General features: G+C 38.6%; 2 protein-coding genes across 2 annotated transcripts; both read right to left on the bottom strand.

Annotated features, from left to right (window-relative positions):
• Positions 1-14,203: 14,203 nt before the first annotated feature.
• Positions 14,204-16,209, bottom strand: LOC138897161 (uncharacterized). The gene is made up of 6 exons (XM_070183119.1): positions 15,937-16,209; positions 15,603-15,811; positions 15,308-15,543; positions 15,171-15,253; positions 14,712-14,991; positions 14,204-14,511 (listed from the first exon to the last, which is right to left on the bottom strand). Exons 1-6 carry the CDS (start codon positions 16,207-16,209, stop codon positions 14,204-14,206), a joined length of 1,389 nt encoding a protein of 462 aa, XP_070039220.1.
• A 10,681-nt stretch (positions 16,210-26,890) lies between these two features.
• On the bottom strand, positions 26,891-32,408 carry LOC104093545 (uncharacterized). Its single transcript, XM_009599303.2, has 2 exons — positions 32,149-32,408; positions 26,891-27,497 (listed from the first exon to the last, which is right to left on the bottom strand). The coding sequence occupies exons 1-2, from the start codon at positions 32,406-32,408 to the stop codon at positions 26,891-26,893; spliced, it is 867 nt and encodes a 288-aa protein (XP_009597598.2).
• Positions 32,409-72,089: the final 39,681 nt, after the last annotated feature.

Genomic DNA, 72,089 nt, shown 5'->3' with positions numbered 1-72,089 from the left:
AGCGCTAAAATCACAAATCATCTTCCGACTCAAACTTAAAGAACTTGAAACTTTCAAATTCGACAACGACGCCGAAACACACCAAACAACGTCCGATTGACTCCAAATTTTGCACACAAGTCATATTCAATATTACGGACCTACTCCAACTTCCGAAATTAGATTCCAACCCTGATATCAAAATTTTCACTACCGGTCCAAAACTCCAAAATTTTGACTTTCGCCATTTTAAGCCTAAATGAGCTACGGGCCGCAAAACACATTCCGGACACGCTCCTAAGCCCAAAATCACCCAACGGAGCTAACGAAATTGACGGAATTCCATTCCGGAACCGTTTTCACATAGTTCTGACTACGGTCCAAATTCTAAGACTTAAGCTCTCATTTATGGACTAAGTGCCCCAACGAAACTCAAAACCAATCATCCCGTCAAGTCACAATAGCAGAAATAGATATGGGGAAAGTAGTTAATAGGGGTTCGGGCTCTAACTCTCAAAATAACCGGCCGGGTCGTTACATCCTCCCCCTCTTAAAATAATCGTTCATCCTCGAACGAGCATAGAGACATACCTAAAGTTGTGAAAAGATGAGGATAGCGGCTGCGCATATCCTGCTCGGTCTCCTAAGTTGCCTCCTCGACCGGCTGTCCCCTCCACTGAACCTTCACGGAAGCAATGTTCTTTGACCTTAGCTTTCTGACCTGCCTGTCTAAAATAGCCACTGGCTCTTCAACATAAGGTAGATCCTTGTCCAATTGGACTGAGCTGAAATCCAATACATGAGCAGGATCACAGTGATACTTCCGAAGCATCGAAACATGAAATACCGGATGGACTCCTGCTAGGCTGGGAGGTAAGGCAAGCTCATAAGCAACCTCCCCAACATTCCACAAAATCTCAAAAGGACCAATGAACCTTGGGCTCAGCTTGCCCTTCTTTCCGAATATCATAACACCCTTCATAGGCAAAATCCGGAGAAAGACCCGCTCTCCAACCATGAATGCAACATCACTAATATCTGAATAGTGTGCTCGGACTGCCCGTCCGTCTAAGGGTGAAATGTTGTGCTTAACTCAACCCGAGTACCCAACTCATATTGTACAGCTCTCCAGAACCGTGATGTAAATTGCGTACCCCGGTCAGAGATAATAGATACCGATACGCCATGAAGCCTGACGATCTCACGAATGTAGATTCGAGCTAACTGCTCGAAAGAATAGGTAGTCATCACAGGAATGAAATGAGCTGACTTGGTCAGCCTGTCCACAATCACCCAAACTGCATCAAACTTCTGCTGAGTCTGTGGGAGTCCAACAACGAAATCCATAGTGATCCGCTCCCATTTCCAATCCGGAATCTCTAACTTCTGAAGTAATCCACCTTGTCACTGATGCTCATATTTTACCTGCTGGCAATTCAGACATCGAGCCACATACTCTACGATGTTCTTCTTCATTCTCCTCCACCAGTAATGTTGTTTCAAGTCCTGATGCATCTTTGCGGCACCCGCATGAATAGAGTACCGCGAACTGTGAGCCTCCTGGAGAATCAACTCATGCAAACCATCTACATTGGGCACACATAGCCTGCCCTGTATCCTCAATGCACCATCATCTCCAATAGTGACCTCCTTAGCATCACCATGCTAGACCGTGTCCTTAAGGACAAGCAGATGAGGGTCATCATATCGACGCTCCCTGATACAATCATAAAGAGAAGACCGAGAGACCACACAAGCCAATACTCGACTAGGCTCAGAAATATCCAATCTCACAAACTGACTGCTAAGGCCTGAACATCCAACGCCAATGGCCTTCCCAGGGTGGTACAAAATAATGATATCATAATTCTTAAGCAGCTCCAACCACCTCCACTGACATAAGTTAAGATCTTTCTGCTTAAGCAGATGCTGAAAACTCCGATGATCGGTGTAAATCTCACAAGAAACACCGTACAAATAGTGTCTCCATATCTTCAAGGCATGAATAATAGCTGCTAACTCAAGGTCGTGGACAAGATAGTTCTTTTCATGCACCTTCAGCTGTCTGGATGCATAGGCAATCACCCTACCATCCTGTATCAACACCGCTCCAAGACCAATCCGCGATGCATCACAATATACAGTATAAGACCCCGAACCTGTAGGCAATACCAATACTGGGGCCGTAGTCAAAGCTGTCTTGAACTTCTGAAAGCTCTCCTCACATTCCTCTGTCCACCTGAATGGAGCACCCTTCTGGGTCAGCTTGGTCATAGGTGCTGCAATAGATGAGAATCCCTCTACAAAACGACGGTAATACCGCGCCAAACTAAGAAAACTTCGGATCTCTGTAGCTGAGGACGGTCTGGGCCAACTCTGCACTGCTTCAATCTTCTTCGGATCCACCCGGATCCCCTCACTCAATCCTATATGACCCAAGAATGACACTGAGTCTAGCCAAAACTCACACTTTGAAAATTTTGCATATAACTTCTTTTCTCTCAAGGTCTGAAGTGCAGTCCTCAGGTGCTGCTCATGATCCTCCCGACTCCGGGAGTATACCAGAATGTAGTCAATAAACACTATGACAAATGAGTCAAGATAGGGCCGGAACACACTGTGCATCAAGTGCATAAAAGTTGCTGGGGCATTGGTCAGCCCAAAAGGCATCACAAGAAACTCATAGTGACCATATCTGGTCCTGAAAGCAGTCTTCGGGATATCTGGTTCCCGAATCTTCAACTGATGATATCCTGAACGTAAGTCAATCTTGGAAAATACTCTGGCACTCTGTAACTAATCAAATAAGTCATCAATACGAGGCAATGGATACTTGTTCTTCACTATGACTTTATTCAACTGGCGATAATCAATACACATCTGCATATAACCATTCTTCTTCTTCACAAATAAGATAAGAGCACCCCAAGGTGACACACTGGGCTGAATGAAGCCCTTATCAAGAAACTCCTATAACTGCTCCTTTAACTCCTTTAATACAGGAGAAGCCATACGATATAGAGGAATAGAAATGGGCTGAGTGCCCGACAACAAATCAATGCCAAAATCAATATCTCTGTCGGGAGGCATGCCCGGAAGATTAGCTAGAAACACATCTGGAAACTCCCTCACTAATAGAACTGGCTCCACTGTAGGGGTATCAATACTGACGTCTCTCGTATAAGCTAGATACACGTCACACCCCTTGTCAACCATTCGTTGAGCTTTAAGAAATGAAATAACTCTAGTGGGAGTATACTCTAAGGTACCTCTCCACTCTAACTGCGGTAAACCTGGCATAGCCAGCGTCACAGCCTTAGCGTGACAATCAAAAATAGCAAAATGGGGCGACAACTAGTCCATGCCAAAGATAATATCAAAATCTACCATGCTGAGCAATAATAAGTCAGTTCTGGTCTCAAAACTACTAAGAGCAATCAAACACGACCTATACATGTGGTTCACAACAAGGGAATCTCCCACAAGATTAGACACATTAACAGGGGAACTCTAAGAATCCCGCGATACGCCCAAATACGAGGCAAAATAAGAGGACACATAGGAATATGTAGAGCCTGGGTCAAATAATACCGATGCATCTCTATGACAGACTGGAACAATACTTGTAATGACAGAATCAGAAGCGACTACCTCTATACGAGCAGGAAGGGCATAACATCTGGCCTAGCCTCCCCCTCTAGGGCGACCTCTACCTTCCCGACCTCCACCTCGAGCTGGCTGAGAAGGTGGGGTGGCAGCTGGTGCTGTAATCATAGCATGAGGACCCAGTTGAGCACGCTGTGGATGAGAAGTCTATGGAGGCGCACCCCTCCTAATCCTGGGGCAATCTCCCACTATATGGCGAGTGTCGCCACACTCAAAATAAGCTCTGGCAGGGCGTGGCTGCTGTGGCTGGCTCAGGACAGGTCTACTGGACTGGCCGCTGGGAACACCCCGTGCAGGAGGCACACTAGATACTGGCGGTGCATAATAAGGCTCCTGGGGCATAACCCCTACCATGTCGAGATGCTGGGACACGAGCACTAGAATAAGAACTAGTTTCTCGAGACCTCTTGGCCTCCCTCTCCTCTCTATCCCGGGAAAGCATGCCCTCCTATCTCCTGGTGATACTCATAACCTGCTGATAAGAAATATCCATCTCCAACTCCTTGGCCATACTAATCCTGATACTGGGGTGGAGTCCCTCAATAAATCGTTGAACCCTCTCTTGAAATGTGGCAACCAAGGCTGGTACATGTCGGGCCAAATCACTGAAGCGAACTGCATACTCTGACACAGTCATAACACCCTGGCGCAACTGCTCAAACTCCGCACGCCATGAGTCCCTGAGGCTCTGAGGGACATACTCTCTCAAAAACATGTCCAAGAACTGAGTCCATGTAAGTGAAGCTGCCTCAGCCGGACTACTCAACTCATAAGCACGCCACTACTGATAGGCTGCTCCTCTAAGCTGGAATGTAGTAAAAAAAAACGCTCGTCTCCGCTACGCCCATAGTATGAAGAATATGATGACATTCCTCCAGAAAATCCTGAGCATCATCTGTAGCCAATCCACTGAAGGTAGGTGGGTGGTATTTCTTGTACCTCTCAAGTTTGAGCTGATCCACCTCAGAAGCTGCTGCCCTAACCTCGGGCTGAGCTGGAGCTACCGGCTGCATTGGTACAACCTCTAGAACCTGGTCGACCTGAACCCATTGCTCTGGAGTACCGGCGATGGGAGTCTGTGCTCCTCCCTCGGCTTGAGATGTGGCAGGAGCAAGTGGAATCAATCCAGCCTGAGCTAAGGTGCTGAACATGCTCAGAAACTGGGCTAGAGTCTCCTGAAGGGCTGGTGCAGGGACAGGTGCCTCAGGTGTCTGCCCTCCAGCTGATGCTACTGGGGGCTCCTCTGTAGCAGCTCGTGGGGGTGCTATGGCTGCACCACGTGGACGTCCTCGACCTCTACCCTAGCCTCGGTATCTTGCGGCTCTAGCAGGGGGTGCGGGTGCCTGGTCATCAGATCCGCTTGTACGTGTCCTCACAATCTGTGAGAGAATAGAATACAGAAGTTTAGAATCTTTGAAGTCAACAATTTTCGCACGACAAGGAATCAAAGTAGTGAAATTTTCCTAACAGTTCCATAGCCTCCTGAAGATAAGTACAGACCTCTCCGTACCGATCCGCGAGACTCTACTAAACCGGTTTGTGACTCACGACACCTATGAACCTAGAGCTCTGATACCAACTTGTCACGACCCAAATTTTCCCTCCGTATAACGTCATAACGGCACCTAGTCTCTACGACTAGGTAAGCCTAACATTTGCAGAATAGTGAAATGAAAACATAATTTTAACACCTAACCGTTCAAAAATACACAACAAATCCCAAAACTCGGAACATCGTGAATCACAAACTACATAAGGAAAAATCTAGTATCTCTATACATCAGAATCTAACAAGCAAAATACAGAAGATAATGGACATGAGAAAGAGTAGGAGGGGACTCCGAGGTCTGCGGACGCGAAAGATATACCTTGAAGTCTCCAAAGCGGTTCCGTCTCACTGATAGTGCAGCTGATAAGGTGCACCTGGATCTGCATACGAAAAACATGTGCAGAGAGTAGCGTGAGTACACCACAATCGGTACCCAGTAAGTGCCAAGCCTAACCTCGGTCGAGTAGTGACGAGGTTAGATCAGGGCCCTACTGGAAAATATATATTAAAAATAATATAAAGTGTAATACCTCAATAAAATAAAGGCTGAAATTTAACAACAATGAAATCATAGAAGGTAACAGCTCAGTACACAGAAAATACAACAGGGGATCTCCCGAGATACCTTCCCGTAGTCCCAAAGTAAATATGCCACGTGAACATTAGAAATACAACTACATCACGAAATTCTTACAATTTAGACTAAGTACCAGTCAGGGAAGAAGCAGAAAATTCACTAAGCATGCTGCACCGAATTCACATAAACAACTAAGATACGTAGACATGTTGTATTAGACTAAACATGATAGCTACACATATTGGAATGACTTAATTAAGAATGAAAATAGATTAGTACTCATTAAAATGGTATAACTCAAAATAACAAGAAAACATGTTGCTGCTCAGTAAGAAAATCGGGTTTTTCCACAACTAGCCCGTGTATGTACTCGTCACCTCACGTACACGACGCTCATATATAAAAAACAATACAAATCCTACATGGAATTCCCCCACACAAAGTTAGGCAAGTCACTTACCTCGAACCAAGCTCAATCAATCGGTCACAATGCCTTTCTCACGAATATCCGGCTCCGAATGGCCCAAATCTAGCCAAAAGCAATTACATATCATAAATACAACCATAATAGACTCATCTAATCAATGAAATCAACACTTTAACAAAAATTCCGAAATTAACTCAAAAAGCGCCCGTGGGGCCCACGTCTCAGAATCGGGTAAAAGTTACAAAATACGAACACCCAATCGCTCACGAGTCTAACCATATAAAATTTACTCAAATCCGATCTGACCACAAATTTCCTTCAAAACTCAAAATCTTTGTTGAAGAAGTTCTTCCAAAGTTTTCCCAATTTCAACCCCAAAATCCGAAATTAAAGAGGAAATTAATGATAGATTAGTGGGATATAATCATAAAGGAGTTAAGAATTGTTACCCAATCGATATCTCTGAAAATTCCTCAATACCTCATCCAAAATCCGAGCTCCCTATCTCATGTTTTTGGTAAAATCGCAAAAAACCCATTTTTGGAGACTTTAACATTGCCCAACGATTCTTAATCGCGATCGCGGAAACACCCTCGCGATCGCGAAGAACAACTTCGCTGCCCCATTATTTTACTCTACGCGAACGCGTAACTCTTCACGCGAATGCGATGAAATGGCTCCTCAGACTTATGCGTTCGCGACTGACCTTATGCGATCGTGAAGAACAACACCGAATTCCACTGCTGCCTTATTTCTTTTTCGCGAACGCGGTCTAGCCTACGCGTTCGCGATACATAACCTGACGAACCTACACGATTGCGTCCCATTATTGGCGAACGCGAAGAGATAACCCAGCTGGTCTCCCAATTACTCTACGTGATCGCTAGCCTTCTCACGCGATCGCGATGAAGGAAACCAGCTGCAGAACACCAGCAAAAACTGCCAACTCATTAAGTCCAAAAATGACCCGTTGAGCATCCGAAACACGCCCGAGGCCCCCCGAGACCTCGACCAAACATACCAACCAATCATAAAATACCATACGAACTAAGTCGAGCCCTCAAATCACATCAACTAATGCTAAAATGACAAATCATCGTCTGATTCAAACTTAAAGAACTTGAAACTTCCAAATTCGACAACTGACGCCGAAACCAACCAAACCATGTCCGATTGATCCCAAATTTTGCACACAAGTCATATTCAACATTACGGACCTACTCCAACTTCCGAAATCGGATTCCGACCCTGATATCAAAATTTCCACTACCGGTCCAAAACTTCAAAATTTTGACTTTCGCCATTTCAAGCCTAAATGAGCTATGGGCCCCCAAAACACATTCCGGACACGCCTTTAAGCCCAAAATCACCCAACGGAACTAACGGAATCGACGAAATTCCATTCCGGAACCATCTTTACACAGTTCCAACTACGGTCCAAATTCTAAGACTTAAGCTCTCATTTAGGGACTAAGTATCCCAAAACACTTCGAAACTCAAAACCAATCATCCCGACAAGTCACAATAGCAGAAATAGAAATGAAGAAAGCAGTTAATAGGGGTTCGGGCTCTAACTCTCAAAATGACCGGTCGGGTCGTTACATGCAAACAAGGAGAAATGGTTTGAAATCACCCTGAAACACACCAGAGGCCCCCGAGACCCGTCCAATCACTCCAACCAATCCCAAAACATAACATAGAGCTACTCGAGGCCCCAAATCACATAAAACAACATCAAAACCACGAATCGCACCTCGATTCAATCCTAAGGAACTCATGAACTTTCAACTTCCAAAACTCATGCCGAACTATATCAAGTCCCAAATGAAACAACGGACCTATTTTAACTTTCTAAACCATAATCCGAACCGATATCATCAAAGTCAACTCCCGGTCAAACCTATGAGCCTTCTAAATCTTCAACTTTCGCCAAAAAGTATCAAATCAACCTATGAACCTCAAAATCCAAATTCGGACATACGCCTAAGTCCAAAATTATCATACGAACCTATTGAAACCATCAAAATACCATTTTGGGGTCGTGTACACAAATGTCACTCTGGTCAACTCTTACAACTTAAGCACCCAACCTTGAGACTAAGTGTCCTAATTCAATCCAAAACTTCCCCGAAGCAAATCCAACCAATCCCGCAAGTCACATAACATCAAATACACATATGTAAAGCATCAAGTAGGGGAAACGGGACTCAAATACACAAAATGACCAGCCGAATTATTACATTCTCGCCCTTTGAAACAAACGTTCGTCCTCGAACTTGTCTAGAATCATACATGGGGTAGCAAAAAGGTGAGGATATCTTTTCCGCATATCCTTCTCAGTCTCCCAAGCTTCCTCCTCGACCAGCTGAACCCTCCAATGAACCTCCACTGATGCTATGTTTTTCGACCTCAACTTTTGAACCTGTTGGTCCAAAATAGCCATCGGCTTCACATCATAAGTCAAATCCTCGTCCAACTGCACCATGCTAAAGTCTAACACATGTGAAGGATCCCCATAATACTTCTGGAGCATAGAAACATAAAATACTGGGTGAACTCCCGATAAACAAGGTGGCAAGGCAAGTTTATAGGCTACCTCTCCAACTCTCTCTAGCACCTCAAAAGGACCAATATACCGAGGGCTCAACTCGCCCTTCTTCTCGAACCTCATCACCCCCTTCATGGGCGAATCTCTGAGTAGAACTTTCTCACCCACCATATAAACCACATCGCGAGCCTTCTTGTCAACATAACTCTTCTATCTAGATTGCATTGTACGAAGCCGCTCCTGAATCAACTTCACATTCTCTAAAGCATCACCGACCAAATTAGCCTAGCCTCCGCAGGCTCAAACCAACTAACCAGAGAATGACATCGCCTCCCATATAAGGGCTCATAAGGAGCCATCTGGTTACTCGACCGATAGTTGTTGTTGTAGGCGAATGCTAACTGGTAGAAACTTATTCCATGATCCCTTGAAATCAATGACACAGGCTCATAACGTGTCCTCCAATATCTGAATAGTACGCTCGGACTGCCTGTGTTTTTGAGGATGAAATGTCATACTCGGCTCGACCTATGTGCCTAACTCATGCTACACTGCTCTTAAAAATGCGAGGTAAAATGCATGCCTCTATCCGAGATAATAGACATGGGCACACCATGAAGACGAATAATCTCACGAAGATAAGTCCGAGCCAGCTACTTAAAGAATAAATATTCATGACTGGAATGAATTGTGCAACAATCACCATGCCCGAAAGTACCTGAATCTGCAGATAAAGTGCAGAGTCTAGTATGAGTACAACCATACTAGTTTCATCTAATTCCGACTCCGAATCGGGGTCCAAATCCTAAAATTTTATTTTAAAACGTTTTTATTAAATCCTCAAATTTTTAACTTAGATTCATCATTAGATTGCTAAAATAAAGGTTGGAATCATGAATAATAATCCAATCCGAGTAAAACATATGTACCCTAATCCAAAGCGTGAAAATCCCCTCCAAAATAGCTCAAATTCGAGCACACAATCTTAAAATGTCATAAAATAACTCAAGTCTTGAAAATAATATTTTAAAGGTCTGCCTAGACATATGCATCGTGATCGTGGGACCTTCATCGTGATCGCGAAGACCAAAAATTTCAGTTCCACAAAAGACGACTCGCGAATGCGGCCCCAGGCTCGCAATCACGATTCACTAGCTGCCAAGCCTATGCGAACGCAGACTTCCCATGCAATCGCGAAGGCTAAAAACCTGACACGCCCGACCTACTTTCCCTTCTACGCGAACACGACTCCCTATACGCGAACGAGAAAGCCACAACTCCTCATGCTCCATGAACGCGACCTCTCCATCGCGAGAGCGAAGAACGAAGCTCACCTGCCACCAAATACCCTCCGCGATCGTGACCCTCCTTCCGCGATCGCAATGAACACCAGAACATTAGAAGACAACTGATGCAAAACAAGGAGAAATGGTCTGAAATCACCCCGAAACACACCCAAGGTCCTCAGGCCTCGTCCAATCACACCAATCAATCCCAAAATATAACACGGAGCTACTCGAGGCCTCAAATCACATAAAACAACATCAAAATCCCAAATCGCACCTCTATTCAAGACTAAGAAACTAACGAAATTTCAACTTCCAAAACTCATGCTGAACCATATCAAATCAACTCGGAATAACCTCAAATTTTGCATACAAGTCCTTAATGACACAACGGACCTATTCCAACTTTCGGAACTACAATCTGAACTCGATATCATCAAATTCTACTCCCGGCTAAACTTATAAACCTTCCAAACCTTCAACTTTCCAACTTTCGCCAAAAAGCATCAAATCAACCTACGGACCTCCAAATCCAAATCCGGACATACGCCTAAGTTCAAAATTACCATACGAACCTATTAGAACCATCAAAATACTATCCGGAGTCGTCTAATCAAAAGTCAAATTCCGGTCAACTCTCACAACTTAAGCACCCAACCTTGAGATGAAGTGTCCAAATAATGCATCAAGCAAGAAAAACGGGGCTCAAATACATAAAATGACCTGCCGGATCGTTACAGTAAGCCTTTTTTATGGCAATATGTAACATATCAAACAAAAAAGAATTAATTTAAAGATATTTTTAAAAAGTTACTCATGTAATTTGGGCTAAAAGCCAACCCAACTTTAGACGGGTTGAGATAGGCTAAGTCAAAATTAGTTGAATTCAATGAATGAGCGGATCAGTGACTTGCTCAATAGGTTGGGCGGGCCATATTTTTCTGGGCCTATATTGACCCGTTCAAACTTGGGCGGGTTGGTCGGGTCATGTTTCCCTGGGCCAATTTTAAGACCTCTAGAAATAATTACTTCAGTCACTAGCAGGACAGATGAGCTACTTCACTTTCTGCCGTTGTCCCACACACATGAAAATAAATTACCATTTTCATCTGTTAACTTGAATGTAATTTTCTATTAGGCTTCTAAGATTGTTTTCTGTGATCACCAAAGCTATCTTAGCTTTTGTGATATTAATCTTGACGACAATCATAAAGTAACTTGAACAAGCACTAACGGAAGTTCTGAATAGTTAGATTTGTTCATCCCCATATCCTGACCAATAAACAATGAATTAGTAAAACTTTTGTAGTGCATAATCTATTGAACCCATATAAACTCATGACTATTACCATGGCTTCTTTCAATAAACTCATGGCTCTTCTCTGCCTTTGCCCAAAGTTTTTTTTCAAGATCACAAATCTTGTGACTCTTCATCTATGACTGCCACCAGAGTCCAGATGTATTAATGGTATTCAAATCTCCTTCTTTCAAATAATTAAATCAACATAAATTTTTCTCTCCATTGAAATTAGGAAGGTAATTGAAGGAAAGTAAGCTATGGATGGTGATAAAGATCAGCATTGAGTCATTGACGGGCGCTGATTTATATGGTGGGCAATGGGTTCAGGTCCACCCATACAATGGAATTGTTAAGTGGTATTACCGTATTAAATTTTTATATACTTACTGATCGCATATTACCTATCATAGTGTTAGAAGAATCTAGAAGCTAAGAATAGAGGAAATTGAAATTGAGGAAATGAAAATCTGATTAACATTCTGTTCTTCAATGTACAACAGCGTGTATTTATACACTGTAGCCTCTAATAACTTGACTGACTGACTTATTACAAAGGTCACGTGAGGCACGTGACTTCAATACTCCCCCTCAAGCTGGAGGGTGGTACACACTAACACCCCTAGCTTGGATAACAAATAATGGTGTTGTGTTGCACCCAACACTTTTGTAAAACGATCAGCTAGATGATGTTTGCTTCCCAAATATTCTGGTTGAATTAGTCCTTTCTTGATCTTCTCCCTAATAAAATGGCAGTCAATCTCGATATGTTTCATTCTATCATGATATATTGGATTAGCTGCAATTTGCATTGCTACTTTACTGTCACTGAGCAATTTTACTGGTGTTGATATGTCAACACTCAATTCTTTTAACAGATCTTCTAGCCAAACTACTTCAGCTACTGCTGCTGCCATACTTTTGTATTCGCCTTCAGCTGAACTTCTGCTTATGGTTTGTTGTTTCTTGGATTTACAAGATATCAAAGACTTCCCTAACTTGATTGCATAGCCTGTTACTGATCTCCTTGTATTTGGACAAGCAGCCTAGTCTGAATCACAGAAGGCTGCTAACTTCTCTGTGTTAGCTCCCCTTTTTAAGAGTATACCTTGTCCAGGTGACCTCTTAATGTACCTTACCAATCTCAAAGCCTCATTCCAATGTGATAATTTTGGTTGCTGCATGAATTGGCTCAGTACTTGCACTGCAAAACTGATGTCTGGCCTAGTGATAGTCAAATATAGCAACTTGCCTACTAATTTTTGATAACTTCCAGCATCTATCAATTTCTCATAATCAGACTTCCCAACATGAGTATCATACTCAATAGATGTGAGTTTAAGGTTGTCCTCTAGTGGTGTAGTAACAGGTTTGGACCCACTCAAGCCAATGTCTTCAAACAATTCTAAAGCATACTTTCTCTTATTAAGCAGAATCCCAGACTTAGACCTTAAAACTTCAATGCCCAGGAAAAATCTCAACTTTCCTAGGTTCTTTACTTTAAACCTGTTATGAAGGGTGTATTTAGCTTCTTCAATCATCTTCTTGTTGTTCCCTGTGATGAGAATATCATCTATATACACCAAGATTATGACTATATCATCTCTAACTCTCTTTGTGAATAAAGAGTGATCATAAGAACTCTACTTATAGCCTGCTTCTACAAGGGAATCAGTGAGCTTGATGTTCTATTGTCGCGAAGCCTGTTTTAAGCCATAGAGTGACTTAAGTAGCTTGTATACCTTGTACTCCCTCTGTCTTTGAAAATCTTGAGGCAAATTCATGTATACTTCTTCAAATGAATCTCCTTGTAGGAAAGCATTATTGACATCCATTTGTGAAAGATCCCAATCTTTTGAGGCTGCAATAGCTATCACGGTTCTCACTGTTACTATCTTGGTAACTGGTGAGAATGCTTCATGATAATCCAAACCTTCTTTATGTGTGTACCCTTTTGCCACTAACCTGACCTTGTACTTGTCTATTTCTCCATTGGCTTTGTACTTAAATTTATATACCCATTTAGATCCCACAACTTGTTTGTCTACTGGGAGATCAACAATTTCCCAGGTGTGGTTGTCCTCCAAGGCACTTATTTCCTGCCTCATTATTTCTATCCACTTCTCATCCTGAGATGCCTCCTTAAAGTTTCTTGACTCTACAACAGTTGAGACAAGACCAATGTAGGATTGATAGGATTCAGGTAGATGATCATAAGATATATGAGCATTAATAGGATTCTGATAGAAGGCTGAATTTTTCTTCCCAGTAACATAGTCCTTCAGCCATGTAGGAGGCTTAGAGACTCTACTAGGTCTGCCTCTATTTGATTCATGGTTATCATACTGATCCCCTACAGCTAACTCTTTAAGTTGCTCACCTGTATTTTGGTCAACAACCTGCTCACCTGCATCTTGTTCATTTGTGACAATCTGTTGTTGGCTCATCTCAGCTGATATGCTAGAATCTGAAATGCTATCAGTACTATTGGGACTGATATTTGCCTCAAAATTGGCCAGGTTTCCCCTACATCTGCTGTATTTTTCAAATGTGTTCCTTATGAAGAAGTGTCTGACACAACATCTTGGTCATCATCTGAGTTGGTAATATGAGGCCCTACTTCTGGTGTAGGAGTTGAATCCAACAGGAATGAATCACCATCTTCATTGTCTCCATAGTTCCTTTCATTGAAAGGAAAAACAGTTTCCCTGAAGGAAACATCTCTGCTCACCAAGAAAGACTTAGTCTCTAGGTCATACAACCTATACCCCTTTTGTGTTTTTGAATATCCCATAAACACTGTTCTTTTAGCCCTTGCAACAAATTTCTCTTCCCTTAGTAAAACACTAGCATAACACAAATATCCAAACACCCTCAAGTGTTCCAGTTTTGGTGCTTTTCCATGAAGTATTCATAAGGTGACTTGCTTTTGAGGACTGCAGTTGGGAGCTTATTAATTAGGTAAACTGCATTTCTAATACACTCTCCCCAAAATCTAATTGGAACTGAACTCTGAATTCTTAAGGCTCTTGCAACCTCCAAGATATGTCTATGTTTCCTTTCTACAGTACCATTTTGTTGTGGAGTGTATGGGCAACTACTTTGATGAATTATTCCAAGATCAGAAAATAAAGCACTGCATTTAGAATTGAAGAATTCTGTGCCATTGTCCAATCTCAGTACTTTAATATTCATGCCAAACTAGTTCTTTATCATTGAAAAGAATTTAGTCAACACAACTATCACTTCACATTTAGACTGAATCAAACATACCCATGTATATCTACTATAGTCATCAATGATTGTGACAAAGTAATATTTCCTATCATATGTAGGCTGCTTATAAGGCCCCCAAACATTTAGGTGATAAGCTCGAAACTACAGTCTGCTTTACTTGTGCTGTCTGGGAATGTTGTCCTGTGTTGCTTTGCCATTGAATATATTTGATACTCCTGTTGAGCATGCTCATCTGCTAAACCTTTCAAAATGGGAATGTGCTGCATTGCTTTCACTGAGGGATGTCCTAACCTTGAATGCCATAATTTTGTGTTATAGTTTCCTTTTATCACTGTTGTTGCTGCTACTGGTTTTATTGCTTTTCTAAGGATATAAAGACCATCTGTTTCTCTACCAATCCCCATCACCTTGCCACTATAAAGACCCTGTAAAAGGAAGAAGTCAGGGAAAAAGTTAACAGTGCAAACAAGGTCCTTGGTCAGTTTTGACACTGAAAGTAGATTGAACTTGAAGTCTGGAACATGTAGAACATCTTTTATCCTCTGTCCCTCTAGGATTATTGCACTTCCAATATCTGTTATTTGTGACTTGTTCCAGTTGGTACCTGTAGTTTTCTACTTTCCTGACCTCCTAGCTTATTGATATCAACTAGTTTCTCCTTGCAGGATGTGATATGATGAGAGGCTCCTGAGTCAACGATCCATTCAAAAAGACAATCACTCGATAACATGTAAACAATACCTGCCATGTTGACTTTGCAATCACCAACTGAGGATTTGTTCAGCAAGTCTATAAGCTGCTTATACTCCTCCTCTGTAAAATAATGGCCTTGAGACTGGCTCTCAGTAGAACTATGTCCTTCAACAGAATTATTTCCTTCAACTGTTGTATTATTAGCATAGGTCTTGAAGCCACCAGCACCCTTGTCCTGCATTGGCTTTCTTTTGCTTTTGAAATTAGGTGGATATCCCACAATTCTGTAGCAATTCTGCTTTTGATGCCCCTTATACCTACAGTGTTCACAGACTACACAAACCTTTTGCCTTTCATCATTTGTCCCCTGCCAGCTAACATGGTCAGTGGCTCCTTATTCATGTCCATTACACCAAGAGCCCTTTGGCTTTCTTCTTGTATCACTAAGGCATATGCTTCATTTACTAATAACACAGGGGGTTTAAACAAAATTTGACAGCGAACATGAGCATAAGTCTCATTTAATCCTACTAAAAATTGTACCAGACGTTGCTGACAAAATATTTCGAAAAATGGTTCTGATTCCTTACAATTACATCCTTTACCTGGTATTAAAGTGTCTTGTTCATACCATAAATCTTTCATTTTAGTAAAGTATGTGGTAACAGAATCAGTACCTTGATTAGGGTTCCAATTTGAGTCCATAGGTGATAGAATCTAGTCAAATTAGATTTTCCAAACCTTTCCTTGAACTCAGCCCAGACCTTCGCTGCATTTGATGCATAGACGATGCTCGGCAACTGCTGCTGCGACACACATCTCCCAATCCACGAGAGAACTACAGCATTACATTGCTCCCATAGATCTGCTAATTCTCCTCTGTATAAGCTCTTCACACATGTTCCTTCTACAAAACCTAGCTTGTTCTTTCCCAATAAAGCCAAACGCATCGATCTACTCCATAATCCGTAATTTTTGGGGCCTGTTAGCTTGATATCTATTAGAATTTCTCCAGGCGTATCATATGGTTGAAGATAGAGCGGATGACGATGGTCAATTTGAGGTGTTGAAGTGCCTCCCATGGCGGACAGCTCTAGTTTTGACAATGGCGAACTAACTGGTTAAAGAAGAAGCAGATTCAGAACCCTAATCGCTGCTCTGATACCATGTTAGAAGAATCTAGAAGCTAAGAATAGAGGAAATTGAAATTGAGGAAATGGAAATCTGATTAATATTCTTTTCTTCAATGTACAACAGTGTGTATTTATGCACTGTAACCTCTAACAAACCTGACTAACCGACTTATTACAAAGGACACGTGAGGCATGTGACTTCAATACATAGACGTATTTAGAAAAACATTTCGACAGTGTAATGTGACACTGCTCCGTCCTACATGCATCCGCCCTTGTATTTTGGATCTTTTCAAAACTTCTCATCAAACTGATTTAATGTAACCATTTTACAAGCAAAACTCGTGAAACTTTGCTATATTTCTTATCTAATATTTCTCGCTATCCAAAATCAGTTAACATGACGCTTTGAAGGAATAGGAATGCAAAAGGTCGATTTACTGACCAATAGATCAAGTGACAATACAAACTGAAAAAAGTATCCGAGAGACAAACACAAAGCAGATTATCGCATCGTAAATTCTGATAAACTCATAAGTTAATTCATGGCAGAACTTATTAACTTTGAAATTACAGCCTAAACTTCTCTATGATGTTACCTAAACTTATTTAGTATAAAAGGATCACAGTAACACATATATTGTTCTTGTGTTGTAACAGGCAGTGTTTTAAAAGGCATTTCTGGGACTCGTTCGGGGCTCGCCCCGGGGCGGGGCACTTGCAAAACGCCCTAGGGCTCATGTATGGGGCTTAGTTCTGTGAGGCTTACGCCCCAAGCGCCCGACCGTGCGCCCTAAACACGCCTAACGCCCAACGCTCGGGGCTCGCCTAACAGTTCTAACGCAAATCACCTGTCGAATTTCCTAATTAATATCGTTGACCTTCAAAATTCTTTAACAAATTAATGATGAAAGTTCTATTCATCGATAGAAATATGAAGATTGAGCATAACTCTAATAATGAGACATAGTATTGCGAATTTATATATTCACTTATTATTGGTCGTGTCTTAGTTCATTTGTCCCTCCTTGTTATACACTTTTATTAATTTGATATCTTAAACTAATTTGTATTTATTCATGAAGGAGTAATATTTTAATTATCGTACTAATAATAACAACAATAACAACCCAGTAAAATCTCACCAATGGAGTCTAGGGAGGGTAGTGTGTACGCAAACCTTACCCCTACCCCGAAGGAGTAGAGAGGCTGTTTCCGAAAGACCCTCGACTCAAAAAAAATAAAAAGACAAAAGGACAAAAAGTAGATAATATTAGTATCACAACAACAATCATAGGAAAAATAGGAACATCATAAAATCCAAAACAAAGATGCAAAGCAAAGGGAGACAATATTAGTATCGCCACAACAATCATAAGAAAATTATCGTACTAATAAGATTTTATTAATTATTTACTTTTAGGAAGGTAAAATGTGGAGTTTGATCATTTTTTTAAAGAAATTGTATGTTTTTAATTATTTGAAAGTCAAAGACGTTATACGTGATTTGTATGCATTAGTTATACTTAAGAATCATGCTAGATATTATATATATATATATATATATATATATATATATATATCATATTTATAGTTTTCTTCAATTTTTATGCAATTTTACCTATTTATAAATATTTACTATCATTATATTATTTTATAAAATATTAAAAATTAAATACCTATGGGGCTTACGCCCCGTGCCTCGGGGCTTACGCCTCACTGAGGCATATATAAAACGCCTCGCCTTACGCCCACGCCATTTAAAACAATGGTAACAGATTATGTTAGTTTTGACAGTCACTGAAATATTTTATAAGCATAGTTCTAGTTAGCAACCAATAACTGTAATTTCAGAAAATGTAGCATACCCTTGTAAATAATTAACGTAATTAACAACAACTTACCCACTTTCTGAATTCTAATTTTCCCTTGTAAATAATTAGAAAAGGGAAAGTTTAACAATTTTGCAAGAAACTAAGAAGATTAGGGTGAAAATTATAAAACATAAGAAAAGGTGTAAATCCAAAAAATTACATACGTTAGGGTGCACATTGTAACTTACTCAGTTTGATTAAGTGGCAATAGATCCAACAACAAAAAAATTAGTTCAAGATATGCAATTTAACGTATCGCGAAAATAATAATAATATTCCCTTCTTTTTGAAAGAATTATTTAATATTATACTAGACGCCTCGACTACCCGAGGAGTATAAAATTTAATAAGTTCTTTGTTATCATGATGTTGAACTCAACTATGCCAATAGGATCGACCTGATTACCAGATGATTATTTGACATAGAGCCATTTCAGAAAATTGTAAGGGGATACAATTGGTAAGAGTACCTATCTTTAAAATATACGTGGAAAACAACTTGACTTCCAAAGGGCTCATACATATTGTTAAAGGATTCCTTTACTCCACTAACAGAAATAAAGATTTCTTAAACTATAATAAGAGTAAATTGTTTAAAATAATTAGTGGAAATATCATTTAAATAAAAGTACATGTCTTTACGGTAGGACCAAACTTTGATGACTGGTATAGAAATTTGAGAATTGTTCTCCTGCATGAAAAGCTCATTGATGTGATCGATAAGCCTACAAAGATAGTCCCACCAAAGAATGATGTTGAAGGCACCAAGGCTTATAAGAAATACTTGGAAGAATGCCTTGCTATTAAATGCATCATTCTCGCTTCTATGAGTTCTGAACTGCAGAGGAAACATTAGAATATGGATCCAACTGCAATTATTGAACATCTTAAGAAGATGGTTGATACACAGTTGGACAGTGGAAACTCTCCAGTTGGACCCCATGTGAATCATGTGATTGATCTTACCGAAGAACTTGAGAAGTTGGGGTACAAGCTTGGTAAAGAGCTTTCTAAAGATTTGATCTTGCAATTAGTATATGATGCTGAATGTTTTCACTGTGAGAAGAAGGGCAATGGAAGAGAAACTGCAAGGAGTATCTTGCAACTCTAAAGGATAAGAAACAAAGTGAGACATTAACGAAAAATATTTTCAAGGTTTCTTTAGCTTCTACTAATTCTTCACTGTGGGTATTAGATACCGGTAGTGGATATAACATCTGTAATATGTTGCAAGGGTTCAAGATAAGTAGGAGACTGAAGAAAGGAGAAGTTAATCTATAAGTTGGAAATGGTGCAAAAGTTGCAGTCATAGCTGTAGGATCAATTTCTTTAATAATGCCTTCGGGCAAAGTACTTATGCTGGATGATTCTTATTATGTTCCTAATTTTATTTCGAACATAATTTCAGCTTCTATGTTGGACAAGCGTGGGTTTTGCATTAACATAGGCAACTGTTTTTTCGCTATTTATTAAGGTGATGATTTATATGTGAATGTCTATCTCCAACATGATATTTATGTCTTACCTAATGTGAATGCAAATTCGATTATGCATGCTTCTAGTCTTAAGAGGAAAAGAGATGATAAAGTAAATCATACATATATTTGGCATTGTAGGCTTGGTCATATTGGGGAGAAAAGAAATAACAAGTTGTATAAGAAAGAGTACTTTGACAAGTATGATTTTGAATTATATCCAACTTGTGAATCTTGTCACAAAGGAAATATGACCAAATCTCCATTTACTGAAAGTGGAGAAAGAGTTTCTAAATTATTGGGACTAATTCATACAGATGTTTATGGGCCCATAAAAATTCAAGCTAGAGGTGGATATTCTTACTTCATCACCTTCACCGATGATATGCCAAGATATGGATTTGTGTATCTTATGAAACACAAATATGAATTTTTTGAAATGTTTAAAAGGTTCCGTAGTGAAGTTAAGAAACTTAATGGTAAAAGTATCAAAGTACTAAGGTCTGATAGAAGTGGAGAATATTTTACTAGGTATCTCAAAGAGAATGGGATTCTCTCACAGTGGACACCTCCAGGAACACCACAACTCAATGGTGTGTTTGAAAGGAGAAATCGAACCTTATTAGATATGGTAAGATCTATGATGAGGTTCACTGATTTTTCAATAAATTTATAAGGATATGCTTTGGAAGCAGCGACATACTTACTTAATAAAGTTCCCACTAAGTCAGTCTCTACAACACTATATGGGATATGGAAAGGACGTAAGCCTAACCTTAGACATATTAAAGTTTGGGTTTGTCCTGCTTATGTTAAGAGATTGCAGTCTGATATACTTGACCCAAGATCTGATAAGTGCAGGTTCATTGGGTATCCCAAAGAAACAATGAGATATTATTTCTATCACCCTTCTGACCATAAAGTATTTGTGGCTAGAGGGTCAACCTTTTTGGAAAGAGAATTTATTTTGGAAGGCAATTATAGTGGAGAAATAGAACTTGATGAAGCTCAATAAACTAATGAATTAACACAAAATCAAGATCATGAGGTACAAGTTCAACGGTTGAAGTTTCAGAACTAAATGTAGTTCAAGAATAGGTTGATGAACTAGTTACAAATCAAATTGAACAACAACTAAATCCAACACAAGGTGAAAAAGTTGTACAAGCACCTCTTAGAAGGTCTACACGAGAACGTCATGTACCAACAAGATTAAATCTAATGGTACACGATGATGTATCAAATGAGGTTAATCATAATGATGATGACCCTAAGGCCTATGAAGAGGCTATACAAAGTTCTGACTATGAGAGATGGCAAAAGGCCATGAAATTCGAAATGGAATCCATGAAGGAAAATAAAGTATGGACTTTAGTTGAACCTTCAAAGAATATAAAACATATAGGTTATAAATGGATTTTTAAGAAAAATATTGGAGCAGACGGAAAGGTGGAGACCTACAAAGCCCGTCTTGTTGCCAAGGAATATCGTCAGAAAAGGAGTCGACTATGATGAGACTTTCTCTCCCGTGGCAATGCTCAAATCAATTTAGATTTTGCTTGCTGCAGAATACTATGATTATGAAATATGATAAATGGATATGAAAACATCTTTACTTAATGGTGAGCTAGAAGAGGATGTGTACATGACACAACCTAAAGGTTTCACATCTCTGTCTGGTCAGAATAAAATTTGCAAGCTACAAAGATCCATTTATGGACTAAAGCAATCTTCTCGAAGTTGGAATACTCGCTTTAACGAGACAATTGAAAAGTTTAATTTTGTTAGATGCGAAGAAGAGCCTTGTGTGTCCAAAAAGGTTAGTGGGAGCATAATTGTATTCTTAGTATTATATGTTGATGATATATTACTCATAGAGAATGATATACTGGCATTGCAAAGTACCAAAATTTAGCTATCTGAACAGTTTTCCATAAAAGACTTGGGAGAAGCAACTTATATATTGGGAATAAAGATCTATAGAGATAGATCGGGAAAGCTGCTAGGACTTTACCAATCTTTGTACATTGATATCATCTTAAAGAGGTATAACATGGATAATTCCAAAAGAAACGGTCTACCGATAGGTACTGGAATTACTCTCAGTAGGGAGGATTGTCCTAAAACACTTGAAGAGAGAGAACGCATGAGTAGATCACATACGCTAGTGCAGTGGAAGCTATCATATATACCATGACATGTACACGTGCTGATGTAACCTATGCACTAGGAGTGACTAGCCGATATCAGGCAAATCCTGGCGAGGAACATTGGAAGGTGGTGAAGACCATTCTTAAGTACTTAAGAAGGACTAAAAACCAATTACTCATTTATGGAGATTCTGAGTTGAAACTTGAAGGTTATACTGATGCAAGCTTCTTATCAGATAGAGATGATAGCAAATCTATTTCTGGTTATGTATTCACTTTAAATGGTGGTGCAGTGAGTTGAAAAAGTTCCAAACAACCTACGATATTTGATTTTGTGATTGAAGCAGAATATATAGCAGCTAGTGAAGCCACTAAGGAAGATGTGTGGATGAAAAAGTTCTTAACTGAACTTGGTGTGGTTCCTTTAATAGAAGGTGCAGTTCGATTATTGTGTGACAATTCTGGAGCCATTGTTCAAGCAAAAGAACCAAGATCACACCAAAAATCCAAACACGTTCTATGAAGGTATCACTTGATAAGAAAAATCATTGAACGTAGAGACGCCCATATTCAAAAGGTTGATGGAAAGGAAACTGAAGCAGATCCATTCACGAAAGCTCTTGGTGCAAAGGAGTTTGACAATCACAAGTGAAAATTGGGAATGTAGTACAATTGCGATTGGCTCTAGTGCACGTGGGAGATTGTTAGGGATATAGTAGATATGCCCTAAATCCAATCTCATATTTGATGATTTAAACATATTTTTGTGAACGTTATTTGATATAAAAATATATTGCATTTGATATTCTTTTATTATAGTTATTATTAATTACTTGATTAATTTAATAAAGTCCTTGATTAAATTTTGAGACTTGTCATCATGATGGAGATCATGATAATAAGAGTAAAGTCTTTTACAATTTAATCTAAATTTTTTCTTGATCGTAGGATTATTAATTTGGACATTAGTAGTCCGATTAGATGAATATTTATGTGATCGTCTTTATGAGATAAAAATTAGTTGATCTCATTAATTAAATCACATAGATAGATGATGCATATAGAGATATGATTATTGAACCGACTCATTTGATAATTCCTAATGGTTAGAATTACCATAAACTATCAATAGGATATTCTCTTGAAGAATGTAATGTAAGAGTTTCCTTTGACCTGAGATCGTCATAGTAATTGATAAGTTATTTATTGTACTTTGATACTAGACACCTATGGCCCTAGGGCGATAGTTGAAAGGATATTAGTTATGATTAAATACTTGTAGAATTAGTGATTGATCAAGATGGAATATGTCAACTCTTGGTAATGAGTTTAAGCTCCATGTTGTCATGAATTATTAATGACCAAATTAAGACCTTGGTCGGGGCGATTGAATGAAAGAAGAAAAGAGTTTCTTAGGTCATTCATCGGCCAATTATAATTGACATGAATACATAGTAGGTCGCCTATTAGGATTTGACAGTTAAACTATATCCTAAGGTGACTCAGAGCTATAAGGATAGGAGTAAATACTACATTATTCTTCTACGGGTTCTTGGGAGTAAATTGTATACTTCATGCTATCCGGTCGTTAAGGAGTGTTGCTAGACGCAACCCTTGATTAGTATATTAATATGATCAATTTACTACCAGTTTAGTATTGAACCTATGGGGTCGCACACTAACGAGTGTTATGTTCTTTGCTAAATGATTAATTATTTTATTGTTTGATAATTAAAATTAAAGAATTTAATTAGTCAAATAAATTTAGTTATTAGTCCAAATAAAATATTATTATATTCTTTGCTAGCATAAAGGATATAATTAATATTGTGAACAAATTAAAGTTTTTTATTTGGAATAAAAATTAAAATATATCTCTTGGTTAAAATATATAAATATATTTGATATATATAATTAATATTTATTTATATAAGGTATATATAAAATATTAATGAAGACTTAGAATGAAATCCAATTGCAATTGGATTCACGTGCACTGTTCATAAAAGGACTGTTTCGGTAACTTCACGTAATTCCTTTGAGAATGGGATTTGTACTTCTCCATTAGGAAATTGTGAATATATTAAGGGTATGTTCGGTATAAAGGAAAATATTTTTCGATTTTTTTTAAATTTTTTCATATTTGGTTGGCTTGAAGTTTTGAAAAATATTTTCCTTAAGAATTTATTTTCGAGGGAAAATATTTTTCAAAACTCTTTTTCAACTTTCTCCACCCTATTCCCCATCCCTAACAATCCACCCCACCCCCAAACCATCCCTACCCACCCACCCACCCTAATCCCTATCCATCCTCACTCACCCCAACCTCGCCCACCACCCACTCTAAATATAACTATTGTTAAGAGTACTTTCTTTTCATGTTGTAGATAAAATATTTATTTTTATTTCAGCAGAATAAGTATATTCTTTTCATGATATGGTAAAATTATTTTCTTTCATTTCAACAAAACAAGTACTTTCTTTTCATGATGTATATTTTGTTTAATTTCAACAAACTAAGTATTTTCATTTCTTGAAATAAAAAAGTATTTTTTTCAACAAAAAGTACTCTTTTCATGATGTAGAAAAAGTATTTTCTTTCATTTCACTAAACTAACTATTTTCTTTTTTGATATAGAAAAAATATTTTTTTTCATTCAACAAAATGAGCAATTTCTTTTCATGTTGTAGAAAGGATACTTTCTTTTTCAACAAATAAAGTATTTTCTTTTTAATTATCAAACTCAAATTTCATCGTTGTTCTTGTGTAAAAAAATAAAGTAGCATATTAGTTCCTTTAGGTTTGTGTGAATTTTAAAAAAAATAATTAAATTCTTGGAGAAAATAGAGTTGGGGGGGGGGGGGGGGGGAGGAGTATAGGAACACATGAGAATTTTGGGAAAGGTGGTTGAGGAGAGTAGCATAAAAAATTATTTTCCTAATAATATTTTATAATCTCTAACCTAACACTAGAAAATATTTACCGAAAAATATTTTTCACTCACCAACCAAATAAGAAAAAATAAGTGATAAAATCACTTATTTTCTTGAAAAATATTTTTTAGTTATTTTTTTTCGTACCAAACACACCCTAAGCCTCATAATCCAATCCAATTTGGAATTGAGTTGGAACGTCCAAAAGGACCAGACGCACCACGTTTTTTTTTCCAATGGGAAAAAGAATTCCGTAAGTTATATTTTTAGAATAAAGTTTTTCATTGAGTAAATTATTACCTCAACCAAATAGGAAAAATGTTTATAGGTGATGATATAAAGGATGATGGAGAAAATTTACCGTATTAAGTTTTGAGAAGAAAAATCACTTTGTGAAAATAAGAGTGCAATACAAAGCCAAGAGAGAAAATACAATTACAGGAAAAATGCTTCTTGTTCTTCTACCTTTGAGTTGAGATTTTTGGAAAAAATTTCAACACAATATTTTCATTCAATTTATTCGCGGATTTCATTGATCAAAGAGTTGATAGCAAGGATTCGTATCGGTGCGGATACGCATAGAGTCTTTGCACTATCAATAAAGTTTTGAATCGAGACTCTCTTCACCAGGTACATCTTAGATCCGATCATTGACATATAAATAAATTTTAAACATAAAAAAGATCTATCTAGGATAGAGACGAATCCAGGAATTTGAGAAGATAGGTGCACAATTACTTCAAAGACAAACATGCTTCAAAGATACATATAAAATTTTACAAAAACAACAACTTGGCTAGCAAAAATTATCCAATTCCATTATCTCAAAAATACATTATCAATTTATATTTGTACTCGACGATCTTTCATATTTTGAAAGCGATCTATAATAGCATCATTACTTACAGTTGCAAATACCTTAAGCTCTATATTGCAAACTAAACAACCATTCAAAAATTTATCACCAATGCTATTACGTAGATCGTTCTTTATGAGCTTCATTGAGGAGAATGTTCTTTCCACGCTTGCCGTAGCAACATGTAAAATCAATGTCAGCTTCACAAGTAAATAAACAAGACAACAAGTTTGATTCAATTTTGTTTTGGCCATCACTATAGCAAGATCCTTAATTCCTTTCAAATAGAGAAACACGATATCACACTTTCGAGTATAGACAATGAAACTATCAAGCTGGTAACTGAAAACCCCAAGCTCCCCATCACCAAACTCACTTGGATATACTCAGCCAACTTCATTATTCTATATTTGTCAAAATAAGCAAATGAATCAATCGGAATCAAACTAGCCATACCAAGGAGTAAGTCACTAGTCACTACATCAAAATGATAATTGAGCTCTAGAAGTTGGAAATTAATAATAGCATAAAATACTTCCACACGAAAGTGATGTGAATATGAAATATCTGACCTTTTACGCTTCGACCTTGGATAGTTTTTATCCATTTTGGGAATTAAAATACCATGTTTATCACAAAATGAGTAAACTTCATCCATCAAAGACTCCAATTCACTTTCTCTCATTGTTTGCAATCTTGTCTTTGCAAGGTCAGGTAACCTCATAGGATTGACGATATCTTGATCTTTTTTTTTTTTTGTAGAGCTTTATTCAATTCATTTGTAAGAAGCAACATCTTGAACATCAAGTGCAACATAAACACAAATTCAAATTCTTGAATATTATCCAAAAGAATATTTGCTGCAAATCTATCAAGAGAAAGTAGACAATCATGTTGCATATCTTTCAGCACAATAGCAATTGAAGCAAATATAATCATAAAATTTTCCAAGGTCTTAAAATGTGACCCCCAACGAGTATCACCCGGTCATTGGAGGCCACGTTCTTGATTCAATCCTTGCCCGGTATAAACTTCTCCATTTTTAAGTAATTCTTCCAACTTCTCTACTTGGTGTTGTCTAAGTAATTCCCTGCGTTTAAAAGATGCTACAATAGTATTCAACAAAGTAATGACAACATCAAAGAAATTATTCACATCCGAATACTTTTTAGAAAGATCTAAAAGTGTCGATTGCAATTGATATGCAAATTAGTGAATATAATATGCAGAAGGAGCATCTTGCAAAATTAAAGTATTTACGTCATTTATTTTTCCCTGCATATTACTTGCTTCATCATAACCATGTCCACGTATCTTGGATGAACTTAATGAATTATCCAAAAGTAAAGAATAAATTTCATCCTTCAATGATTGTGCATATATATCTTTTACATGGACAATGCCCAAAAATCTCTCTATCACCTCCCCATTTTTGTTAACATATCGTAGAACTAGGGCCATTTGCTCCTTATGTGAGATACCCTTTGATTCATCAACCAATATTCCAAAATAATCACCATCTAAATCTTTGATAATATCTTTAGAGGTTTCTTTAGCACAAGCATCCACAATCTCCTTTTGAATGGTTGGACAAATCATTATATCATTTTTTGGAGCATGACGTAATATCACTTTTCCCACATCCGGATACTTATCTCCATGAAATTCCAAAAGTTCAAGAAAAATACCTTTGTATTCGAAATCTTTACTCTCATCATGACCACGAAATGGAAATCCATCTCTTAAGAGAAACCTCATTACATCAATTGAGGCATTTAAGCGCATTCGACGATCACTTTTTACTTTCTCGCTTTGTCTGTCAAAAAACGATTGAATTGATTGGCGTTGATTCGACAAATCTTGCATTCTATTGAAACATTTAAGATGAACACTATTTATGTCACGACCCAAATTCACTTATAGGTCGTGATGACGCTCAACATCCAGCTAGGCAAGCCAACTAATGATTTAAACATATATTCATTTCTATAAAAATTATTCGAGTAATAAAACTCGGGGTACTTGCAAAAATTAAGACAAGGTGAGAAATAAGATAAGTTAATACCCAAGTAAAATAATTAAATCCAAAAATTCTACTAGTGTGTGCCAAGACCTGGTGTCACAAGTGTATGAGCATATAGTAGATTATACAAAAATAAATTTCAAATACTGTCTGAAATAAAATAGACAGATAAAATTTCAAGAAGAGGCAGTAGTTGCTGCAGAACGACTCAAAAAGGCAGCTCACCACTAAGCCTCTGGATAACGTGAATGCGCGCCGATAGGCCCAACTACATTACCTGTCTCAGGTCCTGCACAAAAAGTGCAGCAAGTGTAGCATGAGTACGTAAACAACGTGTACCAAGTAAGTATCAAGCCTAATCTCGAAGAGGTAGTGATGAGAGGTCGACTTTGACACTCACTAAGGGTCAAATATAATAAATAAAATAACAATAGAAATATTTAAATCAATATAATTTATAGAATTTACAATAATTTTCCTTAACCATCAGAAATAATTAAATTCCTTCAAATACGATAATTCCCCGTTTATTTAACTTCACAAGCTGCAATTAAAATATCAAGGTATCGTATAATTATTATTATTAGGCACAATTTCTGTCGAGGTCGTACGGCCCGATCCAGAGTATCGTGTACCCAAGGGACGTGCGGCGCGATCTATAGATGCATCTATACTGCCGAGGCGTTCGGCCCACTCCACAAGAAAGGAGGACATTTTCTTATGTACCTCCAGAATGAGATATATATATTATGAGATTAATACAAAAAGGGTGTACAATTTCTTTTAACAATTAATTAATTTATACAAAAATTCAAGTATATGAGATTTCAATCTTTTACTACTTTCCCTAATAATTCACAGTATAGTTCAAATACTTTAATTAAATAAATGATACAATTAACACACGTAATTCATGATCTGAGTCCTAAACTACCCGGACTTTAGCATAAATAGTAGCTACGCATGGACTCTCGTCACTTCGTGCGTACGTAGCCCCCACAATTAGCAATAATTATTAATTTAAATCACCTATGGGGTAATTTTTCCCTTACAAGGTTAGGCAAGAGACTTTTCTCGACTTGCTCCAATTTAATTTACTAGTAGGCCTTTTTTCCACGATTATTCAACTCTGAATGGCTCGAATCTAGCCAAATTAATTCGATACAGTCACAAAAAATTATAGGAATCAATTTCATAAGAAAATACTATATTTTTCAATAAAAATCCGAAATTAACTCAAAAATGGTCCGTGAGGCCCACGTCTCGGAATCCGTTGAAAGTTACGAAATATGAACGCCTATTCAACCACGAGTCTACCCATACCAAAATTACATATTCCGATAACAATTCAGCCCTCAAATCCTCAAATTTATCCAAGAGGGTTTTCAAACTTTTCCAAATTAATTCACCAAATAAATAATAAAAACAGTGATGGATTCGAGTAATTTAGCCAATATTGAGTTAAGAATACTTACCCCGTTGTTTTCTCTGAATATCTCCCAAAAATCGCCTTAATCCGAGCTCCAAATTGGTAAAAATGAAAAATGGGAGGAAGTCCCATTTTCAGAACATAAACTCTCTGCCTAGTCATTTGCTCTACGCGATCGCGAACCTTCTCACGCGATCGCGAAGCACAATTTTTCCACTGCCCAAATTAACCCTACACGATCGCGGACTTGTCCACGCAATTGCGAAGATCAAACTCATAGGCCTATGTGATCGCGAACTCGTCCACGCGATCGGGAAGCACAAACACGCGATCGCGAAGCACAAACACGTGACCTCCACTTCTTCTCTACTTACTCTACGCGATCACGACCTTCTTCACGCGTTCGCAAATAACAAACTCCCAAATCTACGCGATCGCGTAGAACAAAGTCTCCTCTGCCCCAAATTAGCTTACGCGATCGCGGATGAACCTATGCGATCGCGTATAAGGAAACCAGAAGAAAAATATCAGCAGCTATAAGCTATCTCCCAAAGGCCAAAAATGATCCGTTAGCCGTCCGAAACTCACCCGAGTCCCTTGGGTTCTCAACCAAATATACCAACAAGTCCTATAACATCATAAAAACTTAGTCGAAATCTCAAATCACATCAAACAATGCTAAAAGCATGAATTATACTCCAATTTAAGTTTAATGAAACTTAAAATTTCCAACTTCTACATTTGATGTCGAAACCTAACAAATCAAGTTCGATTGACCTCAAATTTAGCACACAAGTCATAAATGACATAACAGAGCTATGAAAATTTTCAAAATTGGGTTCCGACTCCAATATCAAAAAGTCAACTCCCCGGTCACACTTCCAAACTTAAATTTCTATTTTAGCCATTTCAAGCCTAATTTAACTACGGACTTCCAAATAAAATTGCGAACAAGCTTCTAAGTCCAAAATCATCATATAGAGCTGTTGGAATCATCAAAATTCTATTCTGGTGTTGTTTTCTAAAAATGTTGACCGAAGTCAAGACGTGACAACAGGTACTTGTTCTTAATAGTGACTTTGTGCAATTGGAGATAGTCAATACACATTCGCATCGTTCCATCCTTCTTATTTACAAATAACACCGGTGCACCCCAAGGTGATACACTTGGTCTGATGAACCCTTTAGCTAATAACTCCTCAAGCTGTTCTTTCAATTCTTTCAATTCTTTCGGAGCCATGCGATATGGTGAGATAGATATAGGTTGGGTATCTGGAGCCAAGTCAATACAGAAATCAATATCACGATCTGGTGGTATGCCTGGAAGATCTGAAGGGAATACATCGGAGAACCCTCAAACTACAGGCATTGAATTAATAGTTGGAGTCTCTGCAGTAGTATCCCGAACATAGGCTAGATAAGCCAAACAACCCTTCTCAACCATGTGTTGAGCCTTCATAAAATAAATAACCCGATTAGATGCACTAACAGACAAACCATTCCACTCTAGCCTAGGCAATGCTGGAATAGCCAAGGTAACAGTCTTGGCATGACAATCTAGGATGGCATGATATGGAGATAATAAGTCCATGCCCAGGATGATTTCAAAGTCGGTCATCTCAAGCAATAGAAGATCTGCTCTAGTTTCATAACCACAGAATGTAATAATACAGGACTAGTAGATCCGATCCACAACAACAAAATCGCCCATAGGAGTGGACACATAAACATGAGTACTTAAGGACCCACGAGAAACACTCAGGAAATGAGCAAATAGAGATGACACATATGAATACGTAGATCCTGGATCAAATAATACAGAGGCATCTTTGCCGCAAACAGAAATAATACATGTAATCATGGCATCTGAGGCCTCTGCATCTGGTCTGGCCGAAAAAGCATAGAACCGAGCTGGAGCGCCAACTGGCTGGCCTCTATCTGGTTGACCTCCACCTCTAGGACAACCCCTACCCACCTGTCCTCTACCTTTTAGTGGTCGGACGACTGGTGGAGCAACTGGTGCGGTAATCATAGGTTGTTGACCCTGCTGCACTAGTCTACCCCAAAGCCTGAGGCAGAATCTCCGCATGTGACTGGGATCCCCGCACTCGTAACAACTTTTTGGTGCGATGGGCTACTGACTAAGAGCTTGGCCCTGGTGACCTTAATCCCCACTGGAAGAACACTGAATAGCTGGTGGGCGATAAGAACTCTCTGGCATAGCATTGAAATAAGGTCATACTGGAGCACACCGAGGAGGCAGTGGTGCTGGATATGGGGGCCTGCTGGACTTCCCTCTCACGAACTGACCTCTGCCCCCAGACGGAGCAACTCTGAATTCTCCAGAATATCTAAACCGCTTATCTCTCATAACCTGCTCCCGGCTACGCTGACGCACACCTTCAATCCTCTTGGCTATCTCCACGACCAACCCATAAGAAGTCCTCATCTTAACCTCTCGGGCCATAGTGGCCTGAATGTCAGTATGTAAACTCGCAACGAACCTCCGCACTCTCTCCGCCTCAGTAGGGAGTATCATAAGTGAATGGCGAGATAACTCAGAAAACCTCGCCTCATAATCGGTCACTGACATCTGACCCTGCTGGAGCTGCTCAAACTAAAACCGCAACTCTCCCTTTGGGAGGGTGGAATATACTTGTCCACGAAAATACGAGTGAACCTGTCCCAAGTCATGGGATGAGAATCTGCTGGTTTGCCAAGAAGATAAGATTTCCACCATCTACGGGCTCTGCCTTTTAGCTGAAAAGTAGCAAAGTCTACCCCATGAGACTCCAATATCCTCATGTTGTGCAGTATGTCACTGCACCGATCAATGAAGTCCTGGGGATCCTCATGTCACTCACCCCCAAATATAAGAGGATGTAGTCTAGTCCATCTGTCCAATAGTTTCTGTGGCTCGACGATCGCAGCTGGTCTGGGCTCAGGTGTAGCTACTGCCACTGGCTGGGCTCCACCCATGGGTAGTGCACCCTGGGTCTGATATACAACAGTTGCCTGCCCATGAGCCTGTGCAGTGCTCCCTCGCCCGCCTGAGATGTGGCTGGGTCTGCCGGAAATAAACTGGCCTGAGTCATAGTGTCCATGAACTGCAGCATATGGCCCATGACCTCCTGGAATCCTGGTACAGACGTGAAATCCACCGGAGCTGGCTCTGCCACGGGCACCTTACCCTGTTCCTCAATAATGGGATCCTCTGCTAGATCCACTGGTGGCATAACTGGAACAATCTTGGGACGTCCTCCATCCCCTACCATGGGATGGAGCCCTCCCTCGGCCTCTGCGTCGGTCTCTAACAACAGGGGGATTAGCTCTTCTCTGGTCTGGAATCTCATTAGAGCGCGTTCTCACAATGTATGAGAGAATAAGAGAAAGATATTTAATTCTACATAAATTTCACGATGCAATATGAAGAAAGGTAGTTTCCTAACACCCTATAGCTCTCGAAGCTAAGTACAGATGTCTCCGTACCGATCCACAAGAATCTATTAGGTCTGCTCATAACTTGTGAGACCTACATGAATCTAGTGCTCTGATACCATATTATCACGACCCAAATTCACCTATAGGCCGTGATGGCGCCCAACATCCAGCTAGGCAAGCCAACTAATGATTTAAACATATATTCATTTCTTTAAAAATTATCCGAGTAATAAAACACGGGGTACTTACAAATATTAAGACAAGGTGAGAAATAAGATAAGTTAAAACCCAAGTAAAATAATTAAATCCAAAAATTCTACTAGTGTGTGCCAAGACCTGGTGTCACAAGTGTATGAGCATCTAGTAGATTACACAAAAATAAATTTTAAATACTGTCTGAAATAAAATAGACAGATAAAATTTCAAGAAGAGGCACTAGTTGCTGTAGAACGACTCAGAAAGGCAGCTCACCACTAAGTCTCTGAATAACGTGAATGCGCGCCGATAGGTCCAACTATATTACCTGTCTCAGGTCCTGCACAAAAAGTACAGCAAGTGTAGCATGAGTACGTAAACAACGTGTACCAAGTAAGTATCAAGTCTAATATCGAAGAGGTAGTGACGAGAGGTCGACTTTGACACTCACTAAGGGTCAAATATAATAAATAAAATAACAATAGAAATATTTAAATCAATATGATTTATAGAATTTACAATAATTTTTCTTAACCAGCAGAAATAATTAAATTTCTTCAAATACGATAATTCCCCGTTTATTTAACTTCACAAGTTGCAATTAAAATCTCAAGGTATCGTGTAATTATTATTATTAGGCATAATTTCTTCTGAGGTCGTACTGCCCGATCCGGAGTGTCGTGTACACTGCCGAGGGACGTGCGACACGATCCATAGATGCATCTATACTGCCGAGGCATTCGGCCCGCTCCACAAGAAAGGAGAACATTTTCTTATGTACCTCCGGAATGAGATATATATATTATGAGATTAATACAAAAGGGTGTACAATTTCTTTTAACATTTAATTAATTTATACAAAAATTCAAGTATATGAGATTTCAATCTTTTACTATTTTCCCTAACAATTCACAGTACAGTTCAAATATTTTAATTAAATAAAGGATACAATTAACACACGTAATTCATGATTTGAGTCCTAAACTACCCGAACTTTAGCATAAATAATAGCTACGCACGGACTCTCGTCACTTCGTGCGTACGTAGCCCCCACAATTAGCAACAATTATTAATTTAAATCACCTATTGGGTAATTTTTCCCTTACAAGGTTAGGCAAGAGACTTACTTGGACTTGCTCCAATTTAATCCACTAGTAGGCCCTTTTCTCGATTATCCAACTCTGAATGGGTCGAATCTAGCCAAAATAATTCGATACAGTCACCAAAAATTATAGGAATCAATTTCATAAGAAAATGCTATATTTTTCAATAAAAATCCGAAATTAACTCAAACATTATCCATGGGGCCCACATCTCGGAATATGACGAAAGTTACGAAATATGAACGCCCATTCAACCACGATTCTACCCATACTAAAATTATTAAATTCCGATAACAATTCGGCCCTCAAATCCTCAAATTTATCCAAGAGGATTTTCAAACTTTTCCAAATTAATTCACCAATTAAATGATAAAAACAGTGATGTATTCGGGTAATATAACCAATATTGAGTTAAGAACACTTACCTCATTATTTTCTTTGAAAATCTCCCAAATATCGCCTCAATCCGAGCTCAAAATCGGTAAAAATAGAAAATTGGACGAAGTCCCATTTTCAGAACTTAAACACTCTGCCCAGTCATTTGCTCTATGCGATCGCGAACCTTCTCACGCGATCGCGAAGCACAATATTTTCACTGCCCAAATTAACCCTACGTGATCGCGGATTTGCCCACGCGATCGCGAAGCTCAAACTCACAGGCCTACGCAATCGAGAAATCGTCCACGCGATCGCGAAGCACAAACACGTGACCTCCACTTCTGCTCCACTTACTCTACGCGATCGCAACCTTCTTCACGCGTTCGCGAATAACAAACTCCCATATCTACGCGATCGCAGAATCATCACTGCCCCAAACAAGCCTACGCGATCGCAAACCATTTCATGCAATCGCATAGAACAAAGTTGCCTCTGCCCCAAATTAGCTTACGCGATCATGGATGAACCAATGCGATCGCGTATAAGGAAACCAGAAGAAAAATACCAGTAGCTATCAGCTATATCCCAAAGGCCAAAAATGATCCGTTAGCCATCCAAAACTCACCCGAGTCCCTCGGGATCTCAACCAAATACACCAACTAGTCCTATAACATCATAAAAACTTAGTCGAAACCTCAAATCACATCAAACAACGCTAAAACCACGGAGCATACTCCATTTCAAGCTTAATGAAACTTAAAATTTCCAACTTCTACATTCGATATCGAAACCTATCAAATCAAGTCCGATTGATCTCAAATTTAGTACACAAGTCATAACTAAAATAATAGAGCTATGAAAATTTTTGGAACTGGGTTCCGACTCTAATATCAAAAAGTCAACTCCTCGGTCAAACTTCCAAACTTAAATTCCTATTTTAGCTATTTTAAGCCTAATTTAACAACAGACTTCCAATTAAAATTTCGAACATGCTCCTAAGTCCAAAATCAACATACGGAGCTATTGGAATTTTCAAAATTCTATTCCGGGGTTATTTTCTAAAAATATTGACCGAAGTCAAACTTAGCATTTTAAGGCCAACTTAAGGAACCAAGTGTTCCGATTTTAACCCGAACACTTCCAAATCTCTAATCAACCATGCCCGCAAGTCATAAATTAATAAAAGCACATACAAGGAATTTTATTTAGGGGAACAGGATTCTAAAAGTCAAAATGACCGGTTGAGTCATTACAATTTAGTTCATCAACATGTGCTCTATATCTTTCTGAATCCTTGTTCCAACCCCTAAAGCCATCTTTTGTAAAAACATCCACAGAATGTCCACGACTTTCAAGTTCATTCTTGAATAAATAAAACACCAACAAAATGTAGCATCTGCTTTTATGCTATACTCCAACTATTGAGAATATGAACCTTTAAACCAATCGGGAATGAATTGGTGCATTTATTCCCAAACTTAGTTTTAGGGAAGTCATGACCAATCGATTGACAAGGCCCTCTTTGAATAAAATATCTTCTCACTTCATCTCGAATGATAGAACGATACTGAGAAATGGGTATTCTTTCTTTAGGATCGATTTCAAGAGATCCCAACCTAAGAAAACTATTAACATTTGAAGGAGTGGAAGGAATTGCTTCTCTTTGAACTTCTGAAACTACTTGTGAATTAGCAGATTGTTGACACGAACTAGCACTTAGTTGGCCATTGTTTAACTTGATCAAGTATCTATCCATTTTGATGCTCGAAAAAAGTATTCCTACAAAATTAAATACTCACATTTATTCAATCTTAGACCATATCCATTTTATAAATTCAAATCAATCTTAATCATAACAATGGATTTACGAAAAGGAGAATCACACCCCTTTAGAATTCATTATTCAATAAGGGAATCACATACTCATACCTCTTTCGCATTCAAATATAAGAGAATCACGAATCACGAACACTTACAAATTTATAATATAGTAAGGGAATCACACCCCTTCCAACTTACAATAAAATAAAATAAAAACATACAAATTTGTCTCCAAAAAATATAATAGTTTATCTTGATCAACTGAATGTCTCTGCGACTCTGCCCAAGTTCCGAACTTTGGAAGCGAGTTTCACAATGTAATCTCCCAAATGACACAAAATAAAGCATTACACTGGTTAATAGGATTCCAAAAACTAGATAAATAGTGAACCAAACAAATGAGAAAAATAGAAAAAAATTATAAAGATGAAAGCAAACAAAATAACTGAGATTAACAATAAAATAAGAAATAAAAAATATACCTGCTTAAGGAGTACAAAAAACTTGGAAGATCCTTGAGAAAGAGAGCAAATAAGGATTGAAGAATCACTGGTATTAGAGATTCTAAAATATCATTCTTGAATTGCAAGATTATAGCGATGTAAATCGAGAGAAGACAGAGGATACGCTGATTTGAGGTTTAGAACAATATCAAGAGAGAGAGATAGAGGGAGACGCAATTGACTTTTGAGTTTTGGCGTGAATTGGGATTGGGATTTTGGGGGAATATTGGATATTTAGGATTAAAAAACTAAAAAGAAATAATACACTGCTGCCACCGTGCAAAACAAATAAAAGAGAGGAGAAAAAATAACTGAGTATAAAAATTGACACTCTTGACCCGTTGACCACAAAGAAACGAAGAAAAGGCCCACTAATGTACCTTTGACCCATTTTTTACCATGGGGCCAGCAAGTACTTTTATAGATATTAAGTGAATTATCTATATAATACATCAAATTTTGTGGGATTAGCATGGGGTCACCTGCATGCAATCTTTCATCACTTATTTTGTCTCAAGGATTCACACTTTACCATTCGTTTGAAGGTTAGAGTTTATATATGTAAAAACGAGATAATGCATATTTAATTTTACCCACTTGACAAAAGTTTATGATCTGGGGTCAACACTGTAATTTCAAAGATTAAACTCCAGTGAATATTTTTGTGATGACCCAAAAGGTCATCTTATAATTTAGAACTCGAATATGCGCTCTTAAACCTTAAGAAATCTCATTTTTACCCTCCTCAATTTACGTGCACAGTCCGGGCATGTTTCCGGAAAGCTTTTATGTTAAAAACTAATGAAAATAAGAATTTTTATCTTAAAAGTTAATTTTAGTTGATTTCGATCAATATTTTTGGTAAACGGGCCCGGATCCGTTCTTTCACGGTCCCGGTAGGTCCATATCGAATTATGGGACTTGGGCGTATGCCCGGAATCGAATTTGGAGGTCCCTAGCGCAGGTTATGAATTTTCGATGAAAATTAAAAGTCTGAAAATTTAATTATTGTTAAGAATTGATTGGTGTTTGGCATTGTTAGTGCCGGGTCCGTATTCTGATTTTGGAGTCCAGTACAGGTTCATTATGATATTTAAGACTTGTCTGTAAAATTTGGTGAGAAACGGAGTTGATTTGACGTGATTCGGACGTTCAGTTGAGAAAATAGAAACTTTAAAGTGTTTTTAAGAATTTCATTTGACTGGGTGCTAAATTCGTAGTTTTAGGTATTATTTTGGCGATTTGATCGCACGAGCAAGTTCGTATGATGTTTTTAGACTTGTGTCCATGTTTGGTTTAGAGCCCCGAGGGCTCGGGTGAGTTTCGGATAGGGCACGAGATTTTTTGGACTTTGAAAATCTGGTATTTTGCTGTAGCAGGTGTTCTGGCATGTCTTTCTTCGCGTTCGCGAAGGTACTCTCGCGAAAGCGAATAGTAAAATGGGCAGCTGAAGGTTTCTTCTTCGCGAACGCGAAGGTTTGGTCACGAATGCGAAGTGATGGGGGCGTTACCCTTCGCGAACGCGGCCAGCTCCTCGTAAACGCGTAGTGTTAGGCACACCTGGGGGAAAGTCGATCGTTCCTTCATTGCGAACGCGAGCAATGTCTCGCAAATGCGAAGGCCATGGGGGGGGGGGTAGCCTATGCGAACGCGAACACTGTCTCGCGAACGCGACAGTGTTCTTGCGAACGCGATGAACACTGTCGCCCAACACTTAAAAGAATCCAAAAATGGGATTTTAGCCAAATATTCATTTTTCTCAAAAACCAAACGGTGAGAAGCGATTTTTCAAGAGCCATTTCTTCCCCAAATTATTGGTAAGTGATTCTAAACCATTTTCTTTCAATTACCCATTACATTTCTAGAATTATTAACCTAAAATATAGAGTTTTCATGGTAGAATTAGGGATTAGGGTAGAAACTAGGAATTTCGAAAATTTAGAGATTTAGACCTCAATTTGAGGTCGGATTCAAAAACCAATTATATATTCGGGCTCAGGGGTGAATGGGTAAATGAATTTTGGTCCGAACCTCAGGTTGGACCAAGCGGGCCCGGGGTCGATTTTTTGACTTTTTTTGAAGAAAAATTGAGAAATTTAATTTATGCAATATAATTGATTTCTTTAGCAATATTTGATATTATTGAGTCATTTTTGAATAGATACGAGTGGTTTGGAGGTAAATTCCAAAGGAAAAGCTGTGATTGAGAATTAAATGGCCTTTAGAGCGAGGTAAGTGTTGTGTCTAACCCTGACTTGAGGGAATTAGGAATCTTAGATTACTTGCTAAGTGAAATCCATGTGAGTGGCGTATATGTGAGGTGACGAGTACTTATGCATCGCCAATTTACCAGTTTTTCATGTTTCTCTGTTTTTCTTATATTGTCTCTTTCCTATGCCAAATTACTACTTGTTATACTAGTGTTGTTCAATTTATCGTTCTTATCATGTTTACGGATTTTCTGGTGATAATTGAGTTCTTATTTCAAAGTTGAGATTGATATTATAGAACCAAATGTTGAAGTAAGGTTTGTACTTGTTATTCTATCTCCCTGTTATTATTTATGCATTGCATTATGGTAAGGGAAAGTGTTAATGCACAAAGGGTAATGCCGTGCCATATTGTGAGTGTTAATGCACGAAGGGTGATGACGTGCCATATTGTGAGTGTTAATGCACGAAGGGTCATGTCGTGCCATAATGTGAGTGTTAATGCACGAAGAGTGATGCCGTGCCATATGGTGAGTGTTAATGCACGAAGGGTGATGTCGTGCCATGATGTGACAGTTAATGCACGAAGGGTGACATCGTGCCGTTTCTATTAATTTTATAGTGAGATTGAGAGTAAAAGCACGAAGGGTGATGCCGTGCATTTTTCCTTACTGTATTCACTATTCCTGTTGATTCATGGTATATTGACTGCTCCGGTGATCATTCTGTTGTAGTTCTTTATCTTGTATTCCCCTCAGTATGTTCCCCTCCCGACATTTCCTGTTGAGTTCTTCATTTATGTTATTTGTATATATACTGTTAAATTGTACAGGTTGATTTGTAGGTGTCTTGCCTTAGCCTCGTCACTACTTCATCGAGGTTAGGCTCGACACTTACCAGTATACGGGGTCGGTTGTACTGATACTGTACTCTGCACTTTCTGTGCAAATTTTGATACCGGCTCAGGTTGATCGAGATTTTGTTATTGGTCCGCTGTCTGGAGACTCAAGGTAGATCTGTTGGCGTTCACAGACCTTGAAGTCCCCGTCTATCTTTTATGCCCTACTGTTTTCTTTCATTCAGATAGTTGTATTTCTTTCCGCCTATTACTTGTAATAAATTCTAGAATGCTTGTGAATTGTGACTCCAGATCCGGGTGGTAGTAGTTAATACAGTTTTATGATGTTCCGTACTTATTATATTTCATCTTAGTTAATTATTATTAATTACTGAATGGCAATAAGAAATTGGTTTAATGATTCTCTAACTTTGGCTTGCCTAGCAAATGAAATGTTAGGCGCCATCCGGCCTCGTCGATGGGAAATTTCGAGTCGTGACAATTTTAAATTTTCTTTTGGGTGTTGATGTTCATCCCCTTCACTTTTTGTATATAGGAGTATAGGACATATAACCTCCATAATCTAATAAAACCGTAACTAGATATTCTCCAAATTATAACCTCCAAACAACCCTTAAAATAAGAAAAAGGACGTCATCCAAAAATATTTATACATAACTCCCCATAAAATATAAAATTTGTAGAATTGGAAAATAACTCTAACCCATCTTTGTAGGAAGATTGAGGTAAAAGAGATTTTTTGAAGTCTTGTGTAACAATTTAACAAAAAATATGTAATTAAAGGGATCGGGGGTCAGATTAAAAATAATAAAAGTTGTGGATAAATAATAAAATTTTCAAATATTTTAAAAATCATACTCATTCAAATTATTTCAAATTTTCATTTCCCTCTTCTTTCTCCTCTTTACTTCTTCTTCTCCTTCTTCCTTCTTTTTTCTTTCTTTTTCCTCCTTCTCTCATTCTTGTTCCTTACTTTTTTCTTTCTCTTCAACTTTCGTTGCTGCTCGTCTATGTCATCTTCTTCTTCTTCATTTTCTTCTTTTCTTCTTTACCTCTTCATCTCATTTTCATCTTCTTCTTCACTTTTTCTTTTCTTCTAGTGGTTTAAAATATACGAGAGAAAAAGAAAAGTATGAAATTTTACAAAATGAGTATTTTTCAAAATACCCTTGAAATATTTTGAGACATTCCCATAAATAAATATTATGCAAAATATCCCCCGGGATGTTTCAAACATCTCCCTGGATGTTTCAAAGATGTTTCAAAAATCTCTCTTAATGTTTGAAACATCTCTCGGAATGTTTGAAACATCCTCGGGATATTTCTTCTGCTTTTGTCTTTTTGATGTTTGATTTTTTTTTTCACAGATATGTGAAACATCTGTGCAGATGTTTTGAAACATCTCAGTAGATGTTTGAAATATTTCTCTAGATATTTGAAACATCTTCGTAAATGTTTGAGGATTAGGAGTGGCGGGGGATAGAGAGGAGCATTGCGAGATGGATGAGCAAGAGGAGGATAGAAAGGAGCATTGCGAGATGGAGGAACAAGGGAAGGAGGAGGAGTGGCGGGAGGAGGATGAGGATGAGAAGGAGGAGGAGGAGGAGGAGGGGAGGAGTGGGAGGAGGAATAGGGGTGGAGGAGGAGGGAAACTTTTTTGTAAATAAGAAAACTTTGGGGGTTTTTAAAAATTATGTCATTAACACTAATCACAAAAGTGTCTCTTTTATCCCATTCTTAACACTTCTGTCTTAAAAATTGATATCAGTTTTGAAGTGTCTTAAAAATTAAAATCCCCCATCTTTGTACCCACAGCTTTAGATTTTCATATCCGGAAAGATTTTTTTTGACTGAAAAATCATAAAACAAAAATAATTATAAATAATTCCATTAAACCTAACGATTACATCCATATCCATTATATTTGTACATCATACCCCTTTACAATTTTAAATTTAAGAAAATGACATTTTTAGATCTCTTATGTGTAAAAGATAGATCTCTTATGTGTAAAAATAAATCTCCCACGTGTAAAAAAAAGAGGTAAGGTCATAAAACTAAAAACAAATTTGTAAAGAGCCAAAAAAATAATTGACCTTAATTATTTATTACTAACTTTTAATTGGTATCTACACTATTGGTTTGGCTAATTAATTCGTTGAACTATTCCAGTATTCCTTGGCATAATTCCCTACCCTTCTAGAATAGAATAATATGACTTAATTAGCAGTTGATTAATACAAATCTTCGACAGAACTCATACGGAAATGTAGACTGCATAATCAAGAATCTGTTAGATAAGGATTTCTTGTTCGATCTGTCAACTTAATTAATTTTAGGTTTGTGATCTAGGAATTGACCAAAATAAGAATAAAATCAGGTGGAAACTTAAAGATTTAATGGGGGTTTCAGGCTAGATATGAAATTATTGGCTACATTTAAAGACCAAGTTACTTTCATAATTTCAAAATTATCAACAACAAAAAATTAAAAACAAATATTACACACCTTGATGGGCATTTCAGCATATATACAATTAGATGTCTCTGTAACAACACCCATATATAACAGTCATTCATTATAAAATTTAAGTTTTCCCAAAATCGATTTTTAAGTTATATTTGACCTCTTATAGCAACGTTTCACCTATAACACTAACATCCATATTTATAGCAGAACGTTTTTTTGTAAATTACTCTTCTATAAAAGTCATATAGAAACTCTAAGATTACTAATAATAGTTCTAAACATAAGCACAAATTTATTTTCATTGAACAAAGTTTCCATCTTGCATAATACGGAAGATGCAAAGATTTACACATGATATTTTTTTCAATGGACAAATGCCAAAATATATTTATATAGAAGATTCAACTGTTATGCATATAGATTGCCTTCAAGGGGAAGCTATCAGATATCCTTTTGCTGAAAGTTTGAACATAAATCTTTGCCAATTCAAACGTTGTATCGCGAGTAAGAGAATGGAATCTACAAAATAAGCTAAATTTACAAAACTTTTTAACCAATTTTGAAATAATTTATTTTTTAATAGCTTTAAAATGTGTGCCTTGGAATTAACTCTTAGTACATTTAGTTATAGATTTATTAATAATATATTAATTTTTTTAATATTTAATTAGTAAAATATGCATATTGCAAAGCCCCAAAAATATTTCTAACAAAATTAAGCCTAATTCGAGCTTAATAGAATAATTAGCGAGACTTCGCAGTATGTGCGGGCCCACATAAGGTTATCGGGATCATCACAATACTTGGACATGAAGGTCATGAGGGCCGGAAGTCCCTAAGTTATGTATCTAAGTAAATAACTTTGAAAAATTGAATAAAGAAGATTAGAAAAATCACCGAAGCACTGCGTGGCCAAAATGCGTGCCCCACGCAGGCTGCATGGCCTATTCCAAAAGAAGGGATGAAGAAGAGAAGAAGACCTCCAGCTGTGTGGCCAACTTACATGGTCCACGCAGGCTATGTGGCCAGGATGCGTGGCCCACACATGCCATCCACACATACCCATGTTCTAGAAATAAAGGGAGTTTCAGGAAGAGAGAAAAGAAATAAGATTTTGAAGGTTTTGGGGTTTTAGAGAGAGCGAGGTTCTCGGCCATGGGCATTCCATACACTCCAAGGTACATTTCTATCCATGTTTTATGCTAATTAATATTGAGCAACACTAGTATTAACATTGCAACATTCTTGGGTTTGCTAGATTTCATCAAATCAACCAAGAACACCAAAAGAGGGGTTTTCTAGGGTTTGCTTCCAAAGGTAATTCCCACTACTCGAAACTTATTTATGGAGTATCAATGATTGTTTTAATATTACTTATGAGTTGAAAAAGTAGATGAAAGAATGGAATAATTGAGCCCTAGCTTTTACATTGAAAAGCTTGTTGGTAAGGAAGATGAATAGTGTTGGGTTTATTTGAGCGACTGAAACAACCCGATCGGTCGTTTTGAGTATTACAACCTCATTCCCCCATTTACTGCTTATCATGTATTCAATTATAATTATGTGACTTGTTGGGGAGGTTTCAGAATGAATTGGGACACTTAGTTCTAATATTTAAAGCTTAAGTGAAATAATTGACCGGATAATGAAATATATGTAAACGATCCCGAAATAAAGTTTTGATGATTTCAATAGCTCTTTATGATTATTTTAGACTTAGGAGTGTATCCGGATAATTATTTGGAAGTCCGTAGTTGATTTTGGCTTGAAATGGCGAAATTAGGAAATAAAAGGTTTGGAAGTTTGATCGGGAGTTGACTTTATTGATATCGGGGTCGGAATCCAGTTCTGAAAATTTTTATAGGTCCGTTATGTTATTTATGACTTGTGTGCAAAATTTGAACTCAATCGGACTTGATTTAATAGGTTTCAGCATCAAATGTGAAAGTTATAATTCGTTAGTTTTCATTAGGCTTGAATTGAAAATTTGAAAGTCTATAGTTGATTTTGGCTTGAAATGGCAAAATTAGGAAATAAAAGGTTTGAAAGTTTGATCGGGAGTTGACTTTATTGATATCGGGGTCAGAATCCAGTTCTGAAAATTTTTATAGGTCCGTTATGTCATTTATGACTTGTGTGCAAAATTTGAACTCAATCAGACTTGATTTGATAGGTTTTGGCATCAAATGTGGAAGTTGGAATTCGTCAGTTTTCATTAGGCTTGAACTGCAAAATTTGAACTCAATCAGAGTTGATTTGATAGGTTTCGGCATCAAATGTGGAAGTTGGATTCGTATTTTTAGCGTTGTTTGATGTGATTTAAGGCCTCAAATAATTTCATATGACATTTTTGGACTGGTTAGTGTATTTGGTTGAGGTCCCAGGAGCCTCGGGTGAGTTTCGGATGGTTAACAGATCAAAAATTGGACTTAGAACACAGCTAGAAAATCTTGCCTTCTGGGGCAATCGCACTTGCAGAACCTTTCTCGCAAGTGCGAGCTCGCAGAAGCGAGCTTGGCAAGCGCAAAAGCGAGCTTGGCAAGCGTAGAAGCGGACATGGGCTAGTTAGGCAGTGGTTGCAGGTGCGAACGGGTGGTCCGCAGAAGAGGCGTCGCACTTGTGAAGATTCGACCACAGAAGCAAAAATGAGGGGGGCCAGGTTGCTTCACAGAAGCGAGTCCGCATAAGCGAATGAAATTCTCGCACATGCGAGATCGCAGATGCGACCAATTGGGTCGCAGGTGCGAAAACACTGGACAGTGTATAAGACAGAGGGGTCTGAGAGTTTCTCATTTTGGGAAATTTCAAACACAATTTGGGCAATGTTTTAGAGAGAATTCACAGGGAATCTTGAGGTAAGTCACTTGATATCATTGTTAGTCAATAATATTGAAATATCATTGAGTATTTCGACTAGATTACGTGTTTTTGAGGTGAAATTCGAGGATTTAGGCCTAGGGATTCGAAAATAAGAGTTGAGGATTTGAAAGTCGAGTTGATATTGGAATTTGGTAAATTTGGTATGGTTCGACTCGTGGTTGAATGGGCATTTATATTTTATAACTTTTGTCGAGTTCTGAGACGTGGGCCCTACTGATACTTTTTGAGTTGAATTTCGGATTTTTGTTGGAAAATTTAGTATTTTCATATGGAATTGATTCCTATAATTTGTGTTGATTGTATCGAATTATTTGTGAATAGATTCGAGGCGTTCGGAGGGCGAATCGCGAGGAAAAGGCATATTGGAATAAAGAATTTGCACAGTTTGAGATAAGTAACACTTCTAAACTTGGTTCTGAGGGTATAAATTCCTGAATTTCGTGTTATATGATTTGTTTGGCGGTGACACACATGCTAGGTGACGGACGTGTGGGCGTGCACCATAGAAATTATGATTTAAATAAATTCCGTGGAGTTGCATAATCAAAGAATCATGTCATTATCCACATATCCTCAACATTTTAGAGAAATCGAGCTGAGACTCGTATTAAAGATCATGTTTAGCTACATGCCGATATTTTGGGACCCATGGGGGTCGTGTTCATGTTGAATTATTTGTTTAAATTATAATTTTGTACTCAATCACATTCATCATTTGTATATCATATCTCAGTCTCTATTGTCATTCATTAATACATCATATCATCATGTTAGGATGGGTTTCATGTCATTGTGAGCCTGAGAAACTGGAAATTTCGAGTGATATTTATGGGATCGGGCTGCACACCGCAATATAATTTTATTTATTTATTTATTATCGCGCTTGGGCTGAAGGATCCCCTCCGAAGTCTGCACTCCCCACAGTGAGTGCAATTTCTTTATATTTGGGATGGACTTCCCTGGGCATGGAGTTGCCTTATTTCTTTATATTTTGGATGGAGTTATTGGGCATGGAGTTGCCTTATTTGTTTAAATTCAGGATGGATTTTCCTAGGCATGAAGTTGCCTTATTTATTTATATTTGGGATAGAGTTTCCTGGGCTGGATTGGCCTTATACAGTACTGAATGACTGTCAATGATATATATTTGGGGATGGATCTTCCCTAGGCTGAATTGGCCATATATAGTACTGAGTGATTGAGTATTTTGAGAGCGTGCGTACATTAGGTTTCCATTGTGGTACATGACATACAACATGTATTTTGGCATGTAGATATAGAGATGTCATATTCCTCATATCATGCAAAATTTATCTATTTTACTTGTATTGGGCTTATCTGTTGAACTTGAGAACATGCCTATATTTTTGTACTGTTATTTCTATATTGGACTGTACCTATTGAGCTCGTCACTACTTTCAACCCAAAGGTTAGTCTTGTTACTTATGCAGTACATGGGGTCGGTTGTACTCATACTATTCTCTGCACTTTGTGTGCAGATACAGGTACTTTCGGAGGGGGCTGCTAGATTTTAGAGTTTTATCTGTTGGAGACTGTCGAGGTAGCTGCTTGGCGACCGCTTAAATCTTTATCCTTTCAGTTATTTGTATTGTTCTATATTTTCAGACAGTGTTTTATCAGTCAGACTATGTTATTATTTAGATGCTCATGTACTTAGTCGCACCAGGTTTTGGGAGTGTATTTATATCAGTATTTATGGGATTTTCTATTAAAGTTTCAAACTTAAAAGATTATAGTGTTTTATTGAGGTTATCGGCTTGCCTATTTTGAGTTGTGTTGCATAAAGAAAGTCTTGTTATTTTATAATTGAAAAATCTCATTTCTAAAGATTTGATGTCAAATGATGCTTGAGGAAGATGTTGTAAGTTTTATTCAAACTTGTGTATTGGAAAGAATATAAAATATTCGAGTGCTAAAGATGTATTTTTATGAAAAGTAATTCTTTTGAAATTTGATTAATGGATATCACTCGTTGTTTCTTTTAAGGATGGATGTTAAATTGCTAAAGGCTAACATGAAGAAGATCATATATTTGATTGTTTTTATTCAAATGGTTTAGTTTGGCTATGAGCAACGATTTGATAAAAATAGATCCTTTGAGGCTAATATGCTATGAATCTATTTTTGAAATATCAAATATTTTGGGAGTTAATTGTGGAGACCAATGAGATTGGTTCGAATGTTGATTTCTTTACCATGGATATACACGTACCGGTGTAGGGACACATTCTAAGTCTAAGCCGAGGTTTGTGGGATAAAAACCCCCATTGTGAGGGCAAATAATCATTACTTAAAGTAATGAGGTTAAGTTGACTCGTACGACACTACAAGAAGCTGCCCAGGCAAGTACGGTCAAATACTTGTTGCTAGGTCGATCACCTAGTGATTGTTTATTATGTCGGTGTTGGTATAGCACTCCCGATAAATAGGTAAAAGATAATTTTATTATGTTTAGGCCTAAAGAGCCGAAAGTGATTTCAATGACTTAATAAAGTTAAAATAGTTTTACATAATTCTTATTAGGATCACAGATTGAAATAAATGTTTTAAAAGGTTTTATCATAATTTACATTTTTCTATTCGTTTCATTTAAAATGATAAAGAGCATGAATTGATGTAATTGTTTTCATTCTATATCAAATGTTGGTTGCATTATTTTTGTATAGCCTTGTCCCAGGAACTTGAGTTAGAGAGATTCTATGACACTTATTGAGTACGTGGTCTACTCAGACCTCAGGGGCTCCTCCCCAGGGTCCCACTCACTTTACATGTTTTCAGGATGAGACGTGATACATGATGAGCGGATATGGCTAGGAGGACTCTCTTTCCGAGGCATATAGCAAGGCACCACTTCTATTCCGTGGTAGCCTTCATGTTGATCTTACTTACTTTTGGGTGGGTGTTTCACAAGTTTTTATTTCATACTTGTATCTTAAAAATTCCATAGACAATTATTATTCTTTTGGAGTTGTGATCGAGAGTTATTCATATGGCTTGCATGAAAGAAACATTATTTTTACTTTGTATTTTTCAATTATTGAAAAATGATGGATTTAAAGATTTTATTTCATGTATGGTTTTAATCATTTAAAATTATTATGTTTTCAAAAAGGCTTCCGCATGTATTTATTTTGCATATACAGTCAAACCTCTTTATAACAACCTCGTTTTTTCCGAATATTTTTGGATGTTATAGCGAAGTGTTGTTATATAGAACGTATATTATAACATAACATGAAAATTAGTTCCGGAAAAGCATGGCTTTTATAGTGAAGTGTTGTTATATAGGGATGTTGTTATAGAGAGGTCTGACTGTATATGGGCATTATTGTACGATTTTGTTTGTCCGGGTTGGATAGTGTGTGTCACGAACCCAAATTTCCCTCCGTAGGATGTCGTGATGACACCTAGTATCTAAGACTAGGTAAGCCTATCAATGCGGAATAACAATAGAAATATGAAATAAATAAATTTGCAACTCACATAATTATAACTTCCAAAACCCGGTAGAAATAAATCACAAGCTTTTAAGAATTTATTCTCTATGTCTCTATACATCAGAGTCTAAAGCAAATAAGAAAGACAACATAATAAGATAGATGGGGACTCCGGAGTCTGCGGACGCTGGCAGATATACCTCGAAGTCTCCTCGTACAGCTAGATTACTGATGCTTGGTCTGATAAAATATACCTAGATCTGCACAAAAGTATGTACAGAAGCGTAGTATGAGTACACCACAGCGGTAGTCAGTAAGTGGCAAGTCTAACCTCGATAGAGTAGTGACGAGGTCAGGTCAGGCCCTACTGGAATAATAAAAGACAAGGTGAAATGTTTAACAATATAATAAAAATAAAATGACAATGGAAATGAATCAAGTAAGTAGTATGTCACAAATTAACTACGCAAAATAATGGCAAATAATACCTCGTGAAAACAAAACAGAATTCTTTTCAACTTTAAGAAAATTACAACAATAATCAAAGGTAACTGTGGCCATAAATCAATATCAACAAGGGCACTCCCGAGGTACCGCCTCGTAGTCCCAAATCATAAATAAATTCACAATATCTCATTTTCTTATATCACCACGGGAGCCTTGACATTTAATTTAAAAGAAAATATTTTTTCCGAAATAACATCCCGCGTTTTAGCCACCCTTATCAGACCGCATGACTTCGAGTAGTTCCTCTACTAGCCACGCATATCAAGCCACCCTTATCTCACCGCATGCATTTCAACACCCAAACCTTATACCACCACATGCGTATCAATATCACACTATATCCCAATTTGCACCTCAAGTGCCTAAATATTTTAACTTGCCAAAATAAATCAACAACTAGAATATTTTTCCACAATAAGGAGCTCACGACTCAATCACAGTAAATACAAAAGTCTTCACCAAATATTCAGCAAAATAATATCCATTATTTCCACAATACGGAGCTTACGACTCAATCACAATGAATACAAAAATCATCACAAAATATTCAGCAAAAATAATATTTCCACAAATTTAACATCTTGACTTAACATCCCAGTATTAAATGTAAAATACTTCATTTTTAATAATATTTAATTTAAGGAAATTCAACCTTCAAATAATGCACAGAATAAAATAAAGCAAAATTTCGACCAAACAGGTAAAAATAATTAGTAGGAAAAATGTCAGGCAAATTTAGGAATATAATATAGATCAATGATGATGAATATAATTGGATAAAATAATTTAATTAATGTGTGACAGAGATATTCACAATTTAAATATCAGAGTTTTTCACATTTAGCTCGTGTACACACTCGTCATCTCGTGTACACGACTTTCAACATATTAGAATTATCACATCAATGCCAATCCTAGGGAGAATTTTCCCCCACACAAAGTTAGACAAGTCACTTACCTCGACTTGCTCTAATGTAATTCACTAGTAGGCCTTTTCCTCGATTATCCAACTTTGAATGGCTCGAATTTAGCCAAAATAATTCGATAGTCAACAAAAATTATAGGAATTAATTTCATAAGAAAATACTACATTTTTCAATAAAATCCGAATTTAACTCAAATATCGCTTGTGGGGTCCACGTCCCGGAATCCGGTGAAACGCACAAAATCCGATAACTCATTCAATTACGAGTCCAACCATACTAGTTTCACTCAAATTCGACTCTGAATAGACACCGAAATCTCAAAAATTTATTTCTATGAGATTTATAAAATTTTCCCAAATTTCAATCTCAAAACACTAATTAAATGGTGAAAACAAATAATTGATTCGGGTAATCTAACCATAATTGAGTTAAGAACACTTACCCCGATGTTTTCTTTGAAAATCTCCCAAAAATCGCCTCTCCCAAAGCTCCAATTTGTCAAAAATGGAAAATGGGACGAAGCCCCCTGCTTTATAACTTTCAGTTCTGTCCAGGCTGCCCTCGGCAATCTGCCCTCGATCCTCAACCATCGATCCTGGGCCTCGATCCTGGTCCTTCGATCCTGGGCCTTCGATCCTTGGCCTTCGATCCTCAGCCTCGATCCTGGGACTCGATCTTCGGCCTTTGATCCTAGGCCTCGGTCTTCGACTTTCGACCCTCAGCCTCGATCCTAGGCCTCGGTCTTCGGCCTTTGATTTCTGCCTCCAAATATCCAGCATAAAATATTGCAGCAGCTTTTGCAGCAGCTGTTTAAGTCCAACTTTTGATCCGTTAACCATCCGAAACTCAGTTGAGGCCCTCAGGACCTCAACCAAATACACCAACAAGTCCTAAAACATCATACGAACGTATTTGAAACTTCAAATCACATCAAACAATACTAAAATCATAAATCACACCCCTAATTCAAGCTTAATGCAACTTAAGAATTTCCAACTTCTACATTCGATGTCGAAACCTTTCAAATCAAGCCCGATTGACCTCAAATTTTGCACACCAGTGATAAATGACATAACGGAGCTATAAAAATTTTCAGAACTGGATTCCGATCCCGATATCAAAGAGTCAACTCCCCGGTCAAACTTCAAAACTTAAATTCCTATTTTAGCCATTTCAAGCCTAATTTATCTACGAACTTCCAAATAAAATCCGGACACGCTCTTAAGTCCAAAATCACCATACGGAACTGTTGGAATCATCAAAATTCTATTCCGGGATCGTTTACACACAAGTTGACATCCGGTCACTATTTGAACTTAAGCTTTAAAACATGGAACTAAGTGTTCCAATTCATTCCAAAACCTCACCAGACCTAAACCAATTACTCCGGCAAGTCATATATCAGTTATAAAGTATAGAAGGAGCAGTAAATAGGGAAACAAGGCTATAACTTTTAAAATGACTAGACGGGTCGTTACATCCTCCCCCTCTTAAACAAACGTTCGTCCTCGAATGGGTTTAGAATTATACCTGGAGTCTTAAATAGGTGTGGATATTTTCTCTGCAACTCCCGCTCAGTCTCCCAAATAGCTTCTCCTTCTGGCTGGCCTTTCCATTGCACCTTCATGGAAGCAATGTTCTTTGACCTCAGCTTTCGAACCTGCCTGTCCAAAACAACCACCGGTTCATCAACATAAGATAGATCCTTGTCCAACTGAACTGAACTGAAGTCTAACACATGAGACAGATCGCCGTGATACTTCCGGAGCATTGAAACATGGAATATCGGATGAACTGTAGAGAGACTAGGTGGTAGTGCAAGTCTGTAAGCCACCTCTCCAACTCTCTCAAGAATCTCAAAAAGGCCCAATATACCTAGGGCTCAACTTGCCCTTCTTCCCGAACCTCATCACACCCTTCATAGGCGAAACCCGGAGCAAGACCCGCTCACCAACCATGAATGCAACATCATGAACCTTTCGATCCGTATAACTCTTCTATCTAGATTGGGCTGTACGAAGTCGATCCTGAATCAATTTAACCTTTTCCAAGGCATCTTGAACCAAATTTGTACCCAATATCCTAGCCTTGCACGGTTCGAACCAACCCACTAGAGACCGGCACCGCCTACCATACAAGGCCTCATACGTAGCCATCTGAATACTCAACCGGTAGCTGTTGTTGTAAGCAAACTCCGCAAGTGGCAAGAACTAATCCTAAGCCCCCCCAAAATCTATCACACACGCATGAAGCATATCCTCCAGTATCTGGATAGTGCATTCGGACTGTCCATCTATCTAAGGGTGAAATGCTGTACTCAACTCTACACGAGTACCCAACTCTTGCTGAACAGCACTCCAGAACCGTGATGTAAACTGCGTACCCCGGTTAGAGATGATAGATACCGGTACGCCATGGAGTCTGATAATCTCGCGAATATAGACTTGAGCTAGCTATTCCGACAAGTAAGTAGTAACTACAGGAATGAAATAGGCTAACTTGGTCAACCATACCACAATAACGCAAACTGCATCGAACTTCCTCTGAGTCCGTGGGAGCCCAACAACGAAATCCATAGTGATCTGCTCCCATTTCCATTCTGGAATCTCTAACTTCTGAAGTAATCGACCCAGTTGTTGATGCTCATACTTCACCTGCTGGAAATTTAGGCACCGAGCTATATGTTCCACTATGTCTTTCTTCATCTGCCTCCACCAGTAGTGCTGTCTCAAGTCCTGATACATCTTTGTAACACCCGGATGAATGGAGTACTGTGAATGTGAGCCTCCTGTAGAATCAACTCACGGAAACCATCTACATTGGGTACATATAGCTCGCCCTGCATCTGTAATACACCATCATCTCCAATACACCGTCACCGTGCTGAACTGTATCCTTAAGGACAAGCAAATGGGGGTCATTAAACTGACGCTCTCTGATACGATCATAAAGAGAAGACTGAGAAATCACACAAGCCAAAACTCGGCTTACATCCAATCTAACAAACTGGTTGGCCAAAGCCTGAACATCCAAGGCTAAAGGCCTCTCTGCTACCGCTAAGTAACTCTCCGCCTTATGACTCAAGGGATCGGCCACTACATTGGCCTTCCCTGGATGATAGATAATGGTGATATCATAATCCTTAAGCAATTCCAACCATCTTCGCTGCCAAAAATTAATATCCTTCTGTTTAAACATATGTTGTAGACTCTGGTGATCACTGTAGACCTCATAATGGACACCGTACAAATAATGCTGCCAAATCTTCAAGGCATGAACATTAGCTGCTAACTCAAGGTCGTGGACCAGATAATTCTTCTCATGTACCTTTAACTGTCTGGACAGGTAGACAATCACCCTACCATCTTGCATCAACACTACACCAAGACCAATATGCAACGCATCGTAATACATAGTATAAGACCCTGAACCTGTAGGTAATACCAATACTGGGGCTGTAGTCAAAGCTGTCTTTAGCTTTTGGAAGCTCTCCTCACATTCCTCGGTCCACCTGAACGGAGCACCCTTCCGGGTCAATTTGGTCATAGGTGCAGTAATAGAAGAGAAAACCTCTACAAATCGGCAATAATACCTTACCATACCAAGAAAACTCCGGATCTCCGTAGTTGAGGACAGTCCGGACCAACTCTACACTGCTTCAATCTTCTTCGGATCCACCTTGATCCCTTTACATAAAACTATATGACCCAAAAATCCCACTGAATCAAGCCACAATTCAGACTTTGAAAATTTTGCATATAACTTCTTTTCTCTCAAGGTCTGAACCACAGTTCTCAAGTGCTGTTCATGATCCTCCTGACTCCGGGAATACACCAGAATGTCATCAATAAATACAATGATGAATGAGTCAATATAGGGTTGAAATACACTGTTCATCAAATGCATAAATTCTGTTGGGGCGTTTGTCAGCCCAAATGACATTACAAGAAACTCATAATGACCATATCGAGTCCTAGAAGCAGTCTTCGGGATATCTGGCTCCCGAATCTTCAACTGATGATAGCCTGAATGCAAGTCAATTTTAGAGAATACCCTGGCACCCTGAAGCTGATCAAATAGGTCATCAATACGTGGCAATGGATACCTGTTCTCCATTGTAACCTTGTTCAGCTGGTGGTAATCAATACACATCCAAATGGAATCATCCTTCTTCTTCACAAATAAGATAGGAGCACCCCAAGGCGATACACTGGGCTGAATGAAACCCTTATCAAGAAACTCCTGTAATTGTTTTTTTAATTCTTTCAACTCTGCTGGGGCCATACGATATAGTAGAATTGAAATGGGCCGAGTGCCAGGTAACAAATCAATGCCAAAGTCAATATCCCTGTCGGGTGGCATACCCGGAAGATCCGCTGGAAATATATCAGGAAACTCCCTTACTATAGGAACTGACTCCACGGTAGGAGTATCAATACTAACATCTCTCACATAGGTCCGATACGCATCACACCCCTTCTCAACCATTCGTTGAGCTTTAAGAAATAAAACAACTCTTCTAGGAACATGATCCAAGGTACCTCTCCACTCTAGCCGCGGTATACCTGGCATAGCCAACGTCACCGTCTTGGCATAAAAATCAAGGATAGCGTGATAGGGCGACAACCAGTCCATGCCCAAAATAATATCGAAATCCACCATACTGAGCAATAATAAATCAGCTCTGGTCTCAAAAGCACTGATAATAATTAAACACGACTGATACACACAGTCCACAATAATAGATTCACCCACGGGCGTAGATACATAAACAGAAGAACTCAAAGAATCACGGGATACGCCCAAATACGGGGCAAAATAAGATGACACATAAGAATAAATGGAGCCTGGATCAAACAAGACTAATGCATCTCTATGACAGACCGGAATAATACCTGTGATAACCGAATCGGATGCAACGACCTCTGTCCTAGCAGGTAGGGCATAATATCTAGCATGGCCTCCCCTTCTAGGGCGACCTCTACTTGTCCAACCTCCACCTCTAGCTGGCTGTGCAGGTGGAGTAGAAACTTGTGCAGTAATCATGGCCCGAGAAGCCTAAGGGCCCTGTGGAATAGGTGGGGCCTGAGAAATCTGTGGAGGTGCACCCCTCCTAATTCTGGGGCAATCCCTCATTGTATGACGAGTGTCACCACACTCAAAATAAGCCCTTGGAGGACGTGGTTACTGGGAATGGCTCGGGCTTGATCGACTAGACTGCCCGCTGAAGGCACCTCGTACAGGAGGCACGGAAGACACTAGCGGTGCATAATATGGAACTTGAGGTCTGGGAGTAGCTGGAATACCACTCGAAGCCGGAAGTGCTGAATGAATAGGATGACTTACATAACCTCTACCATGACGGGCTGCAGTTGGGGCACAAGAATTATTATATGTGCCAGAATCTTGGGGTCTCTTAGTTTCCCTCTCTTCTCTCTCCCGAGTCCGCATACCCTCCAATCTCCTAGCAATTGACACCACCTGTTGATATGTGATGTCCATCTCCAGTTCTCAGGCCATACTGAATCTGATACTAGGGTGGAGCCCCTCAATAAATCAGCAAATCCACTCTTGAATAGTAGCAACTAAGGCTGGTGTATGCCTAGCCAAATCACTGAATCGGACCGCATATTCCGACACGATCATAGAACCATGGCGCAACTGCTCAAACTCTGCGTGCCATGCATCTCTAAGAATCTGAGGAACATATTCCCTTAAAAACATATCTGAAAATTGAGTCCAAGTAAGTGAAGCTGCCTCAGCCGGACTATCTAACTCATATGCCCGCCACCACTGGTAGGCTGCTCCTCTAAGCTGAAATGTCGTGAAAGAAACTCCACTGGAATCCACAATATCCATAGTACGGAGGATACAATGACATTCCTCCAGAAAACCCTGAGCATCCTCTGAATGTAGGAGGGTGATACATTTTGTACCTCTCGAGCCTGAGCTGCTCCCCCTCTGAAACTAATGCCCTAACCTCGGGCCGAACTAGAATAACTGGCTGCACTGGTATAACCTCTAGGGCATGGTCAACCTGGGCCCGTGGCTCTGGGGTACGGGCGGCGAGAGTCTGTGCTCCTCCCCCGGCCTGAGATGTGGCAGGAGCAAGTGGAATTAGAGTGCCAAACATGCTCAAAAATTGGTCAAGAGTCTCCTCAAGTGCAGGAGTGGTAACAGGCATCTCAGGTGCCTGTTCTCTAACTGGAGCTACTGGTGGTTCCTCTCTAGTAGCTCGTGCGGGTTCTCTGGCTGCACCACGTGGTCTTCCTCAGCCACTGGCACGGCCTCTGCCCCGGCCTCTTGCGGCTCCAACAGGGGGCGCGAGTGTCTGATCATCGAATCCAGTTGTGAGTGTCATTACCATATGTGAGAGAATAGAAAGACAGTGGTTTAGAACTTTGAAGTCAACAGTGCGCACGATAAAGAATCAAAGAAGTGAATATTTTCCTAACAGTTCCATAGCCTCCCGAAGATAAGTACAGACGTCTCCGTACCGATCCGCAAGACTCTACTAAACCTTCTTGTGACTCATAACACATATGAACCTAGAGCTCTGATACCAAATTGTCACGACCCTAAATTTTCCTCCGTAGGATGTCGTGATGGCACCTAGTCTTTAAAACTAGTTAAGCCTATCAATGCAGAATAACCATAGAAATATGAAATAAATAAATTTGCAACTCACATAATTATAACTCCCAAAACATGGTAGAAATAAGTCACAAGCTTCTAAGAATTTATTATCTATGCCTCTATACATAAGACTCTAAAGCAAATAAGGAAGACAACATAATAAGATAGAAGGGGACTCCGGAGTCTGCGGACGCTGGCAGATATACCTTGAAGTCTCCTCGTACAGCTAGATTACTGATGCTTGGTCTGATAAGATGTACCTGGATCTGCACAAAAGGATGTGCAGAAGCGTAGTATGAGTACACCACAGCGGTAGCCAGTAAGTGGCAAGCCTAACCTCGGTAGAGTAGTAATGAGGTCAGGTGAGGCACTACTGGAATAATAAAAGACAAGGTGAATTGTTTAACAATATAATAAAAATGAAATGACAATGGAAATGAATCAAGTAAGTAGTATTTTACAAATTAACTATGCAAAATAATGGCAAATAATACCTCGTGGAAACAAAACAGAATTCTTTTCAACTTTAAGAAAATCACAATAATAATCAAAGGTAACTGTGGCCATATATCAATATCAACAAGGGCACTCCCGAGGTACTGCCTCGTAGTCCCAAATCATAAATAAATTCACAATATCTCATTTTCTTATATCACCGCGGGAGCCTTTACATTTAATTTAAAAGAAAATATTTTTTCCGAAATAACATCCCGCGTTTTAGCCACCCTTATCACACCGCATGACTTCTAGTAGTTTCCCTACTAGCCACGCGTATCAAGCCACCCTTATCTCACCGCATGCATTTCAACACCCAAACCTTATACCACCGCATGCGTATCAATATCACAATATATCACAATTTGTACCTCAAGTGCCCAAATATTTTAACTTGCCAAAATAAATCAACAACCAGAATATATTTCCACAATAAGGAGCTCACGTCTCAATTACAGTAAATACAAAAGTCTTCACCAAATATTCAGCAAAATAATATCTATTATTTTCCCAATACGGAGTTCACAGCTCAATCACAATGAATACAAAAATCTTTACAAAATATTCAGCAAAAATAATATTTCCATAAATTTAACATCTTGACTTAACATCCAATTATTAAATGTAAAAGACTTTATTTTTTAATAATATTTAATTTAAGGAAATTCAACCTTCAAATAATGCACAGAATAAAAGAAAGCAAAGTTTCGACCAAACAGGTAAAAACAATTAGTAGGAAAAATGTCAGGCAAATTTAGGAATATAATATAGATCAATGATGATGAATATAATCAAATAAAATAATTTAATTAATATGTGACAGAGATATTCACAATTTAAAAATCAGAGTTTTTCATATTTAGCTCGTGTACACACTCGTCACCTCGTGTACACGACTTTTAACATATTAGAATTATCACATCAATACCAATCCTAGGGGAAATATTTCTCACACAAAGTTAGACAAGTCACTTACCTTAACTTACTCCAATTTAATCCACTAGTAGGCCCTTTCCTCGATTATCCAACTTTGAATGGCTCAAATCTAGCCAAAATAATTCGATAGAGTCAACAAAAATTATTGGAATTAATCTCATAAGAAAATACTACATTTTTCAATAAAATCCAAATTTAACTCAAAATTCATGTCTCGCAATCCGGCGAAACTCACAAAATCCGACAACCCATTCAATTACGAGTCCAACCATACCAGTTTCACTCAAATTCGACTCTGAATCGACACCGAAATCTCAAAAATTCATTTCTATAAGATTTCAAAAAAATTTCCAAATTTCAATCTCAAAACATTAATTAAATGGTGAAAACAAATGATGAATTCAGGTAATCTAACCATAATTGAGTTAAGAACACTTACCCCAATGTTTTCTCTTAAAATCTCTCAAAAATTGCCGCTCCCCAAGCTCTAATTTGTAAAAAATGGAAAATGGGACGAAGTCCCGTGCTTTATAACTTTCAGTTCTGTCCAGGCTGCCGTCGGCCCTCGACCCTCGATCCTCATCCTCGATCCTCGGCTTTCGATCCTGGGCCTTCAATCCTGGGCCTCGATCCTGGGCCTTCAATCCTGGGCCTCGATCCTCGGACTCCGATCCTGGGCCTCGATCTTTGGCCTTCGATCCTAGTCCTCAGTCTTTGGCCTTCGACCCTCGGCCTAGATCCTAGGCCTTCGATTTCTGCCCCCGAATTTCCAGCAGAAAATATTGCAGCAGCTTTTGCAGCAGGTGTTTAAGTTCAACTTTTGATCCGTTAACCATCCGAAACTCACCCGAGGCCCTCGGGAACTCAACCAAATACACCAACAAGTCCTAAAATATCATACGAGCTTATTTGAAACCTCAAATCATATCAAACAACACTAAAATCACAAATCACACCCCAATTCAAGCTTAATGAAACTTAAGAATTTTCAACTTCTACATTCGATGTGGAAACCTATCAAATCAAGTCCGATTGACCTTAAATTTTTCACACCAGTCATAATGACATAACAGAGCTATGAAAATTTTCAGAACTGGATTCCGATCCTAATATCAAAAAGTCAACTCCACAATCAAACTTTCAAATAAAATTCTGAACACGCTCCTAAGTCCAAAATCACCGTACGGAGCTGTTGGAATTATCAAAATTCTATTCCGGTGTCATTTACACACAAGTCAATATCTGGTCACTATTTGCACTTAAGCTTTAAAACATAGAACTAAGTGTTCCAATTCATTCCAAAACCTCACCGGACCTAAACCAATTACTATGACAAGTCATATATCAGTTATAAAGTGCAGAATGAGTAGTAAATAGGGAAACAGGGCTACAACTTTTAAAACGACTGGCCGGATCATTACAGTATATCGAGTGCCGGTCACGTAGTTTTGGATCATGACAAACTTGGTATCAGAGCACTAGGTTCTATTTCGAGTCCTAGGAAGTCTATGTAATCGTGTCTAGTGGAGTTTTCCTTATTAGTATGTTATGCACCATACCCATATCAGGAAGGCTATATGAACATTGTAGGATTGTCTCATTCCTTTCTTCTCACTCTTGATCGTACGTTAAAGTTTGAAGCAAGGAGAAAATTATCTATTTGTGTCATAATTCCGACGAGGTTTATGAAGTAGAGTGCTGAGCATAATGCTTACAATTTAAATAATGACACTAGATACTGGAGGAGTTGTTAAAAAAAATTGCTGGATCTTCATATGAATATAAGGGAAAAGATAAGGAATGAAATAAAATGGATTCAAACGGAATGATGCAATAAAAGATCATAATTTTTTTCCCAAGAGCTAATGACTGCTTGAAGGAAGATAAGACGGGAATCTCGATGACCGTTGTCGTGATGCATTGAGAATCGCAGAAAGTTTGTGCTACTGAAAAGAATAACCGCATCTTGAGAGGGTATGACCCAAGTATATAATTGGGACTGCTAGAGGAAAAGGACAGAAATATAATATATTATCTACCAGTTGTGAAAGACAAGTAGAAAGTTGATATGGGACAGATAGACACTTAGTATGACATGTTGTAGTGATTATCATGTCACATGAAGCAATTACATGTCTAGAGTATCAAAGCGCATTTATGAGTGATCAAGGCAATATGAATGGCATTAATTATTAATAACAAATGTGGATATGTATGGAAATAATGTAAAGATACTTGAATGGATAAGTAGAAGACATGCCAAGGTATAAAGTGTACAAAATGCATTACCTTAGAGGTTAAAGGAGTAACATAAATTTTCTAGAGGATAAGTCATCATGAAAGGATACTATAAAACTTGTATAGACGAGGTATGTCTCATTTTGATGTTGATAAATGTGTGGAAGGTAAAGTTTCGAGAATATACTCCAAAACTCTTTAAATGTGCCAATGAAGCTGTTGAGTGTGGATTGATTAAAACTCATATATTGTAAAGGGGTTGAATGTGTTGAATGAAGTACGAGGTTAGGTTAATACTCTTGATGAGTTGTAAAATATTACATGAACGATTTAAGTCTAAAGAGCTGGAGAACAGTAATAATACTTTTTGAAAGTCAACGAATTGTGAATGTTTCAAAGATATGATATTGATGTCTCATGCTTCCTAAAGAGACTAAGGGTATCTTATAAGATATGGAGTTTCTCATTGTGTAAATACATGTTAATTTCATGGGTAGTAGGGGTATGCCCGAAAAAATGTACTTGTGGTATAAAGACTTTGTAATGTCTATTGAAAAAGAGTAGAAGATTGAGAATGGACTCACTCTTAAGTGGGGGAGAGTCGGATATATAATTTCACCTTAAGGTGATGGGTGGTAAAGGAGAGATCTTACCTACAATAAGGAAAAAGACAAGTTAAATTTATTAAATATATTCCAAGAGTAGGCAAAGTATAAGAGCAATAAAGGAGGTTGTACTAGGGCTGCGAGCTTGATGTAAATGAAAGAGATACAATATTTTTATTGTGGAAGTTAAAGAGATAAATCATCATTATTCAGATAAGTTGTCAATGAACAAACTAATGGTTCGAATGAGTCCTAGAAGTTTGGTTTGGGTATGAATCAACTTGAGTACTTGAATACCAGTTTAAAAAAATAAAAATGTTATTACACAAACATAGCATGGGATGAAATAAAGAAAGATCTTTCCAAGTGTATTCCTAAACAAGAAAGGGGCTATGTACATAAGGACATGATTCCCAAGTGAACTCAATATGTTGGAAGGGAGTGATAATCCATAAGAGGTGAAAATACTATCGGGGTCATGTTGAAGGCCAAGTATCGAAGGCCTACGGGTAGTGGTGATATTCTGATGATAAGAGTTTCCTAGCGAATGGAACCACAAACGTCGATGTTCAAAAATCGATGACTAATGTGTGTCACAAACTTAGTAATATTAAGGAATGAATATTTTCTACGAAGAGGGCATATTAGCTATGACAATTAGCAAGTTGGGGATTGAAGGCATCCAGCTGCGACCACCATAAAGGTGAGTAGATAAACTACATAATATTGGAGAACAAGGTAAGACTGATACCATGCTTAATTTTTGTTGGAATAAAGCAATGTTATAGATGGATGCAGATGACTTTAAGTCGCTCGAGTCTCGGATGGATGGATGACTTCATGAAATAAGATCTGTATAGAGGAATGGCATGATTTTGAAATCTTTGTTGCGAGAAAAGTTAGTAAATGGGATCCTTACCCATACAGGAAAACTCCTAAGTATGAATTTAGTCAAAAGGTTTGAGAATGGAGGACAAGTTATGCAATGTTACTTTATGAGTTATGATAAAACTTTAGTTCTAAAAGAAATACAAAAGGCGTACGGATGAAAATAAATATATGACATCTCATATGTAAAGCGGTTATTCGGACGGACTTCACCAAGAACATTGGTTTGAGAAATATGATATAATATCCATAAAAGGGAATTGTTAATAAAAGGTGTTGTAAGGCCCAGATGAAAGTGCATGCTTTCTCGAAGAATTGTTAGTGAGGAGTGCACGTGAGTTTACTTTGCTACCGAAACTACCTTTAGTGTATTTGATCTTATAATTGCCTAACTACTAGAGTATAGGGACGATGAGGCACGTGTGATTTCTACTGTACATGAGATAACCTTAGAGGTAATGCTATTTTCTATTCTTGCTAGCATGTTTGGATATGGATTATGATGGTCTGATTTACGAGGAAGGGTTGGTTGAGACTCATGTGGTGCAAGTTTGTTGGTTGAGATCTATAGTCATAAATTCAGTGAAAGTATTATGGCGTAATCATGATGTCGAGTAGGCCACTTGGAGGGTCGATGGGGGATGTGAAAATCCGATGCCCTCACTTGGTCATGACAGCAAGTATGATTATTTCTTAGAATTTTCTTTTAGTTCGATGTGTATCATGCTTATTCCGTGAAGCAAGTGAGTAAATTGTTAATCTTTCTTATGAGTTGAGATTCGGTACATTATTGATATAGTTGATTCGCGTATTACCTATGGTGGCTGGACCTATCTCAGGGTGTATACCTTATTATTGTAATGCTGGAAGTGTCTAAGAGATCCCTCACATGTCATTTCACCGCAAACCATTAAGAAAAATGAACTACTAACTTATCAGGAGATTTCTATTGCTATACCTGATAGACAAGTCCAAAAGTTGAGGGCAAAAGAGATAGCATAGGTTAAGGTGTTATGGCGAAGTCAAGTTGTTGAAGAAGCAACATGGGAAACATAGGATGATATGAAGAAATGATATCCTTATTTATTTCTAAGTAAATGGAGCTTAGGCTTGAATAGTGTACAAATATGCCTTATATTTCCTTTTGAGACTTGCATTGTAATCATTGATGTTTGGTTTATTATATTAAACATTTTTTTTGGTATATAGAGGTGCATTGTGTTAAATGCGAGCTGTATAAGGCTGATGTGCTTTATATATCGTACACGTGTGGTTAGCTGGCAGGTGGATTTTTTCAGATGGTGCTATTTATAAAGGAGACTCTGTCAAATTTTTGAAAATTTGGAGAGTTAGTCAAAATGATGAGTAATAAGATGCTACTTGGTGCAAAGGTCTAGAAAGGTTATGATTGGATATTTGAACTTGATTACCACTTTAGCTAGACATTCGAGGACGAGTGTTTCTAAGTGGGGGAGATTATAAAATTTCAAAAAAAGTTCTAACAAGATTAAGCCTAATTTGAGCTTAAGAGGATAATTAGCGAGACATCAAAGTATGTGCGGGTTGGCATATGCGTATCAGGATCATCACAATACTTAGAATGATGGTCATGAGGGCCGGAGGTCCCTAAGTTAAGTATCTAAGGAAATAACTTTGGAAAATTGAATAAAGAAGATTAGAAAAATCACTGAAGCCCTACATGGCCAAGATGCGTGGCCCATATAGGCTACGTGGGTCATGTAGCCTAGAGAAGATTTTGAACGTTTTGGGAATCTAGAGAGAGCGAGGTTCTCGGCCATGGGCATTCCATACACTCCAAGGTAAATTTCTATCCATGTTTTATGCTAATTAATGTTGAGCAACACTAGTATTAACATTGCAACATCCTTGGGTTTGCTAGATTTCATCAAATCAACCAAGAACACCAAAAGAGGGGTTTTCTAGGGTTTGCTTCCAAAGGTAATTCCCACTACTCGAAACTTATTTATGGAGTATCAATGAGTGTTTTAATATTACTTATGAGTTGAAAAAAATAGTTGAAAGAATGGAATAATTGAGCCATAGCTTTGACATTGAAAAGCTTGTTGGTAAGGAAGATGAATAGTGTTGGGTTTATTTGAGCGGCGTCGTTTTGAATTTCTAATGGAACAACTTAATTACATAACACATTTGATGTATAACTTAGAGTTAACATTCAATAATTGACCTTCAAATGGTGAAATAAGGGTTTTTGTGAAAGTTGTAAAGTTGGACCTAAGTGCTAGGAACTTAGTTAGTTTAATTAGTATTGTTGCGTTAATGATATATGTGAAATCATAAATGTAGATATCATCTTGTTGATGGCGTTTGAGCATTTTAAATATATTAGAGCATTATAGTACTAGTTGAAGCTTGGATATAACGACCCGGCCGGTCATTTTGAGTATTGTAGCCATGTTTCCCCATTTATTGATTATTTTATATTCATTGGGTGGTTACGTGACTTGCCGGGGTGGTTGGTTTGGTTTCGGGGATGTTTTGAAACGAATTGGGACACTTAGTCCCAAGGTTGGAAGTTTAAGTTAAAAGTGTTGACAAGATGTTGACTTATGAGTAAACTACTCTGAAATAGAGTTTTGATGGTTCTAATAGTTTCGTATGGTGATTTTGGAATTATGATTATTTTCGGATATTGATTTGGGGGTCCGTAGGTCGTTTTGGCTTGAATTGACGAAGGTTTGGAAAGTTGAGAAGTTTGACCGAGAGTTGACTTTATTGATACCGGGCTTAGATTTTGGTTACGGTAGTTGAAATAGGTCTGTTGTGTCATTTATTATATGTGTGTAAAATTTTAGGTCAATCGGAGTTGGTTTGATAGGTTTCGGCATCGAATGTAGAAGTTGGAAATCCATTAATTTCAATAGGCTTAAACTGGGGTGTGATTCGTATTTTTCTTGTTTTTTGGTGCGATTTAAGGCTTCGACCAAGTTCGTATCTCATTTTATGATATATTGGTATGTTCGTATGGATTCCTGGGTGACTAGGTGAGAATCAAATTGATTTTGGATTGAGTTTGGGACTTAAGGAAATCTGTTATGCTTCAGTTATGGTGCAACTGCACCTGCGAGATTTTGGCCATAAGTGTGGAGCCTCAAAAGCGGTCATGGGGTCGCAGGGGTAGTCCTAAGTGAGTTGGGCAGTGGTCGCAGGTGCAAGGATATTTTCACAGTTGCGAGCTCGTAGATGCGATGAAGCCTCCGTGGATGTGGATTTTGGTCGGGGACTCAGGGATAGCAGAAGCAGACATCTTTCGCGGGTGCGCTCCTGCAGGTGCGGGGCTTGGACCGTAGAAGTGGACCCGCAGAAGAGGGATTTTTTGCGGCAGTTGTGGCTGGTTTGAAGTTTTATGAAACTCCGCAGAAGCGGAGCCATATATGCTTCTAGAGAGTTCGCAGAAGCGAAAATACTGGCTTTGTTTTAAAAATCGAGGGTTTGAGTTCTTCTCTCATTTTGAGAATTTTTGAGTGCGGACTAAGGCAATATTTGGAGAGGTTTTCACCTAGATTGAAGAGGTAAGTTATTTTTGATCACTTTTGTCCATGAATATTGAATACCCATTGATTATTTCACCTATTTCTCATGAATCTAAGTTAGAATTTGGAGATTTTGACCTATGTATTGGAGAGTAAGATTTGGGGATTTGAGGTTCGATTTGAGGTCGGAATTGGATGGTTTTGGTATGGTTGGACTTGTTATTGAATGTGTGTTCGGATTTTGTATATTTTTTTGGGTTCCGAGATGTGGGCTTGGGGTTGACATTTTTGGGTTGACTTTTTGAATTTGGTTAAAGAACATAGCTTTATCGTATGGAATCGATTCCTATAGCTTGTATTGATTATATTAAGTGATTTATGACTAGAATCGAGTTATTCATGGGCCGATTTGCGTGATAAGGTTCGTTGGAGAATTGAATTGCACACTTTGAGGTAAGTAACTCTTCTAAACTTGGTACTGAGGGTATGAATACCTGAAATACGTGTTAAATGGTTGGTGTTGAGGTGACGCACATGCTAGGTGACGGGCGTCTGGGCGTGCACCGTGGTGATTATGACTTGGTTGATTCTGTGGTACTGTGTAGTTATCTAGTCTTGTTTTATCCGTGTATATTTTACGTTTTAGAGTAATTGAGTTGTGATTCATGTTAGAAATCATGTTTAGGCTATGTACTTATTCTGTTGGGACCCAATGAGGTCATTTCTAATATTGAGTTATTTGCTTAAGTTGCAATTATGTACTTAGTCATATTCATTTGCATATCATATCTCAGTCTCTGTTATCATTCGATGTTACATCATGTTATCATTGTTTGGGCTGAGTGGTATGAGATTTGTGAGCCCATGAGACTAGAGAGATTGATGGTTTAGTTGGAGCCTGAGAGCCGGATTATGAGTGATATTGGAGATCGGGCTGCACACCACAGTAGGCCTTATAGGCTTATTTGTATTATTGGATTAGGCTGCATGCCGTAGTAGGCCATATTGGCTTTATATTAGTGCTTGGGCAGGATCTGTCCCTCTAGAGTCTGACATACCAGTAATGAGCGTAGACACCCGTATAATGTTGAGTGATTTTATGTGATGAGTGGGAGTTTGAGACAGATAGATTGAGTACTCTGAGAGTATGTGTACCTGAGATTATCACTGTGATGCATTACATTTGACATGCATATTTGACATGTAGTCATAGATATGTAACATTCCTTATGCTAGTTGTACTTGACATATTTTATTAGTGTCGAGCTTAAATTGTTTAATGTGAAAGCATGCCTAAATTGCTATAATGTGTACGAGTTGAATATGGGAGTTCTCTGAGTTAATACTGTCATTGTCTTGGTATATCTATGTTATTATTATTTTGATTCGGAATGTTTCTTTCTGAGCTCGTCACAGCTTTCAGCCCAAGGTTAGTCTTATTACTTATATAGTATATTGGATCGGTTGTACTCATAGTACACTCTAAACTTCGTGTGTAGATCCAGGTACATCTGGACTCGGTGGTTGCTAGAGTTGTGATAGTTCCTGTTCGGAGATCTTGAGGTAGCTGCCATGACGCCCGCAAACCTTGACTCTCCTTCCTTTCATTTTATTTAAGTATTGTTCTATTTTTTTCAGATAGTTGTACTAGAGTTTTAGACTATGTTGATATTAGTAACTCATGTAATCTGTGACATCAAGATTTTGGTATTGTTGTAGTTGAGTTGCAGTTGTTCTTATCAGTTATTTATGAGATTTTTCACTGTTGAACTTATTAAATTATGTTCTTAATCCAAATGCGCAGTTATTATGTGATTGTCGGTTTGCCTAGTAATGTGTTAGGCACCATCACGACAGGTTGGGATTTTGGATCTTGACAAGTTGGTATAAGAGCACAAGGATACTTAGGTATCCCGAGTCATGAGAAGGTTTAGTAGAGTCTTGTGGATCGGTACAGAGACATCTGTGCTTATCTTCGAAAGGCTACCGAACTATTAGGAAACATTACTTTCTTGTACTCTTGTCGGGCGGATTTGTTGAATCTAGAAACTAAATTTCTATTATTCTATTCTCTCACGGATGGTGAGGACACATGCGATTGGATTGGGCGGACGATCACCAGTACCACCAACTAGGGTTGCCAGAGGCCGGGGCTGAGGTGCGACTTGTATTTCCGCTAGAGCAGCACTTGTGGAGCCACCAGTTGCTCTAGCCGAGGAGAAGATACAAGATGAGGTTGAGCCGGTAGGTCCATCTCAGGGACCAGCTCAGGCACCAACTGTGCCCATTATGATTTCAGGCCTTCAGGAGGCTTTGGCCCAGATATTGACTGTATGCACTAGCCTTGCTCGGGCAGTTTCAGTTCCGGCTACACCATCCACTTCCTAGGTCGGAGGAGGTGCTCAGACTCCCGCCGCCCGTACTCCAGAGCAGGTAGTTTAGGGACTTCAGACACCGTATGTACTACTAGTCCAGCCGGTTGTAGCTGCTCAGGCCCAGGTATGTCCACCTATGAGTGACAAGGAGAAGAAGAGGCTAGAGTGGTTTGGGAGGCTCAAACCTCTTGAGTTCAGTGGGGTTGAGTCAATGGATGCTTAGGATTTCTTAGAGAGGTGGCAACGGATCCTTAGCATGGCGGGTATTTTGGAGACTAGTGGAGTCTCATTTACTACTTTTTAGCTATGTGGGGTAGCCTTTAGATTGTGGGAGGCCTATGAGTTGATCAGGCCAGTCGGCACTGCACCTCTTACATGATATGAGTTCTCAGTTCTCGTCATAGAGAAGTTTGTTCCACAGACTCGCAAAGAGGAGTTGTGTAGGCAGTTTGAGAAGCTATGCTAGAAGGGTATGTCAGCTACCAAGTATGAGATCAGATTTTCAGAGTTGGCTCGTTATGTAGTATGGTTAGTTTCCAATGAGAGGGAGAGGATTAAGAGGTTCATTGATGGCCTCAACTATGGAATGCGCTTCTTCATAACTCTGGAGATTGAGTCAGGTGCGAGGTTTGACAAGGTGGTTGATATTGTTAGATACCTAGAGCAGGTTCGTAGCTAGGAGCGTGAGGAGAGGGAGGCCAAGAGGCCTCGTGGTTAGGGTGGTTTCAATAGTGCCTCATCTAGAGGACATTCACACCACAACAGGGGTAGCCCTTTTCGGCCCACTCAGATGGCTCATCTCGTTCATCATGGTGCATCAGCTAGCCATGGTTCATGCAGTGCTTGTCCAGGTCAGTCATCCCTCAGTGCCCTCACAGCTCAGATTTCATCCCATGCACAGTTCAGGGTTCTTCTGTACCAGGTCCTTCTAGTAGTTATTTTGGTTATCGGGGTCCGGTTCAGTTCCTTCCGTCATTGATAAATCAGAATTGCTTTGAGTGTGGAGAGTTTGGACATATGTGGAGGTATTATCCCCACTTTTTGGGAGGTCTTGTTTAGTAAAGGGGTCAGGCTATGACTTCCGCACTAGTTACTTCACCACCCGATCAACCAGCTCGGGGTGGGGCTCAAGCAGCCAGAGGTCGCCTTAGAGGGGGAGGCTGATCAAGTGGTGGTCACACTCGATGATATGCTTTTACCGCATTGCTTCAAACGCAGTGATCACAGGTATTGTTTTAGTATGCACGGGGATGCTTCCATATTATTTGACCCTGTTTTCACTTATTCATATGTATCATCGTATTTTTTTTGTTATTTGGATATACTCCGTGATTCTTTAGTTACACCTGTTCATGTGTCTATGTCAGTGGGTGATTCTATTGTTGTGGACCGCGTATATCAGTCGTGTGTGTTGACGATTGAGGGCTTAGAGACGAGATTTGATCTGTTACTTCTTAGTATGGTTGATTTTGACGTGATTCTAGGCATGGATTGGTTGTCATCATATGCTATTCTGGATTATCATGCTAAGACCGTGACGTTGGCAATGCCGGAACTGCCTAGGATTGAGAGGAGAGGTTCTCTGGACTATGTTCCCAGTAGGGTGATCTCATATTTAAAGGCCCAGCGGATGGTTGGGAAGGGTTATCTTGCATACCTAACCATTGAGAGTGATGTTGGTGCTGATACTCCTACTATTGAGTAAGTTATGGTAGTGAGAGACTTTCCGGATGTGTTTGCTGCAGGCCTGTCAGGTATGCCACCCGACAGGGACATTGATTTTGGTATTGACTTGGTGTCGGACACTCATCCCATTTTTATTTATCTATATCGTATGGCATTAGCAGAGTTAAAGGAATTGCAAGAGCAACTTCAGGTGCTTCTCGATAAGGGGTTCCTTAGGCATAGTGTGTCATCTTGGGGTGCACCGATTCTGTTTGTGAATAAGAAGAATGATACTATGAGGATGTGCATTGATTATAGGCAGTTTAACAAAGTTACAATTAAGGACAAGGACAAGGATTATAGAGTGTTCTCTAAGATTGATTTGAGGTCTGGGTATCACCAGCTGAAGATTCGAGACTCTGATATTCCGAAGTCCACATTCAGGACCCGCTATGGTCACTATGAGTTCCTTGTGATGTCTTTTGGGCTGACCAATGCCTTAGCAGCAGTCATGCATTTGATGAACAATGTATTCCAGCCATATCTTGATTCGTTTGTCATAGTATTCATTGATGATATACTGGTGCACTCTCCTATCCAGGAGGAGCATGCACAACATATGAGGATTGTACTATAGACTGTCACGACCTAAATCTCACATGTCGTGATGGCATCTATCGCAGTACTAAGCAACCCGACAATCACAATAAAACACGCATCTTTAAATTTTGAAACATAGTAATGTAAGTTCAAGAGTAAAATCTCATAAATACTGATAAGAATACCACGACTCAATATAATATCCCCCAAAATACGGGTGTCACTGAGTACATGAGCATCTACCCAATAACATGGTCTGACTGCTGAAATATTGTCTAGAAAGGTAGAACAGTATAAATAAAACTATAAGAAAAAATAGGAGGAGATTCAACGTCTGCGGACGCCCAGGCGGCTACCTCTATAGTCTCCAAACTAAATAACTCCAACACTAGCAACCTCCGTGCCCGGAAGTACCTAGATCTGCACATGGAGTGCAAAGTGTAGTATGAGTACAACCGACCCAATGTACTCATTAAGTAACAAGACTAACCTTGAGCTGAAACCAGTGACGAGCTCAACAAATACAGTCCAAATACACAGTTTAACAGTACAGAAATGACAGGAAATATGACAATAATATCTGAGAGAATCTCATAATCTTTTGGTACATAATATAGGGATATAGACATGCTTCCAGGTTTAACTGTTAAGATCAATATAGATAAAATATGCGAAGTATGACTGATATGAGGAATATTACATATCTATATCTACCTATCAGTGCATGTCACATGTGATGCAACACGATGAATAACTCACGTACTCACACTCTCAGAGTACTCAATGTGACTGTCTCAATTCTCGCTCATCACACTTAGTCACTCAGCACTATACGGTACATGTGCTCACTGCTGGCAGGAATCAATTCCATATGATAAAGAAATGTTCTTAAACAAAAGTCGATACAATCAACACAAGCTATAGGAATCAATTCCAAATGATAAAGCTAAGTTCTTAAACAAAAGTTAAAAAGTCAACTTTAAATGTCAACCCCGGACCCACATCTCGGTATCCAATAAAATTAGCAAATTCCGAACACCTATTCAACCACGAGTCCATCCATACCAAAATTACTCAAATCCGACACCAAATCGCCATCAAATCCCAAATTCTTACTCTTCAATACCTAGCCCAAAACTCCCAAAATTCTACCTTAAAAATACATAAATTAGGTGGGAAATTCAATGGGTATTCAATATTAATGAATAACAATGATCAAAAGTGACTTACCTATTTAAATCTAGTGAAATCCCCTTCAAACATTACCTTAATTCGAGTTCCGAAAGTCTAAAAATGAATAAAATCTCGGAACCCTTCGACTATATACGCTGCCCAGGTATCTCGCTTCTGCGGGCCAAAAATCAGCATCTACGGAACAACTTTTTTGGTGAAAACTCCACACCTGTGGAATTCACTTAAGCCCTCGCAAATCCGCACTTGCGCTCCAAGATCCGCATTTGCGGAAGCACTTCTGCGCCCAAACGTCTACTTCTGCGAAGCCAGCAATGCCTGCTGATCTCTGCACATGCGGAGCCTTGTCGCATCAGCGGGCTCGCAAATGTGAAAGATCTCTTGCACCTGCGACCACTGCCCAGCTCCTTCCAACCCGCTCCTGTGACCCCTGGCTCGCTCCTGTGAGCTCTCACCTGCGACCAATCCCTTTGCAGGTGCGGTCACATCATAAAACCCTCAACTTTAGCAACTTCCGAAGTACAAATTCCAATCCGATAACCATCCGAAATCCCTTTGCAGGTGTGGTCGAGGCCTCAAATCACATCAAACAACATCAAAAACGTGAATCACACCCCAATTCAAGCCTAATGAAAACTAATGAATTCCAACTTCTACAATCAATGCCGAAACATATCAAATAAACTCCGATTGACCTCAAATTTTGCACACAACTCGTAAATGACACAACAGACCTAATCCAACTTCCATAACCAAAATCCGAGCCTGGTAACCACAAAGTCAACTCTCTGTCAAACTTCTCAACTCTCCAAACTTCTATTTTTTCAACTTTTGCCAATTCAAGCCAAAATCGACTACGGACATCCAAATCAAAATTTGGACACACTCCTAAGTCCGAAATCACTCTACGGAGCTATCAGAACCATCAAAACTCCATTCCGGAGCCATTTACACATAAGTTAACATAAGGTTTAACTCTTTCAACTTAGGCTTTCAACCTTGGGACTAAGCGTCCCAACTTATTCCGAAACATTCCCGAAACTAAACCAACCACCCCGGCAAGTT

This window comes from Nicotiana tomentosiformis, chromosome 8 (assembly GCF_000390325.3).
Source record: "Nicotiana tomentosiformis chromosome 8, ASM39032v3, whole genome shotgun sequence".
Classification (NCBI taxonomy): Eukaryota; Viridiplantae; Streptophyta; class Magnoliopsida; order Solanales; family Solanaceae; genus Nicotiana; species Nicotiana tomentosiformis.
Note: the sequence above shows the minus strand (reverse complement) of the source record. Positions and strands in the feature narration are given on the sequence as shown.

Bases quoted from the DNA above. Each gene is read 5' to 3' on its own strand.
- LOC138897161 (XM_070183119.1), bottom strand. From the start codon at position 16,209: ATGCGTTTGGCTTTATTGGGAAAGAACAAGCTAGGTTTTGTAGAAGGA. The intron at 15,812-15,936 runs GTACTGATTCTG...ATATTTTGTCAG, and splicing joins AAATTGGAACCCTAATCAAG to CAACGTCTGGTACAATTTTT. The intron at 15,254-15,307 runs GTATTGTTTACA...TCGTTGACTCAG, and splicing joins TTGCAAAGTCAACATGGCAG to GAGCCTCTCATCATATCACA.
- LOC104093545 (XM_009599303.2), bottom strand. From the start codon at position 32,408: ATGGTAGGGGATGGAGGACGTCCCAAGATTGTTCCAGTTATGCCACCA. The intron at 27,498-32,148 runs GCAACTGTTGTA...GTTTTTTGACAG, and splicing joins CTGCACAGGCTCATGGGCAG to ACAAAGCGAGAAAGTAAAAA.